At 35.2% G+C, this 72,089-nt stretch overlaps 1 protein-coding gene across 1 annotated transcript; it reads right to left on the bottom strand.

The window, feature by feature from the left end:
- Positions 1–35,423: 35,423 nt before the first annotated feature.
- SYT4 (synaptotagmin 4) lies at positions 35,424–42,672 on the bottom strand. The gene is made up of 4 exons (XM_059894802.1): positions 42,639–42,672; positions 38,952–39,766; positions 37,129–37,249; positions 35,424–35,731 (listed from the first exon to the last, which is right to left on the bottom strand). The coding sequence occupies exons 1-4, from the start codon at positions 42,670–42,672 to the stop codon at positions 35,424–35,426; spliced, it is 1,278 nt and encodes a 425-aa protein (XP_059750785.1).
- Positions 42,673–72,089: the final 29,417 nt, after the last annotated feature.

Below are 72,089 nucleotides of genomic sequence, written 5' to 3' on the forward strand. Positions count from 1 at the left end.
ATCAGTTTGCATAAAATTTCCCCATAGCTTCTAAATTATACCCTGGAAAGATAATGATTTTGATAACTGCATATTTTTGACTGCTTTATCACATTACTAAACATTTTTATCATTTCAAAAAAATTTCAGTGATTTTATTAAGCTTCCCAAATGAGCAGTAATGGTTATATTATCATCTTCTTTTCCTCTTTTTACTTTTTTGTGTCTAATCATAGATCTTCCACTAGAATGCAAAATAATAGTACATATATTTTTCTTTTTTCTCTGATTTCATGTCTCCCCTGTTCAATGAATCTAGTCATTTAGAAAATTTATTCATATTAAGAGGACATTTTCTTATTGCTATATTTGGTATGGATATTGAAGTTTATTAAATATTTTTCTAGCTTCTAAATATTATCCTGAAAACTTATTTTTCTTTTCTGAAGTTTGAATGTAAAGAATTATAATAATATATTTCCTAATATTCAGTCTTTCATTTTTCGTAATAAGCCCTAATTGATCTTGCAACACCATTCTAACATTGAATTTACTAATATTTTCTTTATGAAATTTGCATCTCTAGATACAATATTGACATTAGATACATTTTAACTTAGTAAAATGATTTGTGCATTTTATTTTTAATTTTCCAGGCTCTTAAGCAGTGTAAAAGGCAAATAAATTATATGGTCTTCAAAGACGTTAAAAAGAAACTTGCCTCAATATTATCTAGTATTGTCTTTTTACTTTGTTTTCAATTAGTTGATCTAGTCATTTTGTTTTTGATAACTCTTTCTTGAATCAATGTTAATAATTGATATTTTTCTATACAATTCTTAATTGTATCCATATTTTCAAATGTATTACATATAACTGAATATGATCACTTAAATTTTTTCTGTCTTTGCTTCATTGGTAAACTATTAATTTTTTTACTATTCAGTGTTTTATTTTCCCAATTAAAAATATAGTAGCCTCTTTTGTAGTTTTATCTATCTATTCAAAGAACTAGCTCTTGGACTGAGTGTCAAGTCTTCTCTTTGTTCTGGTGAAAAAATCATTAATAATAAAATATTTAATTTGCTTAATTAAATTAATTTGCCTTTAAGTTTATTATTTTATGTTCCCAGGTCTTGTATGATAATGATCAATAGGATGAATTGTCTTTTATTGCACTGATGCATTCTGCCAATACATAGATTTAAAGGTTCTTTCAAACCACAAAATCCTTGCCATTTACCATTTGGTTTTCCATTGAACAAAAACTTATCAGTATCTTGGTGTTCCATTTCTTACCTCCATTATTTTCTCACTGCAGTTTTTACCTTCTTAAAAATTTACTTTCATCATTTATTTTATGAGGAAGAAGAGATAAAACTGTCTTTACACTCTGTAATCCTGTACTGGAGTTTTATATAAACACCACTCCATTTTTTCCTACATTTTATGATTATTTTTTCTTAATCATCTTGTTTCAAACTGAAATTAAAAAGTGATTTTTGATTTCTTATCTACCATTTACAAGATTTTGTTCAAAGTTTTATCCTTTTGATATTAATTTAAATTTTACAGACATTTCCTGTGATTGATGTTTCTTTTTCACCTTATATTTATTTTTATTCTCTTTTTACATTTCAGCTTTTCATAGTGCTCACTGTTTAAATAAATGAATAATGAAGAACAGGCCCATTACTGGCTTTCTTTGTTTGACTTACTCATATTTGGTGTGTTTCTTTTTAATCAGGTTCTTTTAGATATAATTTACACTACATTAAAGGCACACATTTGAAAAGTAGAAACCAAATAGACCAAAATTTCTGGGATGCAGCAAAAGCAGTACTAATAAGGAAATTTATAGTCATAAACGACTACCTTAGGGAAAAAGAAAGGTCTCAAATAAACCACCTAAATTTACACCTCTAGGAACAAGAGAAATAACAAACTAAGCCTCAAGTTAGCAGAAGGAAGGAAACAATAAAGATTAGGGGAAAAATGAATGAAATAGAGACTAGAAAAAGTCAATGAAACTAAGAGGTTTTTTTTTTTTTCATAAGCAAAATTGACAAGACCTTTGGCTAGACTAAGTTTGATGAATTTTGTCAAATGTATATCAACATATAACCACCCCCATTCAAGATACAGAACCTTTCCACATTTCCATCAACCAAAAAAGTTCCAAATATGACTTTCAATCTATTCCCAAGCCCCTCAGCCACCTAAATTCACTACTGGCTCCAGGCAACAACTGATTACTTTCTATGACTGTTTACTAGTTTATTTTGCTGTAGGACATAATATAAATAGAATAATATACTCTTTTGTAACAATTATTTTCACTTATTTTAGTGTTTTTGAGTTCCACCCCTGTTGCTCTATGTATCTGTAATGTGTTACTTTATTGTGGAATAATCTATTGTCTGGATACATGACAATTTGTTTATCCATTCACCTATAAATGGACATTTGTTTTTGTTACCAGGTTTGATATTATGAATAAATTTTCTAAGAAAATTTACAAACAAGTCTTTTGGTTGGACAAATATTTTCATTTGGGGGTAAATATGTAGGAGAAAAATTGCCAACTTATGTGGTAAATGCATGTTTAACTCCATATGAAACTGCCAAACTGTTTTCTAAATTGGTTAATTTTACAATTTCATAAATACAGCAATATATAAAAATTCTAGTTGCTCTGATTTCTCACCAACATTTGTCATGCCAAGCTTTTTTTTTTAAATGTTAGACACTATAATGGTGTCTCATTGCACTTTAATTTGAAATAACAAAATGAGTAATGATATAAAGCACCTTGTCATGATTTCCATATGTCTCATTTGTTAAGTATCCCTCCGATACTTCAGCCCATTTTTTAAAAATTGTTTGTTTGTTTTCTTATTATTGAGTTCTCAATGTACTTATATATCCTGGTTTCAAGTATTTTGACAGATATATGTATTATGAATATTTTTCTACTCTGTGACATGTATTTATATTTATAACAGTGTGTTTTAATGAGCAAATTTTATTTTAATGAATTTCAACTTATCATTTCCTTTTGCTTTTGTTTTCTTCCAGTATTTTTTATATTTAGAGCTATTATCCATTTTGAGTTAATTTTTGTTTATGGTATGTGCTAAGGGTCAATTTTCATATTTTAATATGAGTATTCAGTTTCTTTTTTTAATGAATGTATTATTTTTCTGATTGAATTGCCATAATGCCATAGTTCAAAAACAAATGTACAGAGTTTGGGTCAAATGGAGGAATAGGAAGACCTGGGGTTCACCTCTCCCCACAAGTACATCAAGAATACATCTACAAGTGGAACAATTTGCACACCGCACCTGCTGAACACTAACAGAGGACCTCAGACACTTAAAAGGATAAGAAAAGATGCTTGCATAACTGGATAGGATAAAAGAGACAAAAGGTAGAAAAAGAAAAGAGGAAACGAGATGGGACCCACAACGCTGGGGGGGAACTGAAGGAAAGGAGAGGTTACTGCACCCAGTGAAGCCCCCTCACTGGTGGCAAGATCAACAGGAATAGAAAGGGAGCTCTGGGGACTATCAGAGGAAAGTGCAGCAGCTGGTCTGTGGCAGGCAAGACAGAGTGAGACTTACATAGATGGTATGTGCCACAGCTCTGTGCACCCCAGCCTGAGATGGGTGTCTGCCAGTGATGGCAGGGGCATGGTGCTGAATCATGGGGTTTGGAGAGCAGACCCAAGGGGAGGACTGCTGTTGGCTGTACAGAGACAGCCTGAGGGAATGGGAGTGAGTAGCTCTACAGCCAGGAATGCCCCTGGAGGAAGCACAGACTGCCATGGAAGTGAGGCACGATTGTTGAGTGGAATGTGAAGGGTGGGGCGGCCATTATGACCTCTCTCCCCACACACCAGTCCCTGACTCTGCAGGCACTGGGAGGGACTCCTGCCTGAGAAAGTGTGTGCATGCCCCAGTTGCTGCCTTGTCCCCTTCAGCTTGGATGAATGTGTGCCCTCCATTTGGTCACCGCCTCCTGCCAGCCCCTGCCTCTGTGGGCTCTAGAGGGGGCTCCCACTGGAGGAAGTGTGTACTCCCCAGTCATTGCCACCTTATCCCTCTCCCACCTAACTGAGCAAGCATGGCCTACTCAGTTGCTGCCTTTGTCCCCTCTTACCTGGATGGGGAGCAGATGCCTGAGGATGGCCCACATACAGAGTTGGGGCCAAAACCAAAGCTGAGCCCCAGGGGCTGTGTGACTAAGGACAAAGAACTGAAATCTCTCCATGCAGCTGCACAAGCCACAGATTAAACTCCTGTGATTAGCTTGGGAAATCCAGCACCTGAGGAATATCTGAATGGACAATGATGCTCTCACAATCCAGAAGTGTCTAGCTTAAGCAGCTGTGGACTTTGTGGGCATGTACACATGGGAGTTTGGCCAGGTCAGAGTCTGAGACACCTCCACAGTGCCCACAGTGTGTCCAGAGACCTACCTAGAAGTCTTGGAGGGCCTTCTGGGGAGGTGGGGGTTAGGTGTGGCTCACCATGGGTGCAAGGACACTGATAGTGGAGGCCCCAGAGAATTTTGTTGTTGCTCTTGTTGTCATTGTTGTTCTATTTATTTATTTTATTTAGTTTTATTTTAATTTTTAATATATTTTTTACTTCTCTCTATGTTATTTTGTTTGTTTTGTTATTTTAATCTTTTATTTTTGTATTTTTGTTGTTGTTGTTTGTATTTCTTTGCTTTTTTTTGTTTTTTGTGGGGTTTTTTTTGGCTTTTGGTTTTTGTTTTTGTTAGTTTTGTTTTTATTGTTTGTTTTGGTTCTTGTTTTTTTTGTTTGGTTGTTTCCTTTGTTTTCTTTATTTGTTTGGTTTTGTTTTTATTGTCTGTTTTGGTTTTTGTTTGGTTGTTTTCTTATTTTTTATTTTTTTGGCCACACCATCTGGCTTGCAGGCTTGTGGGGTCTTGGTTCCCTGGCCAGGGGTTGAACCTGAGGGCCCACAGTGGAAGTGCCACATCCTGACCCCTGGACCACCAGGGAATTCCAAGCCTCAGGGAATATTAATTGGCATGATCCCTCCCAGAGGTCCCTAGCTCAGCATTAAGACCCGGCCCCACCCAACAGCCTGCAAGCTCCAGTGCTGGAACACCTCAGGCCAAACAACTAGCAAGACATGAACACAGCCCCACCCATCAGCAGACAGGCTGGCTAAAGTCATACTAAGCACACAGATAAACCAAAACACACTCGTTGACACAGACCTGCCCACCAGAGGGACAAGACCCAGCTCCACCCACCAGAGGGCAGGCACCAGTCCCTCCCACCAGAAAGCCTACACAAGCCCCTGGACCAAACTCACCTACCAGGGAGCAGAAACCAGAAGCAAGAGGAACTACAACACTACAGCCTGCAGAGAGGAGACCATAAACACAATAAGTTAGCCAAAATGAGATAAAAGACAAATATGTGGCAGAAGAAGGAGCAAGGTAAAAACTACAAGAACAACTAAATGAAGAGGATATAGAAAGTCTACCTAAAGAAAAATTCAGAATAATGACAGTAAAGATGATTCAAGATCTCAATAAAAGAATGGAGGCATGGATCAAGAAGATACAAGAAATGTTTAACAGGACCTAGAAGAACTAAAGAACAAACAGTGATGAACAATACAGTAACTGAAATTTAAAAATACACTAGAAGGAATCAATAGCAGAATAACTGAGGCAGAAGAACAGATAAATGAGCTGGAAGATAGAATGGTGGAAATCTCTGTCACAGAAGAGAATAAAGAAAAAAGAATGAAAAGAAATGATGACAGTCTCAGAGACCTATGGAATGACATTAAACACACCAACATTCCCATTATAGGGGTCCCAGAAGAAGAAGAGAAAGAGAAAGAGACAGAGAAAATCTTTGAAGAGATTTTCGTCAAAATCTTCCCTAAAGGAAATAGTCACCCAAGTCCAGGAAAAACAGAGATTCCCATACAGGATATACCCAAGGAGAAACACGCTGAGACACATATTAATCAAACTAACAAAAATTAAACACAAAGAAAAATATTATAAGCAGCAAGTGAAAAGCAACAATTAAAATACAAGGGAACTCACAAAAGGTTATCAGTTGATTTTTCAGCAGAAACCCCACAGGCCAGAAGGGAGTGACATGATATATGCATGATATATTTTAAGTGATGAGAGGGAAAATCTTACAACCATCAATAATCTACACAGGAAGGCTCTCATTCAGATTTGACAAAGAAATAAAAAGATTTACAAACAAGCAAAAGCTAAGAGAAATCAGTACCACCAAACCAGCTTTACAACAAATGCTGAAGCAACCTCTCTAGGCAGGAAGCACAAGAGAAGAGAACAAAAGAAGAAGGGAAGAAAAAAAACCAAAACAGAAAACAATTAAGAAAATGGCAATAGGAACATACATATTGAAAATTAAGTTAAATGCTCCAACAAAAACACACAGCCTGCCTGAATGGATATAAACACAAGACCCATATATATGCTGTCTACAAGAGACCCACTTAAGACCTAGGGACACATACAGACTGAAAGTGAGGAGATGGAAAAAGATGTTCCATGCAAATGGAAACCAAAAGACAGCTGGAGTAGGAATACTCATATCAGACAAAATAGACTTTAAAATAAATACTCTTAAAAGAGACAAGGAAGGACACTACATAATGATCAAGGGATCAATCCAAGAAGAAGATATAACAATTGTAAATATATGTACCCAACGTCCGAGCACCTCAGTATGTAAGACAAATGTTAACAGTAATAAAAGGGGAAATCAACAGCAACATAAGAATAGTGGGGGATTTTAACACCCCATTTACACCAATGGACAGATCATTCAGAGAGAAAATTAATAAGGAAACACAAGCCTTAAATGACACATTAGACCAGATGGACTTAACTAATATTAATAGGATATTACACCCAAAAGCATCAGAATACACTTTCTTCTCAAGTGCACAGTGAACATTCTCCTGGATAGATCATATCTTGTGTCACAAATCAAGCCTTGGTAAATTTAAGGAAATTGAAATCATGTCAAGCATCTTTTCTGACCACAATACTATGAGATTAGAAATCAATTGTAGGGAAAAATCTGTAAAAAACACAAACACATGAAGGCTAAACAATATGTTACTAAATAATAAATGGATCACTGAAGAAATCAAAGAGAAAATCAAAATATATCTAAAGACAAATGAAAACATGATGATCCAAAACCTATGGGATGCAGCAAAAGCAGTTCTAAAAGGAAAGTTTATATAAATACAACCCTACCCCAAGAAAAAAGAAAAATCTCAAATAAAAAACCTATCCTTACACCTAAAGCAATAAAAAAGAAGAACAAACAAAACCCAAAGTTAGTAGAAGGAAAGAAATCATAAAGATCAGAGCAGAAAAAATGAAATAGAGACAAAGAAAACAATAGCAAAGATCAATGCAACTAAAAGCTGGCTCTTTGAAAAGATAAACAAAATTGATAAATCTTTAGCCAGACTTATCAAGAAAAAAAGGGAGAGGGCTCAAATCAATAAAATCAGAAATGAAAAGGAAGTTACAATGGGCACCACAGAAATACAAATGACCATAAGAGATTACTACAAGCAACTATACGCCAATAAAATGGATAACCTAGAAGAAATGAACAAATTCTTGGAAAGATACAACCTACCAAGACTGAACCAGGAAGAAATAGAAAATATGAACAGACTAATCACAAGTACTGAAATTAAAACTAATTAAAAAGCTTCAACAAACAAAAGTCTAAGACCAGATGGCTTCACAGGTGAATTCTATCATATATTTAGAGAAGAGCTAACACCCACCCTTCTCAAACTCTTCTAAAAAATTGCAGAGGAAGGGAGACTCCTAAGTTCATCCTATGAGGCCACCATAACCCTGACACTAAAACCTGACAAAGATATCACTAAAAAAGAAATTTACTGACCAATATCACTGGTGAACAAAGATGCAAAAATCCTCAATAAAATATGAGCAAACCAAATCCAACAACACTTTAAAAGGTTCATACCTTATGATCAAGTAGGATTTATCCCAGGGATGCAAGGATTTTTCAACATATGCAAGTCAATCATATACTGACTTATATATATATCACACAGTACATTGACATATATTGTGTGATAAACCCACATCAACAAATTGAAGAATAAAAACCATACGATCATCTCAATAGATGCAGAAAAAGCTTTTGACAAAATTCAACACCAAGTTATTATAAAAACTCTCCAGAAAGTGGGTCACAGCAAAGTTCATTTTCAGTGGTGAAAAACTGAAAGAATTTCCTCTAAGATCAGGAACAAGACAAGGATGTTCACTGTTACCACTTTTATTGAACATAGATTTGGAAGTTCTAGCCGTGGCAATCAGAGAAGAAAAAGAAATAAAAGGAATCCAAATTGGAAAAGAAGAACTAAAACTGTCACTGTTTGCAGATGGCATGACACTATACATAGAATATCCTAAAGATGCTACCAGAAAAATGCTAGAGCTCATTAATAAATTTGGTAAAGTTGCAGGATACAAAATTGATACACAGAAATATCTTGCATTCCAATACACTAACAACAGAATGTCAGAAAGAGAAATAGAGGAAACAATCCAATTTACCATTGCATCAAAAGAATAAAACACCTAGGAATAAACCTACCTAAGGAGGCAAAAGACCTATACTCAGAAAACTATAAGGTATGATGAAATAAATAAAAGATGACAGAAAAAAGATGGAGAGATATATCATGTTCTTGGATTGGAAGAATCAGTATTGTGAAAATGACTACACTACCCAAGATTCAATTCAATCTCTATCAAGTTACCAATGGCATTTTTCACAGAATTAGAACAAAAATTTTACACTTTGTATGGAAACACAAAAGACTGTAAATAGCCAAAGCAATCTGGAGAAAGAAAAATGAAGCTGGAGGAATCAGGCTCCCTGACTTCAGACTATAATACAAAGCTACAGTCCTCAAAACAGTATCATACTGGCACAAAAACAAAAATATAGACCAATGGAACAGGATAGAAAATTCCGAGATAAACCCATGCACCTACAGTCACCTAATCTATGACAATGGATGCAAAAATATACAATGGAGAAAAGAAAGTCTCTCAATAAGTGGTGCTGGAAAAACTGGGCAGCTACATGTAAAAGAATAAAGTTAGAACACACCTTAACACCATACACAAAAATATACTCAAAATGAATTAAAGACCTAAATGTAAGGCTGGATACTATAAAACTCTGTGAGGAAAACATACACAGAACACTCTTTGACATAAATCGCAGCAAAATGTTTTTCGATCCACTTTCTAGAGTAAAGAAAATAAAAATAAAAATAAAAATAAATGGGACCTAATTAAACTTAAAAGCTTTTGCACAGCTAAGGAAACCATAAACAAAACAATAAACAGCCCTCAGAATGGGAGAAAGTATTTGCCAACCAAGCAACTGACAAGGGATTAATCTCCAAAATATACAAACAGCTCATGCAGCTGAATATCAAAAAAGAAACAATCCACTCAAAAAAGGGGCAGATAATCTAAATAGAAGATTATGTCTTAAAGAAGACATACGGATGGTTTAACAGCACATGAAAAGGTGCTCAACATCACTAAATATTATAGAAATGCAAATCAAAACTATAATGTGGTATCACCTCACAAGTGTCAGAATTGCTATCATCAAAAAATCTACAAACGATAAATGCTGTAGAGGGTGTGTAGAAAAGGGAACCCTCCTACACTGTTGTTGGGAATTTATACTGGTAGAGCCACTCTTGTTATCAGTATGGAGGTTCCTTAAAAAAACAAAAGTAGAGGTACCATTTAATCCAGCAATCCCACTCCTGGACATATATCTGGAGAACACTGTAATTCGAAAAGATACATGCACCACAGTGTTCACTGAAACACTATTTATAATAGCCAGGACATGCAAGGAACCTAAATGTCCATCAACAGAGGAATGGATAAAGAAGATGTGGTACATATATAAAGTGGAATATTAGTTATAAAAAAGAACGAAATAATGCCATTTGCAGCAACATGGATGGACATAGAGAATGTCATACCTAGTGAAGTAAGTCAGACAGAGAAAGACACATATCATATCGATTTTATGTGTAATCTAAAAAAAGCTACAAATGAACTTATCTACAAAACAGAAATAGAGTTACAGAAGTAGAAAATAAACTTATGTTTACCAGTGGTCAGGGGTGGGAAGGGATAAATTTGGAGATTGGGATTGACATATACACAGTACTATATATAAAATACATAACTAATGAGGACCTACTGTATAGCACAGAAAACTCTACTCAAAACTCTGTAATGACATATGTGGGAAAAGAATCTTAAAAAGAGTGGATATATGTATACATATAACAGATTCACTTTGCTGTACACCTGAAAATAACACAACATTGTAAATCAACTATACCACAATAAAAATTTTTTAACAAAAGAAATAAAAAAAAATAAAGTACTTGCATCAATAACTTAAAAAAAAGAAACAAATATATAGGTGTTAATCAATTATTTTGTTCCACTGACTTATATGTGCATTCCTATAGAAATATAATATTTTTAAATTTCTGTAACTTTATACTGTCTTGAACTTTCTGTTATTCTGTATATACTCATTATTTTTTTTTAAAATATAATATAAAATATAATATAATTATACATTTATTACATATTATTTTTCTTAGAGCAATTGTCATTTCTTAAACATCCATTTTGTTCTTATAATTTTATTTCCTCTGTTAAGTTTTCTGTTTCCTCATTGAAAGCATATTTTCCTTTAATGATATGAACTTATTTTATAATAGTTAATTTATAGTGTTTGCTAAATCCAAGTTCTGTATTACTTCAAGGTCGATTTTTATTTACTGACTTTTTTGTATATCTAGTAATTTTTTCTTTGTATAATGGACAATGAAGATATTATGTTGTAAAGTTTTGGATTCTGTTATCCTCCTCTGAAGAATGTTGAATTTGTAGTAGGCAGTATAATTACTCAGTCATTACCTTGTACTACTATAGGCTTGTTTTGATGAATTGTTAGGGCAGCTCTCTGGAAAACATAAAATGTTTCCCTCTAGCTGGATGGTAATCAAACTCCAAACTATGTCTTTCTTGCATATCTTGTAAAGGTTTAATTTTGGACTTTGTTAGAGTGGCTCTGGAGTAAGTCCTAATCTAGGGTGCAGTGCTTGCTTCTTATAGAATTTTCTGGTGTCTCAGCTGGAGGTCTGTGTGCTAATCAGATACTAGAAATTTCTCCCACACTGTTTAAAAATATGATACCCCCTTCCCAGAATCACTAGACCTATAGTATCGCTATTCTGCTCTCAACTTCTATTCTTTGGTCACTCTCTTAGGCATTCTCATTCTGTACATGTTCCTGCCTTCCCTCAACTAAAGACTCACATGAGACCCAAAGAGGCTTCAGGAGATAACCTTACTCAATTCTCCCTTCTCTGCTGCATTGCAGATACCAACTGCTTCAGCTTCTCCTCAAATATATCTGTGCCTCCTCGTCTCAGCATACTACTGTGTTCTGACTGGATTCTAGCTCATTATGCTGTAGTCAATTATCTTTCTCTAAGCAAAGAAAGACCTGGAACAATTTGGGGACTTATTCTTGAGTTTTCTATCTCTCAGGATTTTCAATCTTACTTTTTTTCCTGTTTGTGATTTTGACTTTTCTCCTCTGGTACCCAGTTTTCCAATGTACAAAATGAAAGCTTTAATCCTGATTGATGTCTAAATTCTTTCCCATTTCTAGTCTTCCATGAGTCTGGAATATATGAGTGACTTTGTTTGCAATGTAACTTTTGTTTCCCATGTCTAGCAGTCCCTACAGTGTTTGAAAGAAACATTAAAATATATTTATGATAAACTATACACAAACGTATATAATCAAATTTCATAAATTTAAAAATATGCTGCAATTTCTTGAAATCTGTGTCTAAAACTAATATTGAAGAGTAAGCTACATTAAAGATTTATAAATCATGTCTGTAAGTAATATCCTTCAGCATTTCAGGCAAGTTCAAAAAACATTACAACTAAGAGGTTGAAGAATCTACTTCTCCAATTACTTGAGTACACTTGGAAAGAAATAGAAAAATCTCCTTATAATCATAGCAATTCAGCCTCTTTTACCCAAGAGTATAATTATCAGAGATGTTTTTGCACCTGGATTCACACTTAATATTGGACCACCATGGAAAAAAAACTATCTAAATTATTCAAATTAATGAGGTAACTATGTCAAAAAGCACCTTATAGAGAATTTTTTCATTTCTTATTACACGTCAAAAAACATTTGAAAAAAGTTAGTCTTTCTCAAATAGTATACCTTTTTTATTAAAGTATAAGTAACTTACAGTAATATTTTAGTTTCAGGTGTACAACATAGTGATTCAATATTTTTATATCTTACAAAATGATCACGAGGATAAGCCAAGTTATCATCTGTCACCATACAAAATTATACCATATTATTCACTATATATTGTATGTTGTACATTACATCCCATGACTTATGATTTATTTTATAACTGGAAGTTTGTACCTCTTAAACTCTCTCACTAATCCGCTCATCTCCCCACTCCCCTACCTCTGGCAATTGCAAGATTATTCTCTGTATCTATGAGTCTGTTTCTGTTATGTTATGTTTCCTTCTTTTGTTTTTTAGATTCCACATATAAGTAAAATTTTATGGAATTTGTCTTTCTCTGACTTATTTCACTTAGGATATACCCTCTATGTTCATCCATGTTTTCAGCAATGGCAAGCTTTCACTCTTTTTGTGGCTACTATTCCATTTTATATGCATACCAATTCTTCTTTATCCATTAATCTATTGATGGACACTTAGATTGCTTCCATATTTTGACCATTATTGATAATGTTGCAATGAACATTTGGGTGCATATATCTTTTCAAAGTAGTATTTTTGCTTTCTTCAGAAAAACACCCAGAAATGGAATTGCTGATCATATGGTAGTTCTATTTTAAATTTTTTGAGGATTCTTTATACTGTTTTCCATAGTGGCTACACCAATTTACATTCCCTCTAATAGTACACAAGGGTTTCCTTTTCTCTGCATTGTCACCAACTCTTGTTTTTTGTTGTCTTGTTGATGATAGCCATTCTGTATGGTGTGAGTTGGTATCTCATTGTGGTTTTGACTTGCATTTCCCTGATGATTAATGATGTTGAGCATCTTTTCATGTGTCTGTTGGCCATCTGTATGTCTTCTTTGGAAAAAAAGGTATATGCAGGTGGTCTGCCCATTTTTTGAAATTTGGTTGTCTGTTTCTCAGATGTTGAGTTGTATGATTTATTTGTATATTTTAACTCTTTACAGGATGTATTGCTTGCAAATATTGTCTGGCATTCAGTAGGTGGCCTTTTTGTTTTGTTGGTACTTTTTTTTTTTTTTTTACTTTGATGTGGTCCCATTTGTTTATTTGTGCTTTTGTTGCCCTTACCTGAGGAGACATATCTTAAAAATATATTTCTAAGACTGATATCAAAGAGTTTATCCCCTATGTTTTCTTCTAGGAGTTCTATGGTTTTAGGTCTTACACTTAAGTCTTTAATCCATTTTGAGTTTATTTTTGTATATGGTGTGAGAAAATAATAAAATTTGATTCTTTTGCATGTAGCCACCCAGTTTTCCCCACAACATTTCTTGCAGATGCAGTTTATTCATTGTATATTCTTGCCATTGATAAATTGATAAATTCACCATATATATTTATATATATGTACAGAGAGAGAGAGAGAGATCTGGTCTAATATGTCATTAAAGGCTGATAGCCTATGGGTGTTTTCTTGTATGTAACTTATTTTCACCTTGCTGCTTTTAATATTTTCTCTTTATCTTTGCCATTTTATTTTATTTTATTTTATTTATTTATTTTTTTTAAATTTTTTTAATGCTATTCTTGTCTGCTTACATTCTTTTGATTTATGTATGTATGTATGTATGTATGGCTTTGTTGGGTCTTTGTTTCTGTGCGAGGGCTTTCTCTAGTTGTGGCAAGCGGGGGCCACTCTTCATTGCGGTGCGGGGGCCACTCTTCATCGCGGTGCGCGGGCCTCTCACCATCGCGGCCTCCCCTGCTGCGGAGCACAGGCTCCAGACGCGCAGGCTCAGTAGCTGTGGCTCACAGGCCCAGTTGCTCCGCGGCATGTGGGATCTTCCCAGACCAGGGCCCGAACCCGCGTCCCCTGCATTGGCAGGCAGATTCTCAACCACTGCGCCACCAGGGAAGCCCCTATCTTTGCCATTTTAATTATAATATGTAACATGTCTTGGTGTGGTCCTGTTTGGGTTGTTCTTTTTTGGGATTCTCTGGACCTGGAGGTCTGTTTCCTCTCCCAGGTTAGTTAAGTTTACAACTTTATGTCTTCAAATATGTTTTTTGCCCCTTTTCTCTCTCTTCTTCTGAGAACCCTATACTGTAAATGTTAGTATGCTTGAAATTGTCCCAGAGATCTTTTAAACTTCTCATTTTCTTTTAGTCCTTTTTTTTTTTTTTCCTGTTCAGATTGAGTGATTTCCACTACTCTGTCTTCCAGGTCACTAATCCATTCCTGTATATCATCTAATCTACTGTTTATTTCTTCTAGAGTATTTTTTACATCAGTTATTGTATACTTCACCTCTGCTTAGTTCTACTTTATATTTTCTAACTCCTTGTTAAAATTTCTAATTTCTTACTCTGTTCATTCAGTCTTCTTCCAAGTATTTTCAGCAACTTTATGATCATTACCTTCAACTCATTAACTGCTAGAGTGCTTATATCCACTTCACACAGTTTTTCTTGGGTTTTATCTTTTTTCTTCATTTGGAACATATTTCTCTGTCACTTCACTTTTCTTAATTTTCTTTTTTTTTTATTCTATGTGTTTTGTAGGTTGCTTACTTTTTCTGATCTTGAAGAAGTGGTCGTATGTAGGAAATGTCCTAGGGGACCCAGCAGCACACTCCCCACTAGTCAACAGAGCTATATGCTTTAAGGGTGCCCTCTATGTATCTATGTGGGTCCTTCCAGTGTGGCAGACTGACTACTGTTGGCATGCTGGTAGGCTGTGAGGCTGCTGGTATGGTTGGTTGCCAGGCCTTGCCTCGTGTGGATGTTGCTGGCTACTGGTGGGTGGGACCAAGTCATGCATGGCTGGTTGCATGGAAGGGGAGTCCTGGTCCTGGTGCTTGCCCACAGGTGGCAGGACCAGGTTATGAGGCAACTGGTTATATGCTCCAAGTGGTCCTAAAGCTGGTGTTAGTGTCCTGGTGGGTAGGACCAATTCTTGACACAGCTGGCTACTATGTCTGGGGTAACCTAGATCTGATGACAGCCTGCTTCTTTGTGAGACTGGATCCTGACATGGCTATCTGAGGGGCCAAAGATTTTCTGAAGCTGATGTAGGCCCACTTTTGGGCAAGGCTAGGATCCAGGGCATCCCAAGGTCTTGCTGACCTGCTGGTGAATGGGTCAGGTGTTTACACAGCTGGCTGTGGGGCCCTGCTTGTCCTGGGACTGTTGCTGCCTCATTGGTGGGCAAGGCTGGTACCCTGGGGGTTGATAGACCCTGATCCTGGGGTCTCTAGTTGCATGGCCCTAGGGTTCCCACAATTAATGTCTGCCCAAATGTGGGTAGGGCTAGGACCTAATGGATCCCAGGGAGGGTGCCCACCTAATGGTGGGTGAGGTTAAGTTCCAGGGCTAGTGTCAGTCTGCTGGAAGGCAGGGCTGTATCTGGCAGCTAGTTGCAGGACCCCTGTGGGTACTGGAGCTGGTGCTGGTGCACTGTTGGGCAGGGCCAGGTCCTACATCTGCTGATGGGTGAGACTGTGTCCCAGGGCAGTCAGGGGCTCTGTGGGTCCAAGGCAGATGGCCTGCTTGTGGCTAGAGCTGGGTCCTGACACTAGAGAGAGGATGAAAATGGCACTTACCAGTACCAGTGTCTTTGTGGTGGGTCATGTTCCCCCCAATACTGATGCCAGTGCCAATGTCCCCAGGGTGTGTTTCAATTGCCTCCTGCTTCTCCCAAAGGCTCTCCAAGATCAGCAAGTGGGTCTGACCCAGGCTTCATTCAAATTACTGCTTCTGCCCTCTGTCTCAGATTGTTGATATATTGTGTTTGCCCTTTAAGAGTGGAGTCTCTATTTTCCACAGCCCTCTTGCTGTCCTAAAAGTAAGCCCTGCTGCTGTTCAAAGCCAAACATTCTGGAGGTTTGTCTTCCTGGTATAGGACCCCTGAGCTGGGGAAACCAACTTGGGACCTGGACCCCTTGCTTGTTTGGGTGGACTCTGCAATTGTAATCATCCTCTCATTTGTGGGCCACCTACCTGGGGCTAGGGTTAGGGGTCTTGACAATACCACATCTCCACCTCTCCTCTCTGTCTTGTTGTGGTTACTTCTTTATATCTTAGCTGTAGAAGATTTTTCTGCTAGTCTTCAGGTCTCTTTCATGGACACTTGCTCTGTAAATAGTTACATTTTGGTGTGCCCATGGGGGAGGTGAACTCAGGTCTTCCTACTCTACCATCTTGGTCACTTCCCCCTCAACTTCATTCCTTTTATCAACATTTAACAGCTTTTTCAGTACAGGTCTTTTATCTCCTTACATATATTGATTCATTTTAGATAAAGTTTTAAATGGGATTATTTTCTTAATTTATCTTTCTAATAGTTCATTGCTGGTGTATACAAATGCAACTGATTTCTGTATAAATGTTTTATATTTTTATTTTCTTTATTTATTTTCTTTCTTTCTTTCTTTCTTTCTTTCTTTCTTTCTTTTTTTTTTGGCTGCATTGAGTCTTAGTTACAGCACATGGGATCTTCATTGAGGCATGAGGGATCTTTTGTTGTGGTGCACGGGCTTCTATTTGTGGCGCACAGGGCTCCAGGGTGCATGGGCTATGTAGTTTGCGGCACATGGGCTCTCTTGTTGAGATGTGCAAGCTCAGTATTTGCAGTGTGTGAGTTTAGCTGCCCTGCAGCATGTGGGATCTTAGTTCCCTGACCAGGGATCAAACCCTTGTCCCCTGCATTGGAATGGATTCTTTACCACAGGACCACCAGGGAAGTCCCCCAGTGTATTAATTTTTTATCCTGCAAATTAACAGTTTGTCAGCTCATAATCTTATTGGAATTCCCTTGAACATATCTAGTGGCTGTTCTCCTGCTGCTCTTAAGATCCTCTCTTTATTTTAATTTTTGCTATTTGAATTATATGCCTTGGTGTTTAACTCTTTGGGTTCATCTTGTTTACTACTCTATGTGCTTCGTGTACTGGATATCTGCTTCCTTTCCTAGGTTAGGGGTGTTTTCAGCTATTATTTCTCTTTTTTTTCTATGTAAATTTTTTAACTTTTATTTTATATTGGAGTATAGTTGATCTACAATGTTGTGTTAGTTTCAGGTGTACAGCAAAGTGGTTTAGTTATACATATATCTATTCTTTTTTAGATTATTTTCCCATATAGATTATTACAGAGTATTGAGTAGAGTTCCCTGTGCTATACAGTAGGTTCTTGTTAGCTATCAATTTTATATATAGTCGTGTGTACATGTCAATCTCAATCTCCCAATTTATCCCTCCCCCCACCTTTCTCCTTTGGAACCATATGTTTGTTTTTGAAGTCTGTAAATAACTTCATTTGTATCATTTTTTAGATTCCATATATAAGTGATATCATATGATATTTGTCTTTCTCTGTCTGACTTACTTAGTATGATAATCTCCAGGTCCATCCATGTCACTGGAAATGGCATTATTTCATTCTTTTTAATGGTTGAGTAATATTCCACTGTATATATATACACCACATCTTCTTTATGCATTCATCTGTCTATGGACATTTAGGTTGTTTCCATGGCTTGGCTTGTAAATAGTGCTGCAATAAACATTGAGGTGCATGTATCTTTTCAAAGTATGGTTTTCTCTGGTTATATGACCAGGAGTGAGATTGCTGAATCATATGGTAGCTCTATTTTTCTCTATTTTTAGCTTTTTAAGGAAACTCCATACTGTTCTTGATAGTGGCTGTACCAATTTATAGTTCAACCAACAGTGTACGAAGTTGGTTTTCTCCTTATACTCTCCAGCATTTATTGTTTGTAGTTTTTTGTTTGTTTGTTTGTTTGTTTTTGATGATGGCCATTCTGACTGGGGTGAGGTGATACCTCATTGTAGATTTCATTTTCATTTCTCTAATAATTAGTGATATTGAGCATCTTTTATATGCCTCTTGGTGATCTGGATGTCTTCTTTGGAGAGTATCAACTTAAATCTCCTGTCCATTTTTTTACTAGGTTGTTTGATTTTCGATATTGAGCTGCATGAACAGTTTGTATATTTTGGAGATTAAATCCTCATTGCTTTATTAAAAGTTAAGTTGTTTATTTGAGATTTTTCTTGTTTCCTGAGGTAGGATTGTATCACTATAACCTTTCCTCTTAGAACTGATTTTTCTGCATCCTATAGGTTTTGGATCATTGTGTTTTTGTTTTCATTTGCCTCTAGGTATTTTTTGATTTCCTCAGTGATCCACTGATTATCTAGTAGCATCATGTTTAGCCTCCATGTGTTTGTGTTGTTTACAGTTATTATTTTTATTGTATTTGATTTCTAATCTTATAAAATTTTAGTCAGAAAAGATACTTGATATGATTTCAATTTTCTGAAATTTATCAAGGCTTGTTTTATGTCCCTGCACATGATCTATCCTGGAGAATGTTCCATATGTACTTGAAAAGAATGTGTATACTACTGCTTTTGATTGGAATGCTCTATAAATATAAATTAAGTCTATCTGGTCTAATGTGTCATTTAAGGCCTGTGTTTCCTTATTGATTTTCTGTCTGGATGATCTGTCCATTGATGAAAGTGGGGTGTTAAAGGTCCCTCACTCTTATTGTGTTACCGTCAATTTCTCCTTTTATAGCTGTTAGCATTTGCCTTATATATCGAGGTGCTTCTATGTTGGGTGCATATATATTTACAATTCTTATATCTACTTCTTGGATTGATCCCTTGATCATTATGTAGTGTCCTTCCATGTAACAGTCTTTATTTTAAAGTCTATTTTGTCTGATACGAGTATTGCTACTCCAGCTTTCTTTTGATTTCCATTTGCATGGAATATCTTTTTCCATCCTCTCACTTTCAGTCTGTGTGTGTTCCTAGTTCTGAAGCGGGTCTCTTGTAGACAGCATATATATGGATCTTGTTTTTGTATCCATTCAGCAAGCCTGTGTCTTTTGCTTGGAGCATTTAATCCATACACGTTTAAGGTCATTCTCGATATGTGTGTTCCTATTACCATTTTCTTAATTGCTTTGGGTTTGTTTTTGTAGGTCCTTTTCTTCTCTTGTTTTTCCCACTTAAGGAAGTTCCTTTAGCATTTGTTGTAGAGCTGGTTTGGTGGTGCTGAATTCTTTGAGCTTTTGCTTGTCTGTAAAGCTTTTGATTTCTCCATCAAATCTAAATGAGATCCTTGCCAGGTAGAGTAATCTTGGTTGTAGTTTCTTCCCTTTCATCACTTTAAATATGTCCTGCCACTCCCTTCTGGCTTGCAGAGTTTCTGCTGAGAAATCAGCTGTTAACCTCATGGGAGTTCCCTTGTATGTTATTTGTCATTTTTCCCTTGCTGCTTTCAATAATTTTTCTTTGTCTTTAATTTTTGCCAAGTTGATTACTCTGTATCTCAGCGTGTTTCTCCTTGGGTTTATCCTGTATGGGACTCTCTGCACTTCCTGGACTTGGGTGACTATTTCCTGTCCCATGTTAGGGAAGTTTTCGACTATAATCTCTTCAAATATTTTCTCAGGTCTTTTCTCTCTCTCTTCTTCTTCTGGGACCCCTATAATGTGAATGTTCTTGCATTTAATGTTGTCCCAGAGATCTCTTAGGCTGTCTTCATTTCTTTTCATTCTTTTTTCTTTATTTTGTTCTGCAGCAGTGAATTCCACCATTCTGTCTTCCAGGTCACTTATCCATTCTTCTGCCTCAGTTATTCTGCTATTGATTCCTTCTAGTGTGTTTGTCATTTCAGTTATTGTATTGTTCATCTCTGTTTGTTTGTTCTTTAATTCTTCTAGGTCTTTGTTAAACATTTCTTGCATCTTCTCGATCTTTGCCTCCATTCTTTTTCCGAGATCCTGGATCATCTTCACTATCATTATTCTGAATTCTTTTTCTGGAAGGTTGCCTATCTCCACTTCATTTAGCTGTTAAATGAAGCTGTTTAATGTTCCTTCATCTGGTACATAGCTCTCTGCCTTTTCATCTTGTCTATCTTTCTGTGAATGTGGTTTTTGTTCCACAGGCTGCAGGATTGTTGTTCTTCTTGCTTCTGTTGTCTGCCCTCTGATTGTTGAGGCTATCTCAGAGGCTTGTTCAAGTTTCCTGATGGGAGGGACTGGTGGTGGGTAGAGCTGGCTGTTGCTCTGGTGGGCAGAGCTCAGTAAAACTTTCTTCAACTTGTCTGTTGATGGGTGGGGTTGGGTCATATCTCTGCTGGTTGTTCGGTCAGAGGTGATCCAACACTGGAGCCTACTTGGGCTCTTTGGTGGAGTTAATGGCAGACTCTGGGAGGGCTCACACCAAGGAGTACTTCCCAGATCTTCTGCTGCTAGTGTCCTTGTCCTTACAGTGAGACACAGCCACCCCCTGCCTCTGCAGGAGACCCTCCAACACTAGCAGGTAGGTCTAGTTCAGTCTCCTATGGGGTCACTGTTCCTTCCCCTGGGTCCCGATGCACACACTACTTTGTGTGTGCCCTAGAAGAGTGGAGTCTCTGTTTCCCCCAGTCCTGTCAAAGTCCTGTAATCAAATCTCACTAGCCTTCAGAGACTGATTCTCTAGGAATTCCTCCTCCAGTTGCTGGACCCCCAGGTTGGGAAGCCTGACGTGGGGCTCAGAACCTTCACTCCAGTGGGTGGACTTCTGTGGTATAAGTGTTCTCCAGTTTGTGAGTCATCCACCTAGCAGTTATGGGCTTTGATTTTATTGTGATTGCACCCCTCCTACCATCTCATTGTGGCTTCTCCTTTGTCTTTGTATGTGGGATATCTTTTTTAGTGAGTTCCAGTGTCTTCCTGTCAATGATTGTTCAGAAGTTAGTTGTGATTCCAGTGCTCTCACAAGAGGAAGTGAGAGCACGTCCTTCTATTCCGCCATCTTGAACTAATCTGTTTCATTGTTAATTCTGTTTTGGGTGTGCTAAATTTGAGATGTCACTTTAACATACAAGGGGAATTCCTGTGTAACATGGACAGAAAGAAATGCCAAATGAAAAAAAAAAAAAAAAAAAAACTTTAATCTTCAGAAAACGAAAAGGATATTCTTCACATCTCAAAAGAATATACTTTAAAATATATTTCCTATAGCATGCAATTGAGGAATGAATATGAGATTTAAAAATAAAAGATTTAGGCTCAAATCTTTGAACAAGTTATATAGTGTCTCTGATCCTCAGTGTCCTTATCTATAAAATGGACTCAAAAATAACTTTCTTAAATAATTCACATGGCCTTCCTGAAGATTTGATGAGTTATAAGTATATCAAAGTACTTTGTAAACTCTAAATCAATGTTGTCTAAAAGTTGCTGACAATAAGAACTCCTTGCTGAAGTTTCATTTTGATTTCGGTTTGTTGTTTATTTGTATGTTTGTTTTTAAAACATAGTATGGTCTTTCCAGAAGTGTACTGAGACAGAAACTACAAGAGTAGAGCTTGTTAATCTGTCTTTCCAAAAACTCAAGGTCCAGGCTTCCCTGGTGGCGCAGTGGTTGAGAATCTGCCTGCTAATGCAAGGGACACGGGTTCAAGCCCTGGTCTGGGAAGATCCCACATGCCGCGGAGCAACTAGGCCCGTGAGCCACAGTTACTGAGCCTGCGCGTCTGGAACCTGTGCTCCGCAACAAGAGAGGCCGCGACAGTGAGAAGCCCACACACCGCAATGAAGAGTGTCCCCCAGTTGCCACAGCTAGAGGAAGCCCTCGCACAGAAACGAAGACCCAACACAACCAAAATAAATAAATAAATAATTAAATTTAAAAAAAAAAACAAAAAAACTCAAGGTCCCCAGTTTCTACTTTAAGATGTTCTATCTTAAGACTTCTTGCTCCAAATCTATCAAATAAGTATTGCATATTTTAAAAATTTTATTCCCTTATATAAACGGCTCTGTGGATTCAAGTCAGTATCAAATATAACTTGATGCACAAAACTTGGCTTTGTTCAAAATTTTCCAATTGTTAGTTCTATTGGTGTAGTGTAAGCCCTGGCAGTTGGCTTTTTCTTTTGTAATGTAAATGCTGAGGCATCCACTTCAATAAACACATTGCCAGCCACACAACTAGATAAAGAGCTAGGCTACCCAACACCACCTCCTCCTTGCTTTAGAGATCTTGTTTGATTTCGATAACTGACATTTTGGGCCACTTTTTTTTTTTTTTTCTCCTCCTGTGCTTTAAATACCTGCTCTTATGTTTTTTGTTTGTTTATTAATTGAATATAGTTGATTTACAGTATAATGTTAGTTTCTAATGTATAGTACAGTAATTCAGTATTTTTACAAATTATATTCCATTAAAAGTTATTACAAGGTAATGACTATAATTCCCTGTGCTATACAACATATCTTTGTTGGTTATCTATTTTATACATAGTAGTTTGTGTCTCTTAATACTACAGGGCTGGTCCAGCCACAACATTTGTTATCCATAGGCTGAGACTGGCACAAAACAATGAAATAACACAACTCTATAACTATTCTAATGCTAAACCTACAGGATAATTTTGAAGAATATCAAGTTTACCTTTAGAATCAACCATTCTCTTGAGCACCCTTCCTTTTTATTTGCCATCTTACACTCACATATAGGAACCACGGTTGTCTTGTCCAAGTTAAAAGATTGGTTTATACTCATTCACCTCAGTTTTTAACAAATTAATGTAGTATGCCTCTTAAACATCTTAGGTAATGTTAAGTAATATGTCAGCATATTCCAAAGTGGACATTTCAAAGAGGTATTATTGAGACCTAAAGAATGAATAGTACAGACAGAAGCATTTACAGCTGGATGGCTCTTTAATGAAAGGCACTATTTCTGTAGAACTTGTTATGTCAATGTGTTTAGAAAGTATCTCTTTTACCTGCAAGGAAGCTAGATCTCAATCAGTTTGCAAGAAGCTATTGAGGGAACGTGACAGCAGCAGAGACCCCAAGTCAGTCTCTGAAGAAGTCAACTGATTTTTCTACTTCTCATCTGACGAGTGAGGGTGATGATTAAGCAAGTGGGAAAGAACTAGTACTGAAGGAAAAAAAGATCCATATTGACCAAATTATGTCTTTGTTTTAACATTGTTGCTTGAAATTTCTCTATTGTCTTTTAGATCCAGATAGTCCTTCCTGAAAAATGTGGATAAATTGAATTGACCAGAGAGTTGTTAAATGACTAAATGAGATCACAATAAAACTAAGTTATCAGGCTTCCCTGGTGGCGCAGTGGTTGGGAGTCTGCCTGCCAATGCAGGGGACACGGGTTCGAGACCTGGTCTGGGAGGATCCCACATGCCATGGAGCGACTGGGCCCATGAGCCACAACTACGGAGCCTGCGCATCTGGATCCTGTGCTCTGCAACAAAAGAGGCCACGATAGTGAGAGGCCCGTGCACCACGATGAAGAGTGGTCCCCGCTTGCCACAACTGGAGAAAGCCCTTGCACAGAAACGAAGACCCAACACAGCCAAAAATAAATAAATGATTAATTAATTTAAAAAAATAAAAGAATTCCTTTAAAAAAAAAAAAACTAAGTTATCCTGGGTTGTACAGAATTATAGAACCTTAAAATATTAGAAGAAAATTGATTTCCCCATGTTAAGAGTAAAGCATAGATTGGAACCTTGATATCCTAACTGCCAGCCTTATCACAATGCAGCTCTGTTTCACACTGCCTGTTTATAATTTTTTCAGTGAACATATTTCTATGATAATTAACATGAACAAATTATGAACATGATTTTTTCTTATTTTATAGCAAATCACTTTCAAGCAAAAATCTGGTCTATAGTTCTTGGAATGTCTAGTTTTTTTTTACTTCAGTAGTGAAAAAGCCAACTAGCATGATATTTGCATTTTCTTTTTTCTTTTACTAAAATTTTTATTATATATACCAATAATAGTGAAATACTTCTCACTAGTTTCTTCCCACAAAATATGTCTTCAGAAAGAAGTTATAATGTTTACAACTTTCTCTCTCTGGACAAACATGACTGTAGCTGTGTCTGGCTTTGGGAGTAACTAAACAAACACTGTTGCCCACATACTTCAAAGAGAGGAACAGATAGAGTAAGAAACGTCTTGATATTAATGTGGTATCTGAAAGTTCTTTATTGAATATAAAATATCTTTTCAGTAAGCATTTCGGGAAATAAATTTCTTTCTCTCTCTCTCACTTCCTCTGCACCTATTCGTACTAAATTGTGCCTTTCCTCCCCAAAATGCATATGCCGAAGTACTAATCCCCAGTACCTCAGAATATGACCATATTTGGAGATAAGACCTTTAGAGAGATGATTAAGGTAAATGAGTTTATATGGTTATATAATTCATTATAACTAATGTCCTTGCAAGAAGAGATGAGGAAGCAGAATGCACACAATGAAGACCAGGTGAGGACACTGGAAGAAGACAGCCATTCACAAGCCAAGGAGAGAGGCCTTAGAAGAAATCAACCCTGAACACACCTTCATCTTGGACTCCTAGCCTCCAAAATTATGAGAAATATAAATATCTCTTGTTTAAGGCAGCCAAGCTGTGATATTTATTACAGCAGTCCTAACAAACTAATATACCAACCATCTTTTTAAATATATTCCTCAGAGTGCAAATCTATGTATTGTCACTGTATAATTCTTTAAGTTGCATTGTTTGTTTCATTTATAATTATTTGAATAAAATTATATGCTAAAATAATGATACTAAGTAATGTTCATCTTTACAAATATTCTAGCCTTAGTATAATTCCCTTTACGGCTTTTGAAACTTAATAAAGTTGAAAATTTTACTTTTGCTCTTAATAACATGTTTTATACTTAGGTGTATGCAAAGCACCCAAGATTTTGCATGTGTATATTAATATGCATGAATGAAGGCAGAGCTGCATAGCATAGCAATAAAGTAGGTTAACCAAATACAATTGTAGTTTCAATTACTCTTCAACAAAACGTTTTTCTAATTTTGGTTTTTAATTAATTTCATCTTTTATTTTTATTTTTTTAAGATAGATTGATTGATTGATTTTTGGCTGTGTTGGGTCTTCATTGCTGCACACGGGCTTTCTCTAGTTGTTCTCTAGTGAGGGGGGCTACTCTTTGTTGCAGTGCGTGGGTTTCTCATTGCAGTGGCTTCTCGTTGCAGAGCATGGGCTCTAAGCACGTGGGCTTCAGTAGTTGTGGCATGCGAGCTCAGTAGTTGTGGCTCATGGGCTCTAGAGCACAGGCTCAGTAGTTGTGGCACATGGGCTTAGTTGCTCCGCAGCATGTTATATGTTCCTGGACCAGGGCTGGAATCCGTGTCCCCAACATTGGCAGGCGGATTCTTAACCACTGCACCACCAGGGAAGTCCCTAATTTTATTTTTTAAAAATAAAGCATTTTTCATACAGTTGGTGTTGTCTACTTGTCCCCTGTACCCCATCTAATCTCCTCATCATTCATGCCATGTCCCCATCATGAATGGTTTGGAATTTTCCTAATTCAAAATACTTTTTCTCTGTTTTCTAGAAACAGTTAAATTAGTAAGAGATATCAATACCTATTTTTAAAACCTTGCAGTTTAAATTACTAAAATGTTTTCTTGGGCTTTTTTGGATTCAAAAAAATTCAATACACATTTTCTGAAAAACCATCACCACACAAAATTGATCACTCTCCCCACTATCCTTCTATGCAATCTGGACATTTTGTTATGGAAGAATTATTACCAGCCCTTTTTTTAGAGAAAGAAATTGATACAGAAATATTTAATAACAAACAATCCTCACACATCAAAACAAGTTAGGGTTAGGGCTACGTTTAGGTAAGAGGTGAAGTCAAAATTCAAACCAGGGAGACTCAATATAAATCTCACGTTTTTTTTAATCCATTAACACAGAGGGATAATGAAAATATTATCTTATGTGAGAGAGAAGTTGACTTAATAAATAAAGCAATTTAATCAATTCACATTTTACCAACACAAAATCAAGAAGTATGGAATTTTACTTACCAGGGACTAAATAGAAATGTCTCCTTTAAGCTAGGGAAAATAGTTCCCAGTGCATAGATAATCAAGTCCATCAGTTTTCTCGTAAGCCGTGATTTACCCTCATAATCCACCTCAGCATGATTTTCCATATAGTCATGACCACTGGATTGGTATTCAAGATGACATCAAGTTGGCATTTCTGTATCAAACTCTCAAACATGAATGTTCAGAGAAGTAGGCAGTAGTTCTTAAAAACTTTTAGTGGAAAACTCACACATATTCAGTTCCAGGTTCTACCATTATTAAATAAAAGTCAATCTGATGCTTGTTAAACATAGCAAGAAAGACTTTACTCAAAACTGTTGCAATACGGGAGAGGGAGAGAAAGAACTCAATTAGGATATGGCAAAGACAACTGGGGATTTATAATCAATCAGAAGAGGGAAGGGTCAGTGGATGGAATATTACTAAAATGAACTTCATTAGGTATCAAGGGTAGACAGATTCTTGGTTAACTGGCTTGACAGAATTTTTGCTAAAGGCAGGTGAAGGACTTAGATATCAAGGGTGGGTTGGGGGATAGGAAACTTGATCATCTATCAAGAGTGGGGGAGGATTCTTGATAAATCAACTTAGCAGGATCCTTTGCTAAAACTGGCCTTGGCAGGTGAAGGATGAGGCCTAGAAAAAGAAGAGGCCTCATAGGAGCCTAATTAAAGTTTGGTCAAGGAGGAAATTTTTGTTACTATTTACTTGTTATATGATCTGTGTTAAAAAAAAAAAAAAAAAAAAAAACTAAAACAAACCTGAGGAGTTAATTCAACCATAATTTCCTAGTATTTTCTGTATTTGCCAGAGGTCTGACTTATTATAAGAACTGGGAGTGAAAGAAGCAAAACACATGGTTCTCTGCCAGCTTAAATCAGGTCAGTGTGATGCCATACACACAGTAGGGACTTTATATTCAAGAGGCCCTAAATTCCATTCCATCTTCAATTGTGTGGTTTTAAATGAGATAAAAATCTGAAATTTATCTTTATCATTCATAGAACTAGAGGAATATTTCTTATAATTTGGGTTGTGCTGCACATTAAATGAGATGATCTCAATTAGAAAATGCATTATATTATTAAATTTTAAATTTCAATCCAATAAATGTTAGAGTTACCTTCCACCATGAACAGATACTGGGGATACAGCAATGCCTATTACAGGAGGTTTCCCCATCAAGAGGGCATATAAAGTTTAGGCAAGTAATTCCAAGGTGGTGGTTGTTAGTACTAGAGGTAATAGAACACTAGCATCACTAGCATCATCACTATTATCTGCAACCTAGGCCAGGGGAGCAATTTGAGGTTGAGAACTCAACCTATTTCACAAAGATCTTTTGTCTTTATGGATTTTCTGCTGAAATTATGTGACCTATGAATGTAACAGAGACTGAAGCAATACTTTCATTGTGCTCTTGCCTTCTCTCCCTGAGCCATGTGGACATTTGAGGTGTAGGCCTGGACATCTACTTGCTTGCTGTGATTTCCCAATTGCTCTCTACATGACTTTGTGCTGGCCATCTAAATAGGTCCCTTGGTAATTCTATGCTCTTAAAAATCTTTTGCTTACATGAACTTCAGCATTTCAGTGGTCATATTTCATGTGTGCTATATGACCTCAATGTTAAATTTCAAATCATCCACAGTAAATTTTCAAGTCAAATTCATCTCTTAGTTGCTTTTGTTTTTATTTTTTTAACTTTTTATTTTATATTGGAGTATAGTTGATTAACAATGTTGTGTTAGTTTCAGGTGTACAACAAAGTGATTTAGTTATACATATACATGTATCTATTCTTTTTCAAATTATTTTCCTATTTAGGTTGTCATATATTATTGAACAGAGTTCCCTCTGCTATACAGTAAGTCCTTGTTGGTTATTCATTTTAAATATAGCAGTGTGTACATGTCAATCCCCCAAACCCTAACTATTCGCATCCCCCCACCAACCCCCCTGGTAACCATAAGTTCATTCTCTAAGTTGGTGAGTGTGTTTCTATTTTGTAAATAAACTTCATTTGTATCATTTCTTTTTAGATTTCACATACAAGTGATATCATATGATATTTCTTTCTCAATATACAGAAATCTGTTGCATTTCTATACTTTAACATTAAAAGGTCAGAAAGAGAAATTCAAGAGACAATCTCATTTACCATTGCATCAAAAAGAATAAAACACCTACCTAAGGAGACAAAAGACCTGCACTCCAAAAACTATGAGATGCTGATGAAATAAATGGAAGATGACACAAACAGATGGAAAGATATACAATGTTCTTGGATTGGAAGAATGACTATTGTCAAAATGACTATATTACCCAAGGAAATCTACAGATTTAGTGCTATTCCTATCAAATTACCAATGGCATTTTTCACAAAATTAGAACAAAAAAATTTAAAATTTGTATGGAGACACAAAAGACCCTGAATAGCCAAAGTAATCTCAAGGAAGAAAAACAGAGCCGGAGGAATCATACCCCCTGACTTCAGACTATACTACAAAGCTATGGTCATCAAAATAATAAGATACTGGCACAAAAATAGACACATAGATCAATGGCACAGGATAGAAAGCCCAGAAATAAACCCACACACCTATGGTCAAGTAATCTATGACAAAGGAGGCAAGACTATACAGTGGTGGAAAGACAGTCCCTTCAAATAGTGGTGCTGGGAAAACTGGACAGCTACATGTAAAAAAATGAATTAGAACATTCTTTAACACCATGCACAAAAATAAGCTCAAAATGGATTAAAGACCTCAATGTAAGACCAGATATTATAAAACTCCTAGAGGAAAACAGAAGCAGAACACTCTCTGACAGAAATCGCAGCAAGATCTTTTTCAATCCATCTCCCAGACTAATGGAAATAAAAACAAAAACAAAAAAAACAAATGGGACCTAATTGAACCCAAATTTTTTTTTCACAGCAAAGGAAATAATAAACAAAACAAAAAGACAACCCACAGAATGGGAGAAAATATTCCCAAATGATGTGACCGAAAAGGGATTAGTCTCCAAAATTTACAAACAGCTCATTCAGCTGAATATCATCAAAACAAACAGTCCAATCTAAAAATGGACAGAAGACTTAAATAGGCATTTCTCTTAGTTGCTTTTAAATGATCTTTCCTTAACCTCAGATGACATCCTGTCAAGGAATACAGAATCACTTTAGTACTAGCTTAATGCTAAAAACTGGAGTATAAATCCAATTTTAAGAAACAAACAGTGAAACACAGTTCACCCCAAAACTAATTTGAAAAAGTTTGGGATATCTATTATATGTATAGCACATTGGACTTCTATAGCTTCTAGTATAGTATGAATTACAGTAGCCCCCCCCCCCTTATCTGCAGTTTCACTCTCCTTGGTTTCAGTTACCCTCAGTCAACCAAAGCCAGAAAATATTAAATGGAAAATTCCAGAAATAAACAGTTTATAAGTTTTAAATTGTGCCCTGTTCTGAGTAATGTGATGAAATCTCACACCATCAAGCTCCATCCTGCCCAGCATTCCCAACTTTTGACATCATCTGTTCCTGACATCCAACCATTGACATTGTCATAGCTCAGTGATCTAGGATCACTCAAAGCATGTGATCCTCCTTCTGACATATCTTCAGAAGGTCAATAATAGCTGTCATTCATCTCACTTCATCTTATCATGTAGGTATTTTATCACATCTTCACAAGAATAAGGGTGAGTATGGTAAAATAAGATCATTCAAATCAGAGAGAGACCACATTCAGATAACTTTTATTACAATTATTGTTAAAATTGTTTTATTTTATTATTAATTATTGTTATTAATCTTGTACTATGCCTAATTTATAAGTTAAACTTTATCATAGGTAGGTATGTATAGGAATAAAACATAGTATATATAGGATTCGGCATCCACTGAGTGTCTTGGAAAGTATTCCCTGGGGAAGGGGGACTACTATACATCAAAATAACAACAACAACAAAAAATTCTTTTATATATTTGGAACAAATTTTTCTACTGCTATTCTTGAACAATTGTGGTTTTCACAATGCTTTCCCATCTAATAATCAATTAAATTTGATTTAAAGAAATATTTATTGAGTTTACTATGTACAACCTAGCTACTAGTGAAAATGTAAAGATCAATAAAACACACATTTTTCATTTATAAGGGCCTTATCTTACAATGGGAGAGTAAATACTTCTTCCCAAATAACCTGTTAAAAGTAATGCTGCAAAGGAGTACTATAGAGCTGTAAAAATGAATAAGGACTATATATGCAGCTGGAGAATGATATCCATGATATATTGTATAGCATGCTTTTGTTCATCTGATACACAGAAAAATGTGAATATATCTACATATATTTATATTAAAAATGAGAAGAATTAACCCAAAACTTAAATGTCATTATGTATGGGAGAGGAGGGAATAGTTGAGTGTAGAAATAGATGGGCTTCTGTTAATATATTTTGTTTTGTAAATTTATTTTTATAAAATATAATATTTCATATAACTATAAATCAAAATTAAATTCAAAAATCAATTTCTTAAAAATAGAAGCAATCAAAAATTCTACTTGAATGAGTTGGTGGCATAATTACACAGAAACCATCACAAAAGATTTTAAAAAGCAGTCATCCAACTATACATTCATGGGGAAATGTACATTAAGAAAAAGAGAACTGCTCCCAACACATGTAAAATTTTTTTTAATTTTCAGAAAAATATCGCTGGTAATAATGTTAGTATTGTTATTTCTTTTTCTAAAAAAATGTTATAAATAGTTTCTATCTTATACATTTTTTCCTTAACAGCTTTATTGAGGTATAATATGCATATAATAAACTGTACACACTTAAAGTGCACAATTTGAAAAATTTTGATACATGAATATACCCGTGGAAACATCATCACAATCAAGAAAATGAACACATCCATTCCCCCCCAAAATTTCCTACAATTCCCTTTTAATCTCACTCACTCACACATGTCCAGACTCCCTACTCCAATCGCAAGCAAACACTGATCTGCTTATTATCACTACAGATAAGTTTGCATTTTCAAACATTTCCGATAAATTAAATCATACATTATATACTCTACATTTTGGGGGTTCCAGGGGGAAATAACTAGCTTCCTTCACTCAGCATAATTATTGTAAGCATATATGTTGTTACATGTATCAATTGTTTATTCATTTTTTATTGTTAAGTAGTATTCTATTCTATGGATACAACACAATTTATTTATCCATTTTCCTGTTGTTGAACATTTAGGTTGAATCCAGTTTTTAGCTACTACAAAAAAAGCTTCTATGAAAATTAATGCACGAGTCTTTGTGCAAATGCATGCTTTCTTTTCTCTTAGGTAAATACCTAGAGGCAGAATGACTGGGTCATTTGGTAGTTGTATATTTAACTTTTTAAGAAACTGACTACTTGTTTCTCAAAGCAGCTATACATTTGATATTCCCACCAGCAGTGTAGGAGATCAGTGTAGGAGGATTCCTCCAAATCACCAACACTTGTCATGTTCAAACTTTTTGATTTTAGCCATTGTAATAAGGTGTGCAGTGGTATCTCATTGTGGTTTTAATTAGCATTTCCCTAATGACTAATCCCCTTAGAAGATCTCTTCAGTGTCTCTGGTGGCTTTTGGCAAGGAGGTCTAAAATATATTTAAGCACTTAGATGTAATGACCAACTCTTTTAACATACCTGTGCACACTCTTAATACAATTAATATGGTTTAAAACAAAAATACAATGGCAGCAGATTTTGGTTGTATTCCATTTACAAGGTTGTTTTGCCAAGTGTGATAATACAGAACACATCCATACAGATTAGTGCTGTAAAAAATGGCTGATCCTCCTGATGGTGGATCCCATAGTTCCCATTTACCTTAGCTGGTGTCTGATGGAAACATTGTAGATGTTATGGGTCTTTTTTCCCTACATCTTTAAGAAGAAATAAAGACTTCCATTTCAACTCCATTTTAGTAAATAAATCTATCCAATGAAAGGATATAGGAAAAATGAAAAAGAAAATAAAAGACAGTAATATAAAATAGGTAATGAAAGAGACTAAAGTGAGAAAGAAGATAATGAAAGACAATAAAAGGAAGAGTAAATTAAAAGTTGTGATGGAAAATGGTGAAAATGGTAAACTAACACACAATTGTAAAGCAATTATAATCCAATAAAGATGTTTTTAAAAATGGTAAATAAAATATGGAAAAGTGACCACAATATAGAAAGGGGAAGTCCAAGAATGTGGGCATGAACCATTTTAAGAATCTAGCAGAGCCAATTGATGAGGATCCCTGGAGGAGAGTGGCCTGGCATAGAGAGAAGAGTGAGGTATGCAATGAAATCTTTTCACATACCATCCGTGTGTACTTGAGTCAATTGCCAAAGCTCCTTGAGTCTCAGGTTTTGCTTCTGAATAGGGATAATGTCTTTCCTGGATGAGTGTTATGAGGATTAAGCAAAATACAACAAGATATGTGGAAGATCTTGGTGTTGAATCTTTATGTTTCTTAATATATGCCAGATGATCTATTAAGGAAACTCGAGAGCTTAGAAAGGAATAAGAGAATCCATTAACAGAAAACTTTAAGTTGAATGGGTTGGTCAAAAGCAGCCATTTATTCATGTCTTATAACATGATCTTACAAACATCATACAGAGCTGGCACGAAAGAACAGACACCATCTCATATACCATGCTTCCTCCCAAATCACTTCTATTAAGTTACAACATCAGAACAAATCAGTTACTGAGTTACACAGTTCTTCAAATATGGATACCTCCCCATTAGGGTGGTTAGATTGACTATTCAGACAAACAGTTAATTTACATGTTTAATACAGGGCAGAATGTGTAACAGAATTCAAGATATTCACACAGATATTGTAATACAATATAAAACAGTACAATTTTCAGAAGATGATGAGATCACTATGCCCCTGCCTGTTTCAATTCCTTTCTAGTTTTTCTTCTTTCTTTTCTTAACAGCAGTTGCAAATAGTTTTACTCAACTTTTCACATCGAAAAACACTTTAAATTTTAAGAACTAAAAACTATTTACAAATTAGTTATTGTAATTTTGTAATTATTTGTTGTTGGTTTCATTGTTCTCCTAAAAAAAAAAAAATCACCCTCCTCCAACAACAATACTTTGCTTGGTACCATCATTAACTTCTAGAAGCTCTGACGGATACTTAGGGTTGACTTCTTACAATGTTTCAGAGCTCCAAAATATATTATATTCGTTGACCCATGATACCAAATATACAAACATTAAAAGGCCATATGACTCCCCCAAACCATATACTGACTACAATTCATTTCACATTGCTTTCACAGAAATACTGAGTGGACCAAGATGCTGTGAGTTGACTTTGTGATGGCATGAAGATGATGATTGGAGAATATTCTTGTTTAATCCCCAAATCATCTTAAAGCACAAGAAGAGAGGTTGATTTCAATCTTTGTATATAGAGTGTAAAACATTTTCTTTACATTAGGCATAATCATAAAAACATGTATAAGTTGTTTTGAAAATGCCTTGTAATAGATTTTACAAACACTGTGGTATCAAACACATTCTCAAAAACTGCTAGAACACTGACACAAAACCTGACTCAAAATGTAAGTTTTTCAGTAGACTTCTTTTCTAACTTGCATATTTAAAATTCAACTGTACCTGAGTTTCGCTCATACTTTTCTAAAAACTCAAATACAGTGACATTACCTCAAGTAAATTCTTTCCAAATAATCCCAAGGTTTAATGGATTTTTAATGAATTTCAGAGCCCTGGCACTGGAAAGTGGTATAAGATACAGGTTTATAAACTGGTCAACAGACAACAGCTCAAGACAAATTAGCCTAGAAAAGACAGTGAAACATACTTGTGCTAATTTGACAGCCTAAATATATTATGTATGAACATATATAAAGTATATTAGGCTTGCCATGTAACTATTTTTTATTAGTTTGTTGGGTTAAGTAACACTTTCTATCCAGCAATGATTACAACTTCACAACTTTTTTGTCTTCCTTTCTTTTCAAATAGTAGTTTAGTCCTATCTGGGGGAGAACAAGCTGAATGAAGACTTGGTTACCCATGCCCTTTCTGTGTTCAAGGGATAACCTTGAATGTACACTTTTATACTATACATATTTCCTATAAGAAAATGGCATTTCTAACTGGATTTCTCACTGAAGTTTATTTCTTTACCCACTAGCTAACTCAGCAACTTCAAAAAAGTATATAGGGCTTTCTTAGGCCACATTGACATTTGTCACAAGCAGTGAATAATTCAAGGCCATGGTTCTTATGTGAGATTATATTTTATTTTTGACTCACATGTAAACTTAGAGAGGGGAAAGCATATTTCGGCTATAGTATTCTCAACTCAGCCCTTTGATAAAATGATTTCTCATTTTGTTGGCTGTTTTTTTTTTTTTTTCCAACAAACCTAACTTACCCTTCTTATGATAAAATTGTGTCAAATAATTACAGACCAAAAAGAAATAATCATATACTTTTATATGCAGGACAACCATTTGCACATGACATAATAAAACAATCTAGAGAACATTTCTTTAATATCTTTGGGTTTAAAGAAAAATTGATTTCCCCAGTTGATTAACAATGGATGAATTTTCATAAGAGAAGACATGCTTTTCATTTCTAAATCCTAACAACCACACTGACTTCCAGCGACATGTTCCAATGAGATCATCACCACAGCCATAACTCGGGAATGCAGAGCAGTATTCCTAAAATGCTTGGCTACTATTATTTATATAACTGGTAACCTGCAGGGGAAATTGAATATCTTATGAAAATTTATCCAACTTCTCTAATAAAGAGTAAATTATCATAATACACATTTACAGTTACTTTCTGCTCTGATAATTCAATCCATTTCTAACAACAACAACAAAAAAGCTTTCATAAGCTTGCAATCATGTATCAGAAAAAAAAAAAAGAAAATTTCTCCTTGCCTAGTAAAAATCATTAAGTTCCAACTCATCACGGCTAGGATGCTAACCATCACAGAGCACATGCCACTTGGCAATTTGCCTCCTGGGATAGTCACAAATCTCCTTCCAGTGTTCTCCACTGGCTCCTTCTGCTGCTGCTCCCAGGACCAACCGCCCAATCACCTCATTTCGGGATCCCCTTTCAGAATCCAAAACCAGAAATTCAACACTTATCTCTTCAAGACCCTCACAGGGAATGTCAAAGACAAACAGTTCATTGAACACTGCGTTGGGGGTGCATTTCTTCACATGAGTCTTCTTTTTGGAGATTCTCTTTTTGGCATGGTACAGGTTCACTTTGACATAGGGATCTGCAATGAGAAACAATACACATTGTATTGACAAAATTTGGCAGGAAAGCCGATCTCAAGATAATGGTGCCTTAGAGATGCTAATAAAATGTGATTATTATGAAAATGAGTCAGAACAAAGTGAAAACATGGATAAAGCTTGGCTTCTCTATTGTCAATAAATTGAAAATAAGTAAGAATGTACAACATAAGAGATAGTGGAGGACGGGAAAGAACTGTAATGGAAGGATGAAGAGATAACATAAAGGGGAAGAAAATAGAATGTTCTAATGACACATTCTGATTACTAATAATTCATTCCAGAGAATGGAATAGAAGGAAAAAATAGTACACAACATCTATCCTTACTGAGTTGTATGACTTTGGATAAATCTCACTAATTCTCTGAGCATGTGCTGCTTTCTCTTTTGAATGGGGGAATGTGCATTTAGAATTCACAATGGCAATGCCTTTTTTGGCTTTAATTTTTTTGTGGTTCTTTAACCACTTGCTGTGTTTGTTTCCTGTTACCCAGTATTGATCTTTCCTGTGTCACCTGTATCCTGTGAATTTTAAGATCATACTACTTTATCACACATTTAATTATATTATTTTGCCCTTTTCTGGTTGCATGAGTTCATTTTAACTTCCTAACCTAAATCTTTAAGACCATGCTTTTAACCTCCATTATCTAATAATAAAACTACAACTAATAATAGCATTGGATGATAATTAATGAAATATATATTTCCAGACCTCATAATCCCCTTTAAGGTAAGTACTATTATATCCAGTTTGTATACAGTTTAAGAAACATACCCAATGTTACTATGCTAAGAAATGGAAGGGTTAGGATTTGAACTCAGATCGTTTTAAACCATAGGTCATGTGCTCTTTCTCATTGTACTATACAGCAAAGTTTTATTTTTTGTTTGTTTGTATTTTTAGTAGAAATTAGTCACAAAACTAAAAGCTAATTCTTAAAGCAGACACCAGACACATAAGGAATTAAAGGAAAGATAATAAAAATAATAGAAATGTAAGGGTAGGCAGGCTCATTTAAAATAGTAAAATTAAGAACTTTTCCTAAAACTTAATTTTATTTCCATCACTGTGTTTTTGGCAATGGCCTCACTTCTGCATTTATTACTGCTTTCTGCTTCAACTCCATTCAGTCCGACATCTATCACATACTAGCTTTGTTTTGGATCTTAGAACTATGCAGTTTTCTTCTTCTTGATAATGGCCTTGGCTCACACTTTTATACCATAAAATGAGAAACAGAAAAACAATCACATAACATGTGATTGTGAATAAAGGGTGAATCTAAATCATAGTCCAATGTTAGTTATTAACTATTTTGCCTAATATATTGCTCATTTCTACACTGAGCCTGCGTTTTTCAAAAGCATTCTTACCTGAAAGTCCAGATACATCAGATTTAGGCAGGTGCCGAGCTTTTAAAACAACCACAGTGAGAGTATTTGTGATGGACTGATAGCAGAGAGAGATCAGTAACTCACCACGTCCTGAAGACTTCTAAACAAAGAGAGATATGATATAAATATGTTTTTATTATTCTTTAGTTTTGAAATTTATACTTATATTAACATTTTTAAAGCACTATAATAGCATTGTTATTTAACTGTAATTTTCCTACTTATTTTACTTTAATATGCTAAAGAATCAAAGAGTAACTAAAAGCTTTTGTGCAGTACCATCACCTTCTAAAACAACTACCTGCCATCTTGTGGTCTTTTTAGGTACTACAGAATGTTAAAATTCCTAATGAGTTAGCCACACCCATTACTAGAAATGTTTTAAAGGGGGATATTTAAAATGTATCTTACACAGAGGTATTTTTAGTTTTTGCTTTTTAATTAACTCTCCACTTTTTGAAGTTATTAATGGTAATGAAAATTATCTAATTATTTGAATGGATCTGTATATGGTAAAATTACTCATGTTAAGTTTGATTTGATTTCAAATTCTTTAGCTCAGACATTATTAGAATTTGAATTCAGAAAACCTGAAATTTAGTCTGACAGCCACCACTCTCTTAGCCCAGAGGACTGATGGAGTTAAAATTCTCTTCCCCCACCCTACCCAGAGTCCTCCTTTAATCCAAGGAATGAATTAAGTATTGGAGAGAATTGATTCAGAATATTTAGTGCTTTGTCTTTGAACAGTATCATAGGGTTTTTCTTTGCATAACACTTAGGTCTTATTTTTACTTTAACATTAGATAAGATGACCAAGAACTCAAAGTACAAGTTCTAACTGAAAGTAACAAAAAGTAAACTTGGTATAACTAAGAATGATGGTTGCCCAGAGCTCCTAAAACTTCAATATATATTTATATAAAAGCTGACATGGGGTAACTGTATGAATAAGCACTCCAAGAAGAATAAGAGTAGGGAACAAATCTTTATTCCCACTGTGCCACTAAACAGGTGACTCAAACTACTTAATATTTCTGGATCTTGACTTTCATTAATTTCAACAGAAAAAGGTGAGGATGTGGTCAAAACAAACTTTATGGTATTCTATAAAATTATGCTTTATAGACACCAGTTATTCTGAAATACAACAATTGGAATCAAATGAGCTCCATATTTAAAGGGAAAATACATTTAAATTTGATTAATTGATGTCTTATCATTTTCTAATAATTCCAGAACTACCAAAGTAGCGTAACTGTAAAGGCAGAGTAACTCACTTCCTGTTATACAACATAAAGGTGAATATTTGTAATTCAATATAATGAGATATCTCTTCCTTAAAAAGCAATTCTATGAAAAGTCACTAGAACTTCAAATACTCAAAATGAACTGACTTAATTTTCAATTTCAATTTGAATTTCAAATTCAATTATGTTGACAATGAAATATATTTTTAACTTTCTTATGAGTAAGAAATATTTGTCTGCATTTTAGTGGCAATCGTAGTCAAAATACTTGTGACAGAAATTAATAAAAATATTTATATAAATGATATTTAAATAAATCCATAAAGGGTTCCTCTTTATTTTATATCATTAAGATACTTTACGCATTTCAGTTGTGGGTTAAAATTTCTTTCATCTACTCTATCCCCCTGCTCCTCATTTGATTATGATTAATAATAGTTAAACATCGTAAAGATGATATGTATAAGACATCATTTTAATAAAAATTCCCTAGATACAAAAAAGCTACAAAAAGATTGTTTATAAATATGTTAAGCACTAAAAATGAATTACCCTAACATTTCTCTTGATAATCTCTCTGTTCATTAACTTTTTTCCATCAGTTAATTCAATTCCTGTGAGAGGAATAAGGACTTCTCCAATTATATCATCTCTTGAAAACCTGTCAAAACTCAAGATTGTGAAGTGCAAGGCCAACTCTTGGATCTGGGTGTAGGGTATTCCATAGAATGTAAAGGTCTCATCAAAAGCTGGGTCCAAGGTCTTTCTCAGAACTCTGGTTTTCACTTTATGCTTCTTCTCTGGGAGAATCATCATTTTGATGTATGGATCAGAGGTCATCGACAGCTCATCCATGGCTGGCAAGCCACGGGCTTCTTTAATATTTACCACAAATGCTTTCTTCTCAAAGTTATACTCTAAGGAGAAGAAGAGGGTTCCCAGCTTCTCTTGTTTCTCATCTGAAGTAAGAGAAGTGCTGGACTTTAAGCTATCAGGGGAAACTGCCTCTTTTTCCCCTTCTGAAAAGAGCTTTGGGGTCACATTCTCCACGTCAGAAGGACTGCCAGCTTTGAGGTTTGTTTTGGGAAAATTGCCATTTAGATCTCTCTTCTCAAGGTCAAGACGCAAAGAATTATTTGGCCCAGCTGGTTTATTCTTTACTTCATTTTTCTCATCTGCTCCAAATTTCTTTTTGCTGTTTAGGTTTTCAGGGTAAATATCAACTCCCTTTAGCACATGCACAAACTTATATGGAGGAGTCTTGTTAGATTTGGATGATTTTCTCTGACAGCAGATCCATGCAAACAGAGAGACTGTGAAGACCAGGCCAAATGCACTGAAGATCCCCACCACTGTGGGAATTTCATCTGAAAAATCAAATGACCAATAACATGCATTAATTGGGCAGAGTTGTAGACACCCTATTTGAAAAGCATCCTAAAGCTGGCAGTTGCTGTAGGTTGTACAAATTGAATTGCTTTCCAACTGTTCTGGGTGAATTATGTACCTATTTCATGTCACTTTCAGGAATAAACACATATATAACACATAAATAATAAATGCAGTAAGATAGAAAATCCTTCATTGTAGTAAGTTTTCACAAATAAAATGAAAAGATGAAACTGGGCCTGGGTCAGGGATGGGAGAATGCTAAATGACCCTGACCTACCTTCGTTTTCTCAGATAACATGAGTCAACTACAGCATAATGAGTCAGTACTAATTTCATTATGTTTTCATTGACATTTTGAGGGTTTCCAGAAGTACCAATTCTTACTATGTAGCTCTAAGTGCATATTCTTCAAATACTGACAGAAATTATGGAAAATTATCTGCAATTGTCACAAAGTCATTAATAATTTCCATCCAAATTACAGAACAGTGGTAAAAGAAATGTACACACATTAGGGAAAAAAGAACAAAAATATATGAACAGTTTATTAATAATATACAACTTATAAGACTACAAACTCATATGCTGACCCAAAATTCTTCAAACACTGAATTATCCAAAATACAAATTAATTACCTAAATAGGATAAAACCCAAACAATGGTTATAAATGAATTATCATTCTTTAACATGTAATGAGAAGAGTGCGTAGAGATAATTTAGAGTTCAATTTTATCCATAACTGATTTTTTTCCTATCACATTTCCACATGGTAAATGGCAATCAAATTGAAACCGGCATTTGTTCCTTGAATGAGGGCACGTTAAATTATTGACATTAGGTAACACTGATTATGCATGAAGCTCACCCTGTTCCATATGTAAGTATATTCTCCAACCAATAATAAGTAACACTGTGTAAGTAAAAGCAGTATTACTATATCTGGACACATTGCATCAGTTGAGTCAATGTTTAATATAATCAAAACTAATATAATTAATGTAATAATATCTGCCTTTAGCTCCATTCCAGTCTATTTTTTAATCCCAAATAGTGAATAATAAAGTTAACAGTTCCAGTCAGGAAAGGGTTAAGGCTTGTTTAACTAACCCTGAAAGAACAATCTTTTGTTTCTCCCCTCCCCAATCCCCCAAACTTCTGCCTATCTACTTCATAATCACAAAACTGAACTCAAATAATATAAGATTAAGAAATGACAAGAGCAAAAATGCCTAAGAACATAAAAAAGCAAATACAACAATAAAAAATTCTGTAGTTTGATTATATCAAAGAACTGAATTGTGCAGAGGTGAACTTTGAATTTCCCAGATAGAAAAAACAGGGAATGCTACAGAAGAAGAATGAGGTGAGAGCTAAAGATCATCAGCTAAACTTAGTACCAGCTTTTCAATTTTTCCTTCTATTTAAGTCTTTGTGGGGAGAAAAAAAAAAAAAACAAAACACTCCTGGACTACCTAACAATCCAAGGCCAGGGAGCAAAAGCAAAGTCATGAACTATTCTTGATTCTTTAGTCAATGCAGGAAGAATAATTTTTTAAAAAGGAATAGAAAATAATTTTTTTCCTAAATAAACAATGCCAACAATAGAACATATTTTTAACTAACATAGCCTCTGAAAATTCCTCAGTATTCAAATATTTTTCTGATTTTCAAATCAGAAATTGGGAATACATATCATATCACAACAATATAAACTCAATCACTCAAATGGACAGCTGTGAAATTCATTTCTGAATATAATATCACAAATTTTCTGTATTTAATATTTATGTCAAATGGCAAAATATTCAATATAATATAGAAGGGCTCATCTACTCCCTGTGTATTCTCTACTGTTAAGCTCCTAAGCTTATGAGAGCAAAGATCTCAGTCATTTCACTCAGTTTCATAACAAACTTCTACAAATTCCCTGATATTTCTGAATACATGTAAAGTAAAACTCAAATCTCTTGCCTTTGGAATATAATGGGACCTAAAAATACTACTTTTCTATTTGAAGAAGTACATCTGATTTTTTTTTCCTTTTCTTTTTTTTACTGAAAAAGGGGAGAGCAATGGTGCTAAAAATCTGGTATAGGAAAAGGGAAATTGAACAGGAAAATATAAGTCCTAAGTATAGTTTCCAGTAGCTTTTAGCTAACTGACTTGCAACATTTCCCTTATCTCTCTGGGCTCCAGTTACCTCACCTGTGAAATGGAATGGCTCAGCTAGTTAATTTTGAATATCCCTTTAACCCTAGTATCATAGGATTCTGTGTCTTTCGCTAGCAACATATTTCAAGGATACAAGAAAAACATAGCAGAGAAAAAAATACCTTATGGTACACTCTGCAATAAAATATACAGCCTAAATGCCCAATGTTCAACTTATTTTATACCAAGATCAAACCCTTATGTAATCACAGAAACATCTGGCTTCCCCCAATAAGTTAAATACAGGTTTACGTACAAATAAAAATCACCTGCAGAATTAATGAAACCAACAAGCAAACAGACCTCTCTACTTAGAGCGCGCTGCAATTTACAGGGCTACCTGAATGATTAGGAACTTCTTGGATGTAAAATCGCCCTGGCAGAAAGCAATTTTAAGGAGAAAGATATCAAGGAAGGGAGAAACCACAGAGATAAGCCACTATTGCCCTTTAACAGTTCTCATTTTCCTACCTGGGAAATTTATGCTCAACATCCCGCGAACACACACACGCACACGCACACACACACACACACACACACACATACACACACACACACACACACACACACACACATACCTCGCCCCAGAGTATTTAAGGAACAACCGCAGTTATAAGCGGAGTAACTTGCTTACCAAATTCTTCCCGGCTGGTAGCGATCGGAGCCATTTTTTGCTGCGTATTCTGTCCGAGGTGCTGAACGGAAACTCCCTAGCTTGGTTTACTTGCCTGGATGTGAAGCGACAGGGCTTTTCCTAATGCTGAAAACAACGGCGCAAAGCACAGGGGACCTAAGCCTGGAATAGGGAGGAGGCAAAGAGGGAGGTCCACTCGCCCTCGCACAGTGATTTGCCACCCCTCTTCCTGTTTTGGCTCTTCAGAGACGCTTGTTTCCGAGACTCTAGAGGTGGCTGAAACCCGAATTGACGCAATCCTGACGCTACAGGGTTGAAATCAGCACCTCCTTCCTCCAAGCCTCTCCTCTACCCTTCATTCTTTCTTCTTCCCTTCCCTCCTGAGAATTCAACACACATTCATCAATTATTTTAACTGTTGGACTACGTTTGCTATTCTGTGAGGGCTCAGAGGTACATAGAGATGTCTTGAAACTCATCAATGTCAGTTCCTGATATAAAATCTGATCATCTAGATCAGTAAAAATGTGTCTATGTTATCAGAATAATATAATTTACAGAGGCGATTTGAGGAAAGAGTAAAAAGAGAGAAATTTCTGCATCAGTGATCCACTGTAAAATGCAAATCTATATTTTCTTGCTATTTAAATTTTTGTTTGATATATTATACTTATATTAGAAAAAAACTGCACATTGATCCATTTGAAATAAGATAACAGTTTTCCCATTATTATCACTTATTTTCTAATAAATTATTACTCTAAACATGTTGTTGATTCTGTTGCTCAATCTGTCTCTTAGCTCTCTTCCTTTAATATCTGACATTGGACCACTTAAAGTACTTAGGGACAGATGGGAATAATCTCTTGTGTATTCCAACTCACAGTTTTGACTTTTACATATAATGAGATTGTTTTTGGAATGTCATTTCTGGATAAAAGTCTAATATGTTTGTGCAAAATAGTTACAAGAATCATACCAAAATCTAAAATGACATTGATAATTATTGGTTATTTTCAAAGGAAAACATATTTTTTCTGAACTGATGATATTCCCAGGGTTGAGGAAGTCGGAAAATACGGTGTCAGATTCTGATTAATTTTAGTCTGAAGACTGTGACTTTTTAAAACAAGCATTAGCAATTTTCCAGAGAAGAGAAATGAGGCTGTAACTTCAACTTTCAATTAGTGGTCCACAAAGAATTCCTCTTCTCTGGATCTCAGTGAGCAAATGACATTCAGTGTGTGCTGGGATGGGGGAAGAATGGGTATGGGGTGAGTCCATAAAGCTACTGTACAAGTGACAGTTTCCTGCATACTGGCAAGCAGCTGCTCTGAACGTCAGGACTGTGTCTGGGGAGAAATTGGCTTCAGTCTTTTACATCATGGAAAATTTTATAAACCTAAGTCCCTCTTCTTTCCTTTTCTACTCACTCCCACATACTTGGCATTTTAACATTCTTCTAACAGATTTTTTCTTTAGCTTATATCTTCCTGCTATGAAAACATACAAACTAAATTACTGTATTCAAATTTTTCATTGGCAAAATCTGTGTTTTCTGTCCTCATCTTTCCATTTAATTCAGATTACTTGCTTTCTTGATTTTGCATGCACTGGTGAGATTGTCCCTATGAATAAATATCCATTAGACAGATGAAAGAGAGAGTGGCATTTTTTTGTGATATGTATCACAGGTAAACAAAACATATGGTGTGAGGTTTACTAAAATATGTTTTCTAGCTAAGTTATTGCTACATAAGGTTATACTCACTTGTAAACATAAGTACCTTATATATGTGTCCTATATAAATTAATATCTCATTAATTTTACCTCAGGTGGTAAAATGCTATCATCCAAAACCTGTCTAGATTGTTTAAACTCTGTTTCTACAGAACGCCACCTTACCCTGGGCTGTCTCATTTCTGAGGACACATTGTGATAAAATTACCTCTTGTCCAGAGCTAATGCTATTATGGATGTAGTAACCCTTTCATTATTTGCTTTAAAAGCAAACTGAAAATAAATATTATTAATTAAAATGTCAGATGTTTCCCTCATTTTCATATGATGAATAGCATATTATTCATTATCTAATCTCTTTAGACAAACTTCCAGCAGCACCAGATGAGGAGTGGGAAGCTGACGCAACGTAGAGGAAAAACCTGTAAGTTTCTTGTGAATTGAGATTAACACCCTACCACTGTATTACATTCTCTTTAGATCCAGCAAACAAGTAATCAATTCGCTGACGTAAACAATACCACTCTTGCAGCATTGATTTGGGAGGAGGGGTAGTTGCTAGGTAACCACCTTATTGCCACCCAAAACACACAGTCTCAAGCAAGTTCCTGCCCTGGGAAACAAACGCATCTGTACAAGTGGCATTGTTTACTTCAAAGTGATTCTTTGACTGTTGAAGTGCTTCAGCGTTTACCGTATTTTATTTCTGATTGCAAATATGTATAGATATTTTGAGAAACAATGAGAACACTTGAATTCAATCTGGCCTTAAGAAAGCCAGTTGATTTTAAAGATTATAGTTAAATAATTACATGATCGTTTTTATTCATTTTACTTATTTTTCTGATTTCTATTTAATATATAGTATAATTTGTAAACTTTATTTTTATGGTTTATTAATTATATAATTTAGTCTATATTTTCTCTATTTCTTTCCTTAAAAATATTATTGGTGGATGTGTTTAGAACTTCCTGCTAAGCAAAATCAAATTTCAAAAAGTTTTGAAAATGTTTCAATGATCTTCAGTATTCAGTAATCTTTAGTAATACCCAGATCAGTAATACAAAGGCATTTTACTGGTCTGAAGGTAGAGTAGAATGAAGTATATGATAATGGATAATGGATAATTGTTTTAATATTCCATATCATTCTATTAAGAATGCTAGCTCTAATGTTAAAGGAATAGGTTTGTATTACAAGCATACCCAAGTCAAAATTCTACAAGACAATTCCTTTCTCAATTGGTAATACAGAAATCCCTTCACATGCACAAGTTCTATATTTGTTTTTCTTCAAACTATTCAGCACTTACTATGTGCCAAGCTAAATTGGGCTCTGATGGCTCATGAGTGAAAAACTCATTAGCTTAAACCAAAAAAAAAAAGCCAATAAACTTTCTTCCTTTCTTCTTTTCCTCTTTCAACACATCCTGATGAAATATGTAATACCTCCTAGTTTTTACCTAAGTAGGGGATTTATGCTGATCAAGATGATAAAAATGATCCTTGATGTCATGGAGCTTACAGACCATAGAGAAAATAGCCAGCCCTTCCTTTAGAACTGGGCAGAAACTTTTCAGATCATAATTGTAATCATATATCTTTTATTTGGTACATTCTACCAAACTTGGTCAGCACTATTCCACCGCCATCACTCTCTATCCCATTCAGTCTGTCTTTATTGATCTTGTTCTTCATAACTGTAGATTCATTATGATACACTCAGATTGTATTCTTCCTTCTCCTATGAACTGTCCACATCTTTTCTCCCATTTAAGAGAGTTTCATTTATACTATGAAGTTTCTGACTTATCAGCACTCATGGATCTATTCTGATTTAAATTTTTATAACACTATCTCTAGTGAAATCCTTTAATTCAGCTTGACATATCCTTGGTTACATGCCAAGAATTCCCAAAAAGGTAAACCAGAGGCCTCCTCTTATTCTCCCCCCAAATATTCCACAAGTTTCACATTTGTTCATGATCTTGGCACCAATTTTTTCATATCTCTTGGTTTCATTTTATTTTTACCTTCCAGGCCTGTTTTTAGGTTGTGATCTTTGAAGCATCTTCTACAGTTGTTGAATATTGGTTCTTCAACAAGAATTTGACCTGGAGCCATTCTAGAAGTTTGTCCTGTTTCCATTTACTTGAAGGTATTTCTTGCTAGCTCCTCACAACACATCCATCTTCCCTATTCCAATCCTAAGTGAGACTTCTCTTAGCCTTCTTTCAACAATAAACATATATATTACCTTAAAAAGCAGCAGTAACACTCATCTGACATCTTAATAGATATGAGAGAAGTCTGAAGACAATTGAATAACTCTAAAATGATAAAAGAGAACAACAGTCAATCTAGAAATTTATCCTAGCAAAAATCAAGATGAAAGAAAGAAATTTCTAGAAAAGCAGAAGACGAGAGTATTTATTGCCAGCAAATGTTAACTAAGCGAAGGAAAATGATCACAGACCAAAATACTGAAATGCAGAGTAAAACAAAGAACACAGAAAGGGTTAATATGTGTCTAAGTATAAATGAATATTAACTGTTTAAAAGAATAAAAATGTATTGTGATATATAAAATATATGTAGAATTGCAATGTATGGCTAACAATGCTTCAAAGACTAAGAGAGAATAAGTTGAGTTCTAACATTCTAAATCTTGGAAATGGTAATAGTAATAATTTATATTTAACTTTTAATCTCAAGGGTAACTCCAAATGAGTATCAGGGGAAAAAATGTACGTAAGAAGTTAGTAAGTGCCAAAGAGCTAATAAAAAGTAAAAGAAAGAAAAAGGTAGAAAAAAGAAAGAAACAGGTGGCCCAATAGAATACAAATGAAAATTTGGAGGATAATAACACAAACATTAACTGAAATGGACTAAATATTCCTATTAAAAGATGGGGGGTTGAATTGTCAGACTGGAGAAAAAGATAGAAACCCAACGCATCACTCTATGATGCTTATAAGAGACAATTTTTAAAAAGACAGAAAGCATAAAAGTAAAAGGATAGAAAATATATGTCCTGTACACTAACTGAGAGAAAGTGGTATGTATTCATTTTTCTACTTATCTACTTGGGATAAGTAGATTTTTAAGTCAGACAAAAAGGTGTTTGGAAGATAATATTGGATATTTTATAATGGTAAATTTATAACTATACCAGGAAGATATAAAATGTCTAAATTTCTATATGCTCATTAATACAGCTTCAAAATCTATAAAGCTTAGGTTGGTAGAATAATATGAGAAATAGACAAATCCACATCATAGAGGAAATTTTTTCAAAACTTTTTCATAACTGATAGCAGCAGACAAAAATCAGTACAGATACACTGTACCTAAACAAATTAATGAATTTGAGCTAATTAAAAATACCTAGTAATTTTTACAAGTAAATATGGAATATTTAGTAAAATTGATCATGAGGTAACCATTAAATGTTTCAAAATACCTCAGAAGACTGAAATAATTCAGTTTGTTCACAGAGATATTAAGCAGGAAATAGTACAGTAAGCTATCTAGGAAACCCCTTATTGTTTGAAAACTAAGCATGAAACATGTAAATAACCCATGGCTAACAAAGAAATCTCAGTAGAAATTAGGGGAAACGTTTCAAATGAATGATAATTACAATATATATTAAATTCTGTGGAATACAGCTTAAAAAATGCTGAGAGAGTATGTGGTCTTAAATGCACATACTAGAATAGAAAAGATTCTGAAAAACAATTATTTACCGGGGAAAATAGAAAAAAAAAGCAATTCTATGCAAGAAATGTTGAGAAGGAAAAATGACAGAAAATAAATTAAAACAATTTTTAAAATACTACATAAAGAGAGCTAAAAAATCTAAAATAATTTATTTGAGAAAATTAATCTTATTGATAATTCCTGGCAATATTGACAAGAAAGAAAAGAGGGAAAAATAAAAGTTACAAATGAAACAACAGAGCAAAAAAGACAAGCCATAGAGCAGGACTTAGAGAATATATTTGCAATGAATATTTCTGACATAGGTATTATATACAGAAATATGTAAAGAAAAATCAATTTTAAAAGACAAACATTCCAATTAAAAATGGAAAAAAGCCCTATCACAGGCACTTCACTAAGAAAGATACATCTTAATGGCTAATGATCAATGAAAAGAGCTTTGCAGCAGCAGTCAGTCATCAGAAAAATACAAATTAAAACCTCCCACAAGAGATAGTACTACACACCCACCAAAAGGCCTAAAAGTGTAGGGGAAGATGATACAGAGTGTTGATAAGAATGTGGGGTAATATGAAATCTTATTCACAGATTTTTTGGCTTTTATATTGTTACAAATATTTTGAAAACTGTTTGACAATATTTACTAAAGCAGAACATAGACATGTGCTATGGCCCTGTAATTCCACCTGTGGTTAAATTCTAAACTGAAATTACTACACCCAAGTACAAAAATGTTCATAGCAGCATTATTTGCAGTAGCCAAAAATTGGAAACATCTTACCTTTCCTGTCAACACTAAATTGAATAAACACTCTATACACTATAATACTATACAGAAATGAAAAGGAACAAAATGCTACTGTATATAACAAGGGTGAATCTCATAAAAATTATGTCGAATGAAAGAAACCAGATAGAAAAGTATAAACAATATAAGATCCACTTATTTAAATTTCAAAAAAAATAAAAACTAATCAGTGCTAATAGAAGTCATATGGTGATTATCTATGAAGGAGGCATAACTGAGATGGAGCACAGACAGATTTCTGGGACATTAACATTCTATATCTTGATCTGGGCAGTAGATGGTGAATCTTTTTTTTAACTCATTGAGTTACTCAGTTACAACCTGTGTTCTATTTTTTTAAAATTTTTATTGCAGTTGATTTACAAAGTTGTGTTAATTTCTGCTGCACAGCAAAGTTATTCAGTTATACATATATATATACATTCTTTTTTATATATATTCTTTTCCATTATGACTTATCATAGGATATTGAATATAGTTCTCTGTGCTATACAGTAAGACCTTGTTGTTTATCCATTCTATGTATAATAGCTTATATCTGCTAACCACAAACTCCCACCCCATCCTTGCCCCAAGCCCCTCCACCTGGGCAACAACAAGTCTGTTCTCTATGTGAGTCTGTTTCTATTTCATAGGTTTGTTTGTGTCATATTTTAGATTTCACATATAAGTGATATCATATGTTATTTTTCTTTCGCTTTTTGACTTACTTCACTTAGTATGATCATCTCTAGTTGCATCCATGCTGCTGCAAATGGCATTATTTTGTACATTTTATGGCTGAGTAGTATTCCATTGTATATATGTATCACGTTTTCTTTATCCTTTCATCTGCTGATGGACATTTAGGTTGTTCCCACGTCTTGGATATTGTGAATAGTGCTGCTGTGAACATAGAGGTGCATGTATTTTTTTGAATTAGAGTATTCTGGATGTATGCCCAGGAGTGGGATTGCCAGATCATAATTCTATTTTTAGTTTTCTGAGGAAACTTCAAACTGTTCATACTGTTTTCCATAGTGACTGTACCAAATTACATCTCCAACAACAGTGTAGGAGGGTTCCCTTTTCTCCACATGCTCTCAAGCATTTTATTTGTAGACTTTTTAATGATGGCCATTCTGATCAGTGTGAGGTGGTACTTCATTGTAGTTTTGATTTGCATTTCTCTAATAATTAACAATGCTGAGCATCTTTTCATGTGCTATTGGCCATTTGTATTTCTTCTTTGGAGAAATGCCTATGTAGGTCTTCTGCTGATTTTTCAATTAGGTTGCTTGTTTCTTTGTTGTTGAGTTGTATGAGCTGTTTGTATATTTTGGAAATTAATCCCTTGTCAGTCACATTGTTTGCAAATATTTTCCCCCATTCTGTATGTTGTTTTTTGTCTTGTTTACGGTTTCCTTTGCTATGCAAAAGCATGTAAGTTTGATTAGGTCCCATTTGTTTAATTTTGTTTTATTTCTATTGCCTTGGGAGACTGACCTAAGAAAACATTGGTATGATATATGTTAGACAATGTTTTGCCTATGTTCTCTTCTTGGAGTTTTATGATGTCATGTCTTATGTTTAAGTCTTTATATGTTACATGTCAAAAAAAAGTTTACCCAAAACTCTGGGTGTGTGTGTGTGTGTGTGCACTTAACATTGTAACATATTTTACAAGGGCAATTATATTTTCAAGGACATATACACAAACAAATTAGGGTAGATATTAAAGTAGATTTATGTAAGGGAGGAAACTATGACTGGCAATTGGACATAAAGCAGAAAAGTAAATTAAATTGGAGATAGACTGTGTATAATTTATTATGCATCTATGTTTTAAATTGTTTTCCAAAAATTGAGTATTCCTTTGAACTTTAACTTTTCAACTATCTAGTCAGTTTCACTTCTATCTCATAGTCAAAGAGCTGCACTTCCACCTCGGATTTACAGTGAGCCATCAATTCTGAACTATTTTCTTACCCAGGTACAGATACTATAAAAATAGATGATTATTATGAGATTTGAAACTACTAGGAACTGGCACTGCATAAAGATTATAAAAAGAAAATGTATGTGAAATGTGAACTTCTTGAACTTCTACATAAGATGAATATGCATTTTAAATGTATATATATATATATATATATATATATATATATATATACACATATACATATATAATACAGTTAGGGTGAAATGAAGTTCAGGGGGCTGGAACCATTATCTAACATCAGATTGGAAAGGTAAGGTTGGGAAGGTTTAGAACTCCATGACCTTTAAGCTTCCTTCCAATTATTCCATGCTAAGAAACAATTCACTACCCCAGCAGAAATAGCTCTAATCTCCATTTTACTGAACCCATTCTGCATAGAGTACCATTTCCACTGCCAAAAGTCAAGTATAGCAATACAAATGTGCAAAATAAAAAATTGATGGTGAAATGTGTCTTTGACATACTTATCCTTGCCTTATGCAAACCTTTTTTTACCTTTCAGTACTCACTTCTTCACAAACTTAATATTTATCTGCTTATCTGTTTTCCCCTCTCCCTTTCACAAATGCATACTTTCTCTTGGGTGAAAAACTAATAACAATTTCTCATAACCTACTTTTAAATAAAAACCTTTTTTGACTTCTCTTGAGGAGATAGATTTTTAAAATACTTATATGTGTGAATATAACCAAAGATCCTTATCTACTACAGGAAATTAATAAGAGTGAAAAATCACCTGTCTGCCTACCTGAGCCTCTAAAATCATGTAATGACTATATTGTTTTGTCTCTCTTCTCAGTATCTCCCCTTGGAAAGCAGGACACATACTCATGAGCAATATTGGGGAAATTAAGATCAGATTTTGATGGTATTGATTTAATAGTGGCAAGGAAGAAAAAAAGAGAAGAAACGCTAAAGTTTAACTTAAAAACTACCATTTGATACCTGAGAAGGTATCCATAATCTGGAGAAAGAAAAAGTCAATGGTAGTTTAGTGAGTCAAATCATCACTATTAAAATGTTATCTTTTAAGGTAACAGTTCACAATAACACAGATTAGTTAGAAATTATGAAATTAATTTAGTCTGGTTTGCGTATTTTACTGCTCCCCATCTTTCAAAGGAATCGTTTTCTTTTTTTTTTTTAATTTAAGTATCAATATAACCTACTAATTAACTTTGGGCACCAAACCACATTTGGTCCATTTGATGTATAGTCATAGCTTCCAGAATTGCTGACTAGCCCTACTGATGTTCTAGAAAATTATGAACTTTATCAAAATATTTGGCTAATGTCCAAAGAGCCAAAGTGTAAGAGAAGAAAAAAAGGAAACAACACAGAGGAAACAACACAGGGAAGAGGTGAAAAATTGGGAAAAGAATAACAAGACTATAGAGAAAGGAATAAGTTAGGCAGAGATGAGTGAGAAAGGAAGGAAGGAAGAGAGGTGACAGCAAAGAGAAGAAAGCAAACAAAAAAAGAAATTCATTTGAATAGAAATATTTAAAAACATATAATTTAGTAGTCTACTAGCAAACTGCAGGTTAGTAGCCACAGAAGTTTGCTTCCTTTTGACTCTTTTTGCTGTTATTACTATTATATTTTCCCTCTATCTCCTCCTTTTGTCTGTGATCTTTTCTTATCCTGGGCTTTGTTTACTTTTTTCTTTTTCTTTTTTTTTTTTAGCATCTTTATTGGAGCATAATTGCTTTACAATGGTGTATTAGTTTCTGCTTTATAAGAAAGTGAATCCCCTATACATATACATATATCCCCATATCTCCTCCCTCTTGCGTCTCCCTCCCACCCTCCCTAACCCATCCCTCTAGGTGGTCACAAAGCACTGAGCTGATCTCCCTGTGCTATGCGGCTGCTTCCCACTAGTTATGTATTTTACTTTTGGTAGTATATATAAGTCCATGCCACTCTCTCACTTCGCCCCAGCTTACCCTTCCCCCTCCCTGTGTCCTCAAGTCCATTCTCTACATCTACATCTTTATTTGTGTCCTTCCCCTAGGTTCTTCAGAACCTTTTTTTTTTTTTTTTTTTAGATTCCATATATATGTGTTAGCATACGGTATTTGTTTTTCTCTTTCTGACTTACTTCACTCTGTATGACAGACTCTATGTTCATCCATCTCACTACAAATAACTCAGTTTCCTTTCTTTTTATGGCTGAGTAATATTCCATTGTATATATGTGCCACATCTTTATCCATTCATGTGACGATGGACATTTAGGTTACTTCCATGTCCTGGCTGTTGTAAATAGAGCTGCAATGAGGACTTTGTTTTCATTTCTCTCTCTCTCTCTTTATGTTGAAGTATAGTTAACATACAATTTTAGGTTAGGTTCAGATATACAACATAACAATTCAACATTTAAATACCTTACAAAATGATTACTATGGTATATCTAGTAACATATACAATGTTATTAAAGTATTATTGACCATATTATATATGCTGTATACCCATGAATTATTTATTTTATAACTAGAGGTTTGTACCACTTAATCCCTTTCACCTATTTTTCCCAATCCTCCGCATAACTCCCCTGTGGAAACCACCAGTCAGCACTCCATGTCTACAAGTCTGTTTTTGCTTTGCTTTGTTGTTTGTTTTGTTTTTTTGTGTTCCACATATAAGTGAAATCATAGGATATTTTTCTTTCCCTGTCTGACTTATTTCAATTAGCATAATACCATCTAGATCCATCTATGTTGTCTCAAATGACAGGATTTCATTTTTGTATGGATGAATCATATTCTTTTGTATATATACCACATCTTCTTTATTCATTCATCTATCTTTGGACACGTACAGGGACCAAATTTTGGCCATTGTAAATAATGCTGCAATGAACAAAGGGTTGACATATCTTAGAATTAATATTTTTATTTTCATAGAGTAAACACCCAGAAGTGGAATTTCTGGATCAAATGATAGTTCTATTTTTAATTTTTTGAAGCAGTGGCATACTGTTTTCCATAGTGGCTGCAACAATTTACAATCTGTCCAACAGTGTAGGAGAGTTCCTTTTTCTCTGCATCTTCACCAACACTTGTTATTTGTTGTCCTTTGATGATAGCCACTCTGACAGGTGTGAGGTATTATCTCACTGAGTTTTTGATTTGCATTTCCCTGATGATTAGTGATGTTGAGCATCTTTTCATGCATCTTTTGTCCATCTCTATGTTTTCTTTGGAAAAATGGCTGTTCAGGTTCTCTGCTCATTTTTTTAATCAGGTTATTTGTTGGGATATTGAGTTTTATAAGTTCTTTGTAAATTTTGGATATTAATCCTTTATTAGATATATAATTTGCTAATATCTTCTTGCATTTTGTAGATTATATTTTCTTGATGGTTTCCTTCTCTGTGCAAAAGTTTTTTAATTTGATGTAGTCTCATTTGTTTAGTTTTGCTTTTGTTGCTATTGCCTGAGAAGACAGATCCCCAAAATTATTGCTAAAAGTAATAAAGTAATAAAAGTAAATTATTGTAAAAGTACATACTGCATATGTTTCCTTTTAGGATATTTATGGTTTCAGGTCCTACATTTAAGTCTTGAATCCATTTTGACTTTATATTTTATATGGTGTAAGAAAGTAGTCCAGTTTGATTATTTTGCATGTAACTGTCCAGTTTTCCCAGTACCATTTATTGAAGAGTCTGTCTTTTCCCCCACTGAATATTCTTACCTCCTTTGTTGTAAATTAAATGACCATATATGTATAGCTTTATTCCCAGGCATTCTATGATTGGAATCTTATGTGTCATTGATCTATGTGTCTGCTTTTGTGCCAGACTGATTTGAATATTATAGCTTTTTAGTGTGGTTTGGAATCAGGTAGAGTGGTACCTCTAGGTTTCTTCTTCTTTATCAAGATAGCTTTCATTTTGGGGGGTCTTCTGTGATTCCATACAATTTTGGGTATTATTTGTTTCAGTTCTATGAAAAATGTCATTGGTATTTTGATAACATTGAAACTGTAGATTACCTTGATTAGTATGAATATTATAACAGTATTAAATCTTCCAAATTATGAATACAGGGTTTCTTTCCACTTATTTTTGTCACTTACAATTTCTTTTATTGATGTCTTATAGTTTTCAGAGTACAGAGCTTTCACTTCCTTAATTAAATTTATACATAGGTACTTTATTCTGTTTGATGCAATTGTAAATGGGATTTTCTTAATTTCTGTTATGTATAGAAATGCAGATTCCTATACACAGATTTTCCATACAGGAAAGAACAGATTTCTGTATGCTAATTTTGTATCCTGCAACTTTACCAGATTCATTTATTAATTCTGATAATATTTTTTTATTGGAGTCTGTATATTTTCTATATATAGTATTATGTCATTGGCAAACAGTGACAGTTTAACTTTTTTCTTTCCAATTTGGATTTTTTCTATTTCCTTTTACTGTCTGATTGCTATGGCTAGGACTTCCTATACAATGTTAAATAAATGAGGAAAGAGTGTGCATCATTGTCATGTTTCTGATCTTAGAAAAAATGCTTTCAGCTTTTCACTCTTGATATGTGGTTGGCTGTGGGCTTGTCATATATTGCTTTATTAAGTTGAGGTATGTACCTTCTATATCAAATTTCTGGAGAGTTTTTATCATAAATTGATGTTGAATTTTGTTAATAACTTTTTTTTTTCTGTACCTATTGAGATGATCTTATGATTTTTATTCTTCAGTTCCTTGATGCACTCTATTACATTGTTTGATTTAGTGTTACTGAGCCATCCTTGCATCCCTGAGATGTTTTACACTTGATCATGGTATATGATCCTTTTAATGTATTATTAGATTTGGTTTGCTAATATTTTGTTAAGGATTTTTGCATCTATGTTCATCAGGGATACCAGCCTGTAATTTTTTGGTGGGAGGAGTGTCTTTGTCTGGTTTTTGTATCAGGTTGATGGCCCCAAAGAATGAATTCAGAAGCATTTTTTCCCTATACAACTTTCTGGAATAGTTTAATAAGGATAGACATTAACTCTTTTAAAATATTTAGTATAATTCCCCTGTGAAGCCATCTGGACTTTAGTTTTCTAGGAGATTTTTTAAATTACTAATCCAATTTTTACTGGTAATAAATCTGTTCATATATTCTATTTCTACCTGATTTAGTCTTGAGCAATTGTATATTTCTAGAGATGCATCCATTTCTTCTTGTCTGTCTATTTTATTGGTATATAATTGCTCATAGTAATCTCTTATGATTCCTTGTATTTTTGTTTGTTGTAATTTCTCTTTCATTTCTGATTTGATCGATTTGGGTCCTCCCTCTTTTTTTTTTTTGATGAGTTTGGGTAAAGGTTAATGAATTTAACTTATCTTTTGAAAGAACCAGCTCTTACTTTTATTGATTATTTCTATCATTTTTTGTCACTATTTCATTTATTTCTACCCTGATCTTTTATTATTTCTTTTCTTCTCTTAACTTTGTGTTTTGTTTGTCCTTGTTCTACTAGTTCCTTTAGGTGTAAGGTTAGATTGTTTATTTGAGATTTTTCTTGTTTCCCAAGGTACACCTGCATAGCCATAAACTTTCCTCTGGAACTGTTTATGCTGCTTCCCATAAAATATTTATTTATTTAATTATTGAACTTTTATTTTATATATAGTGCATTTTTGCATGACATTTATTTTGAAGAGCGTGTTTCCATTTTGTGAAAAATAAAGACCTTATTTACTGTAAATTTTATGTGCTCATTTAGTATGAATCCACTGATACTGTAAGTTTGTTATGAGCAGAGGTTATATTGTACTCACTTTTGCTTCCTATTCCTCCCCAAACATCAAACACAGTGTTGATGGAGTAAAATAATGGAGTGCTAAATTAATCTGGTTATTTTTCAGTGGGTATGTCTAGAAGAAAAAGCATATTTCTGAGTATGGATCATAAGCCATCTGTGAGAGCTGAATTGAATTGAAAGACCTTTGTAATTCACAGGGAGAGAGTTCAACATAGAAGTGGATAGAGCATGGTCTCCAGAGACACTCTGGTTTTAAATCCTGCCTGCCACTTACTAGCTAAGTATTCATGGAAATTTTATGATACGTCTCTTTCTCAGTTTCCTCAACTGGAAAAAAATGGAGCATTAAAAAAGTACCTAATTTACATAGTTGATGCAAAAATTGAGTTAAAATACATAAAGCTCTTGGAAGAGTGTCTTGTTCTGTACATGGTAAGAAGTTTATATGTCAATTATTATCCTTTTAGTATATAATTATATTTATATAAATATTCTATATCCTGGACCTGGATGTCTGTTTCCTTTCTCAGTTTAGGGAACTTTTCAGATATCTTGTCTTCAAATGTGTCCCATGCTCCTTTCTCTAGCTCTTCTTCTGAACTCCTTTAATATGACTACTATTATGCTTGATGTTGTCACCGAGTTCTCTTAAACAGTCCTCACTTTTTAAATTATTTTTTTTCTTTTTCTGTTCAGTTTCAGTGATTTCCACTATTCTGTTTTCCAGCCTGCTGAACCATCCCTCTGTATCATCTAATCTACTTTTGATTCCATCTAGTGCATTTTTAATTTCAGTTACTGTATTCTTCCTGTTTGGTTCTTCTTCATGTTTTCTAACTCTTTGTTAAAATTTTTAACTTCTAACTCTGTTCATCCAACTTTTTCTGGTTCTTTGAGTATCTTTATGATTATTACCTCGATCTCTTGACCATGATCACATAGATTGCTTATCTCCTGTTCACTTAGTTCTTCTTCTGGAGTTTTATCTTTTTGCTTCTTTTGGAACATATTTCTCTGTCACCTCATTTTGCCTAATTTGTTGTTTTTATTTATATGTATTTGGTAGATTGGCTACTTTTCCCAAACTTAGACTTAAATTTTTGTAGATGTCCTATGCATACCAGAAGTACACTCCCCTCTGGTCATCAAAGCTATATTCTTACGTGGGCTGTGGGGGTTTTTCTATTTTGCAGGCTGACTACTGTAGCAGTCAGGTAGTAGTGGCTGTCTGCTGGTTCAGTTGTTACCAGGCCATACCTTGTACAGAAGCCACCATTCACTAGTGAGTAGGACAGGGTCAGGAGGCAATTGGCTGCAGAATCCCTGGAGGTTCCAGGACTAGTGCTGGCTCAATGGTAGGCAGAGCTGAGTCCTAACATGGGTGGTTGTGACCTGGGCTCTTGGATCTGGTGTCAGCCTGTTGATGCATGGGACTGCTGCTGACACAGCTGGCTGCAGTGTCTGGGGTGCCCAAAGCCCACTGGTGAGTGGAACTGGATCCTAGCGTGGCTGGCTCTGTGGCTTTGTGGTTCTCGGAGCTGGTGTCAGCCTGCTGGTGGGCATTGCCAGGGCTCAGGGTTTCCCTGGGCTAGTGCCAGCATACTGATGTGTGAAACCAGATCCTGGAGTCTCTGGCTGCAGATCCCTGGATGTTCTGAAGCTGTTGTCAGCTTGCTGGTGGGTGAGACTCAATCCTGAAGTGGCTGGCTGAGGTTTCCAATGTGTCCTAGAACTGGCATTGACCTGCTAGTTGGCAAGGCCAGGATCCAGGGCATTTCAGGCCTGGTGCCTGCCTGCTGGTGGGTCAGCTGGGTCCTGACATGTCATACTGCTGTGGCCCTGCATCTGGTTTCCAACTGCTGGTAGCCAGGCCAGGGGTCCCCAGGGCTGGTGCCTGCCCACTAGTGAGTGGAGTCAGGTTCAGGGATCCCAAAACCTTTCTACTAGCTGTGTAGCTGGTTGATTTACTCCCTTTACTATAGTTTCCTTTAGCAGTGAGATATTTTTTCTTTTATAATTTTCATATTTCAATTGTAACCTTTTTTTTTTTCCACTTAGAGAATTTCCTTCAACATTTCTTGTAAACTTGATTTAGTGATGCTCAACTTTTAGCTTTTTCTTGTCTGTAAAACTTTTTATCTCTCCTTAAATTCTGAATAATAACCTTGCCAGGTGGTGTATTCTTGGTTGTATTTTTTCCTCTCAACACTTTGAATATATCATCTATTCATCCATCTGTCAATCCATTGTGGCTTGCAAAATTTCTGCTAAAAGGTCAGCTGACAGTCTTATGTGTGTTTCCTTGTAGATAACAAGGTAATTATTGCTTTACTGTTGCTACTTTTAAGATTTTCTCTTTATATTTAATTTTTGACATTTGATTTATGTGTCTTGGTGTAGACCTCTATGAGGATCTGTTCAGGACTCTCTGTACTTCTTGGACCTGGATGTGTGTTTCCTTTCCTAGCTTAGGGAAGTTTTCAGCAAGTATTTTTTTTTCAAATAATTTCAATGCTCCTTTCTCTCTCCTCCCTCTGGGACTCCCTATAATGTGAATGTTAGTACCCTTGATGTTGTGCCAGAGGTTCATAAAATTATCCTCAAATTTTTAAATTCCTTTTTTTTTTCTTTTTTCTCTTCAGCTTGGGTGATTTCCACTACTTTGTCATCCCAAATCACTGATCCATTCTTCTACATCATCTAATCTATGGTTAATTTCTTCTGTATTTTTCATTTTAGATATTTTCTTAAGCTCTGATTTTTTTCTAAATCTTTGTTGAAGCTCTCAGTTGTTTCACCCATCCTCCTCCCTAGGTCCATGAACTTCTTTATAATCATTGCCTTGGGTAGATTGTTTATCTCCATTTTGTTTAGTTTTTTCCTAAGGTTTTGTTAAAACAAAATAATACTTTGTTTGGAACACATTCCTCTCTCTTCTCATTTTGCTTAATTCTCTGTGTTTATTTCCATTTATTAGGTAGGTCTGTTATATCTCCTAATTTTGGAGAAGTAGCTTTATGTAAGTCATATTCTATGGCCCAGCAGCATGCTCCTCTTTGGCCATAGGAACTATATTCTCCAGAGCTGTCCCCTATATGTGGTGTATACACCCTATTTTTGTGGGGGGAAGAAAACTGTTGATGCACTGGTAGGCAAGACTGATGCTGACCAGCTTGTTGCAAGGCCCAGCAACCCATGACTGCTGCAGGTGGGCAGGTGAATAAAGCAGTTTTCCTGCACAGCTGGGTTGTGGGGCCTAGCAGCATCTAAGTGCTGCAGGCATGCTGGGGGGCAGGGCAGGCTCCTAGTGGTAATAGGCTAGAAGGAAGATTCCAAATAGTTCTTGCCAGCACTGGTGTCAGTACAGTAGAATAAAGTCACAAAAATTGCTACTTCCAGTGTCTCATTCCCCAGGGGAGCCCCAGTTTCCCCCTTCCTCTCATGGAGGCTCTCTAAGTTCAGAAAGGGGATCTGACCCAGGCAAATTTTACACTGATGCTTCTGTGCTGGGATTCACAAGCATGAGAGATTTTGCTCACACCATTTAAGAGTGGAGTGTCAGTTTCCTACAGCCCTCCAGCTCTCCCAAACATAAGTCCTGCTGTTTTTGAAAGCCAGCCTTTTGGGGATCTCATCTTCCTGGTGCAGGACCCTAGGCTGGGAGCCTGATGTGGGGCTCAGACCCCTCACTCCTCAGGGATGACCTCTGGAGTTGTGATATTCTTCCTGCTTGTGAATCACCAACCCAGGGTGTGGTCCTTACTAGAAAGTGTCTCCACCTCTCTTACCCATCTTATGGTGGCTCCTTCTTTGTATGTTTATTTACAGAAAATATTTTCTGCTGGACTTCATGTAATTCTCAGAGTTAGTTGCTCTGTAAATATTTGTAATTTTGGTGTGCCCATGGGAGGAGGTGAACTCAGGGTCTTTCTACTCTGTCACCTTGATCCACCTGCTGGGCTTTGTTTTCTTTATGGCTATTTTTTAATTCAACATTTTAAATTGTAATACAAGAAATTGATTCTTTCCTATGGTTCTGTGAATTTTAACACATGTATAGATTCATATAACCACTACCAAAACTAAGATACTGTTCCATCACCCCTCAAAACTTCCTTGTGGCATATCTTTATTTTTCTACCACCTCCCAAGTATAAACTCTAGCAACTAATATGTTCTACATCACTATAGCTTTGTCTTTTTGAGAATATCATATAAATGTAATCATACCGTATGTATTGATACTTTGTAACCATGTAAATGGAATAATACAGTACGAATGATGACTTTCTTTTACTCAGCATAACTTCTTTTCAGAATTATTCAAGCTGTTGCATGTATTATTAGTTTCATCATTTTTATTGCTAAGTGGTATTAAATTTTGTGAATAAACCACTGTTTATCATTAACCCAATGAAGGACATTTGGGCTGTTTCCAGTTTTTATCTGTTACAAATAACACTGCTAGAAACAATCATGTCCAGAATTTTGTGTACATATGTTATTATTTTGCTAGAGTAAATGCCCAGTTGTTTGAATGGGTCTAGTGGCACGTTTATGTTTCATTTAATAAGAAACTGCATGGGACGTCCCTGGTAGTCCAGTGGTTAAGAGTCTATTCTCCCAATGCGGGGGGCCCAGGTTTGATCCCTGGTCAGATCCTGCATGCCTCAACTAAGAGTCTGCATGCTGCATCTAAAGGCATGCTGCAATGAAGATTCTGCATACTGCAACTGAAGATCCCACATACCACAACTAAATGCCCTGTGTGCCACAATGAAGATCTCACACATGACAACAAAGATTCCGTGTGCCACAAATAAGACCCAGCACAACTAAATAAATAAATAAATAAATAAATAAATAAATAAACATTAAAAAAAAAACTCACCAGGTTATTAAAAAAAAAGAAACTGCAAAACCGTTTTCCAAAGTGGTCTTGCATTTCTGTCAGTAATTCATGAGTGTTCTAATTGCTCTACATCTTCACCAACAGTTGGTAGTGTCAGCATTTTTTATTTTAGTTTTTCTACCAGGTGTGCAAGGTGTGTATAGAGATAATACATTTTGGTTTTAATTTGCATTTCTTTAGTGGCTAATAAATAACACTGAACATTTTTTCATGTGCTTACATCTGTATATCCTTTTTGGTAGAGTGTCTGTTGTTAAAAGATAGACTGCAGAACAATAAAATTTTTTAAAGCTTATTTGACATACATTATTTCTAATTGGGCAGCACTGAAATGAAAGTAGTTAGGAGTGCTGCACGAACAGGAACTGTGACAAGTTTTTTATAGAAAAGACTAGGAAGCAAAGCAGATAAATTTTTTTGATTGGCTATAACAAAGTGGTTGCCTTATAGCTCAATAGCTGAGTTGGTTATTTGTGATTGGTTGTTCTTAAGTTTCACTTTCTCCAATTCTAGTGCATTTACTCTGCCTTAGGTTTCAGTTTGCTTATGTAGGCTACCAATAATTTGAGCCCCAGTCTACTTGCCTCCTTGTTTAATTACATTAACACTGTCCAAGTACTTTACAGTTTTTAAAAACTGGGTTGTTCATTTTGTTACTGCTGAGTTTTGAGATTTCTTTGTATACTCTGGTGGAATATCCTGTGTGATTTACAAATATTTTCTACCAATCTGCAGCTTGTCTTTGGATTTCTCTAGACAGTGCCTCTGGTAAAGCATTTTTTTTTTATTTTGAAAAACTATGATTTATCAATTTTTCTTTAATGGATCATGTTATTGGTGTTAGTTCTAAGAACTCTTGTTCCAAACCCAGTCAGGAAATGTTTCTTTTAAAAGCTTTTTATAGTTTTATGCTTTCATTGAGATCTATAATCCACTTGTAGTTAATTTTTGAATAAGATATGAAGTTTAGTTTGAATTTCACTTTTGTTTACATACAGTTTATGAACACCATTTGTTAAAAAAAAAAAAAAAAAAGACTTCCTTTTTCCCTTGAATTGCTTTTGCAATTTTTGTCAAGATAAAATGATCATATTTGCATGGGTCCATTTCTGGATTGTATTCTGTTCCATTGAAGTATATATATATATGTCTATATTTGACAATATCACATTATTACTGTAAATTTATATTAAATTTTAAATTCTAGTAGTGTAGTTCTCCCTAAACTGTTCTTTTTTCCAAATGACTTTACCTGTTGTAGTTTCTTTACCCTTTCATATAAATTTTAGAATCAGCTTGTGTACATTTATAAAGCTCTAGCTGGGATTTGGGCTGACATTATATCAGATTCATAGATCACTTTGAGAAGAACTGATATATTTACTATGTTGAGTCTTCCAAACCATGATCTTGGTAAGTCTCTCCATTTACTTAAGTCACCTTTGATATCTTTTATCAACATTTTCGTGTTCAGCATACAGATCCTGTGTATGTTTTTTTAGATTCATGTCTAGGTATTTCATTTTCGGAGCTATTGTAAATGATGTTGTGATTTTAAATCTTGTTTTCCAATTGTCCATCATTTGTATGTAGAAATACACAATTACATTTTCTGTGTTGACCTTGTATCCTACAACCTTACAAACCTCACTTATTAGTTCTGGGAGGGTTTTATATTATTATTCTCTGGGATTTTCTGCATAAAATTTTATGTCATCTGTATTATATTTTTAACCTGCAAATAAATCTAAAGTTATTCCAAAATAAAAGTTTATTAATTTTTTTTTATAGAAGGTACATAAACCAATGCAAGACACCAATTTATGGGTCCTCTTATAGGAAAAAAAGACCATTTTAGAATATTAGTACCAAATGTAAATTTTCATCAGTGTTCTGGTTTAGCCATGATAAAGCAAAGGAAAAGTATCATAGTACAGATCATATATATATATATATATATAAAATCTGTATCAACAAATACTTTCCCCAAAGGAAGGATTTAAATAGGTTCATTGAGTACAGAAGTTAGAGTTTATTAGTGTTTGTATAGGATAGTAATGGTTAAAACGTTGGAAGTAACCTAGGAAAAGTTTGTGGTACAACTTAAACACCAACAGGATATTTTTACTTGTTTGAGTTGTACATTCAATAAGGATTTATTGAGTATCTCTACCAATGCGCCATTGTAGGGACTGTAGGATGAATTAGAATATCTTAGTTATACTACAGAAGTGTACATTCCAGTGAGGAAGATAAGCTTATAAACACCATCAAAGAATCACAATAATGTGTGATAAGTGCTATAAAAGGACATGCACGTTTACTCATTCTATCCTATTGATTATTTGAAAATATTTTATGCTGTGAAAGAGTAAGAAGTCTAAAGTAGCTTTATATTACTCTAAATCCTTAACAAGAGTACATGAATTTTATTTCAGGCTATTCCCAACACTCTTCCAAACCCAGTCATACATGAATTATGCCTTCCCTGCCCAGAGATTATGAAACTACACCAACTAGTCTTCAGGATTTTAGTAGCAGCAATTGGGGCTATCTCTAGTTTGGGTTAAGTCATTCACCAGACTATTCATCCCATATGAATTTGTCATCCAAGTTCATCTCTAAAATTGTAAACCCTTGTTAGATTCCTCTTTTCTCTGTTTATGGAGTTAACAAACATAATCAACATGTGTCTATTGAGCATATACATAGACATAGATATGTTTTAGAAAACAGAAGCATAATGATAGTCCTTGTCCTTGAAAAACTCATACTGTACTGGATAAACAGGTTTTATTGTCACATTCTAGACTAAAAGTGCTACCTGGACTCAGAGAAGGAAGGAATCTAATTCTGTAAGCTTCTCCTAATGGTTTTGTATTTTGATACTTCAATAATATTATTTTCTACTAAACTGTTTCTAAAATTTTTCCCTTTTATTTCTCTCTTTAAAAATGAAAGACAAAGAGAAGAAGGGTGTTGGGTATAATTCTAACTCTGGTCCCTGTTTTTGTAGCAACATCTCTCTGCCAGATAACCAGTGTAAGACAGCAATTGTACTCAACAGTTGTCTTTGGTATAAAAACTTTTAAAAACAAAATTGTCTTAAGTATATGTCTATTTACTTTCTACACTTTCTATTTTTTTCTTCTTCTTCATCTTTCAAGCATTCAGAGCTGTCAATATTTACCACACAGCACCCTACATGGAGTACAGAATTTACCCACAACCCAAACTTTACTTTCCCTTCACTTTTCTCACCTTTATTTTAACTTTCTTGGGATTTTCCCTGATCTTGCTTATCTGTTTGATTAGATTCAATTCAGTACTGGGTCATATTGACTTTCTTTACTTACTCCCTGCAGGAACTATAAATAATTTAATAGCTACACTATTTGCAAAACCATTTAAAGAAGTAAGTAACATGAACTTTGTAAGGAAAAGACAGAAAAACTTTTAAGTGTCATGGTGGGTACACTACATACAACAATGCTTTTGTAGGAATTTACCCTGTCTTAATAATTCCCTGAATGAATCTGTCTTTCACATAATTTTTTCTGTTATTAGAGGATATACTTTTTCTCTATGTCAGGATATTTTGAAGTCATCAAGCAGCTAGAAAAACCTCAGATGAATCTTAAAGACAAGAGATCATTCAAGAAAACAGGGATGAAAGTAATTTTCCTTATTTCTTTTGCATGATCTTCAATAACTCTGTAGTCAAAACTAAAATCTGAGAACAGATAAATGATAATAGATTCCAAGACACAAATTAGGCGCATTAACCCAAGGTGGGAGTAAAAGAAAAACTCATGCTGCTTGAAATGTACAATTTATTTCTTAATTTTCTACATGCAATGGAAAATACTTGGGCCTAACTAAATGAATGCACCAGGTTTATTTTTGAGGCACAATGTACAATAAATGAAGTACCTATTGGAGTGACTCCCTTTACTGTTGGGAAGCCAATTTGTTCAGTCCTTTCAGAATTGGATTATTAAATTATAATTAGAGGGCAAATTGTGAGGAGGCAATGTTCAAATCCTTTGAACCATACTTCCTTGTGATTTCTCCTGGTGATGTTTCAGGAAAAATACGCAAAGTACTCCCTTGCTGTAGATGCCTTATCAGTAGGGCTTTACACTAACTTTTAGTAGAGTTAATGACCTCCTTATGTAGATACTCAAAAGTTAATAACATTCTCACCTATATATATGATTCTTACAAGAGAAATATTCAGATCTAAAGACACACACAGATAGAAAGTGAAGGGATGGAAAAGGTATTCCATGCAAATGGAAATGAAAAGTAAGCTGGGGTAGCAATACTTATATCAGAGAATCTAGACTTTAAAACAAAGATTGTAATAAGAGACAAAGAAGGACACACAGAACATTTCAGGGAGGTGGTCAAGATGGCAAAGTAGGAAGACCCTGAACTCACCTTCTCTCATGGGTACACCAAAATTACAACTATTTACAAAGCAACTATTGATGAGAATGACCTGAAAACTAGCAGAAAAGATTTTCCAAACTAAAGATATAAAGAAGTAACCATGTTGAGATGGGTAGGAGGGGTGGAGAAGTAGTATAGTCAAGACCTACACCTTTGGGTAGGTGAACTACAAACAGGAGAATAACCACAACTGTAGAGGTTCTCCGTGAGGAGCAAGGGATCCAAGCCCCACATTGGGCTCTCAATCCTGGGGGCTATGTACCAGGAAGACGAGCCTCCAGAAAAATCTACCTTTGAAAGCCAACAGGGCTTTTGTACAGGAGAGTGAGAGGGCTGTAGAAAACAGAGACTCCTCTCTTAAAGGGCTACACAAAATTTCATGCGCTCTGACACCCAATACAGGGACAATAATGTTTTTTTTAATTATTTGCACCTTTAATTATTATTTATTTATTTATTTGGTTGTGTTGGGTCTTCGTTTCTGTGCGAGGGCTTCCTCTAGCTGCAGCAAGTGGGGGCCACTCTTCATCATTGTGCATGGGCCTCTCACTATCATGGCCTTTCTTGTTGTGGAGCACAGGCTCCAGATGCGCAGGCTCAGTAGTTGTGGCTTATGGGCCTAGTTGCTCCGTGGCATGTGGGATCTTCCCAGACCAGGACTCGAACCTGTGTCCCCTGCATTAGCAGGCAGATTCTCAACCACTGCATCACCAGGGAAGCCCCAGGGACAATAATTTGAAAGAAGCCTAGATCAATTCCATTTGCTGATTTTTGAGAATATCCCTGAGAGGCAGGAGGCAACTGGAACTTCCCCTGGAGATATAGATGCTGGCAGTGGCCATTTTTGGAAGCTTATTTTACCAGGAGAACACTAGTGCTGGCAAGCACCATTTTATGTTCCTCCCTCTAGCCTATTAGTGCCTGGGAGTTATCTCCAAGCCGCCCAGCAGCATCAGACCCAGGACTTTCCAGGCTAAGCAGCCAGCCATGTGGGGATTAGCCCCAACCACCAGTGGGCCAACACCAGCTCTGAGATTTGTCAGGACATAAAGCCAGCTTCCCTGACGCCCAGACCCACCACTAGCAAGCTGGCAGCCCCTACATGAGGAAAGACCTGTCAGGCAACACGGCCAGACGCTATCTCTGCTTACCAGTTCAAGCACAGTAGTTGGCCCCAACACAAGAGGCCCACACAGCCCACATAGGGAGTGCCCGTAGTTCTAGTGACCAAAAAGATTATGCTGCTGGACCCCATAGGATGTAAAGCCATTCCCCCAAGGTTAGGAAGCATAACAAACCTACATAGTACATAGAAATAAAAACAGGGAATTAGGCAAAATGAGGAGTCAGAGGAGTATATTCAAAATGAAAGAAAAAGATAAAACTCCAGCAGAAGAACTAAGCAAACTAGAGATAAGCAATCTATTGGATGAAGAGTTCAAGGTAATGATCATAAAGATGCTCATCAAACTTGGGAGAAGAATGGATGAACAGAGTGAGAAGTTTAAAGAAGAGTTAGAAAATATAAAGAATGAAAGAGGGTTGAAAAATATAATAACTAAAATCTTTAAAAGACACTAAAAGGAATTAACAGTAGATTAAAAGATTCAGAGGAACATATAAACAATTAACAGGAAAAGAGAGTTGTGGAAAATTTTCTGTCACCCAAGGTAAAAGAAAAAGCTTTTTTTTTTTTTTTTAATGACGATTGTTTGAGACCTCTGAGACAATGTAAGTGTACCAACATTCATATAATAGGGATCTTAGAAGGAAAAGAGGGAGAAAAAGGAGCAGAGAACTTATCTGAGGAGATAATAGCTGAAAATTTCCCTAACCTGGGAGAGAAAACAGACATTAATGTCCAGGAAGCACGAAGAGTCCCAAACAAAATGAACTCAAAGGGATCCACACCAAGACCCCTTATAATTTAAGCAACAAAAATTAGAGAAAAAGAGAATCTTACAAGCAACAAAGGAAAAGCAAATAGTTACATGATGACATGATACTATATATAGAAAACCTTAAAGATGCCACCAAAAAACTATTCTAACTAATAAATGAATTTAGCAATGTTGCAAGATACAAAATAAATATAAAGAAATCTGTTGCATTTCTATACACTAAGAGCAAACAATCAGAAAGAGAAATTAAGAAAACTATCCCATTACAATTGCATCAAAAAGAATAAAATAGCTAGGCAACAATCTAACCAAGATTTTAAAAGACTTGTACTTGAGAATGTATTTCAATAATGAAAGAAATTGGAAATGAAATGACGCAAACAAATGGAAAGATAACCCAAGCTCCCAGATTTGAAAAATGAATATTGTTTAAATGACCATACTGTACAAGGCAGTATACAGAAGCAATGAAATCCCTATCAAAATAACAAGGCATCTTTCACAGAACCAGAACAGATAATTCTAAAATCTGTATGGAATCACAAAAGACCCTGAGTAGCAAAAAAATCTTGAGAAAGAAAACAAAGTTGGAAGTATCTCGTTCCCTGATTTCAAACTATTCTACAACTCAGTCATCAAAACAAAATTTGTGTGGTACTGGCACAAAAACAGACACATAGCTGAAAGGAACAAAATAGACAGCCCAGAAATAAACCCATGCTTATATGGTCAATTAATCTATGACAAAAGAGGCAGGAATAGGCAGTTGGGAAGAGATAGCTTCTTCAATAAATTGTGTTAGGAAAACTGGACATGTACATACAAAAGAATCAAATGGGACTCATTTCTGACACCATATACTTAAATGTGAGACTAAAATGTGAGACTTAGATGTGAGACCTGAATCTGTAAATCTCGTAGAAGAAAACATGGGCAGTATGCCCTTTGACATCAGTCTTAGCAATATTTTTTTTTGATATGTCTCCTCAGGCAGTGGCAACAAAAGGAAAAATAAGCAAAAGGAACTACATCAAACTAAAAAACTTTTATTTTGTGATGGAAACAATCAACAAAATAAAAAGCAAATTCTCCTACTAAATGGGAGAAGATATTTACAAATGATATATCTGATATGGGTTTGATATTCAGAATTTACAAAAAACTCATGCAACTGAAAATTAAGAAAAAACAAAAACAGAAACAACTCAATAAGTGAGCAGAAGACCTTAGTAGACATTCTTTCAAAGATGGCCAACAGACACATGAAAATTTGCTCAACATAATTAATCATCAGAGAAATAAAAATCAAAACCATGATGAGATATCACCTCACACCTGTCAGAATGATTATCAGCAAAATACAACAGATAACAAGTGTTGGCACAATGTGGAGGAAAGAAACCCTCTTGAATTATTGGTGGCATTGTAAATTGGTATAGCTACTGTGAAATAAAAATATTGAGATTCCACAAAAAATTAATGATGGAACTGCCATATGATCCAATAATTTCACTTCTGAGTATTTACCAGATGAAATCAAAAATTTGAAATGATATATGCACCCCAATGTTCATTGAAGCATTAATTACAATAGCCAAGATATGGAAGCAACCAAAGTGTCCATCAACAGATGAATGGGTAAAGGAGAAGTGGTATATATATAATGAAATATTACTCAGCCAGAAGAAAAATGAAATCTTGCCATTTGGGACAACCTGGATGGATTTAGAAAGTATTATGCTAAATAAAGTAAGTCAGACAGAGAAAGACAAATATTGTATGATCTCACTTATATGTGAAATCTAAAAAAGAAAACAAAACAGACTCATAGATACAGAGAACAAACATGTAGTTAGTTGTCAGGAAAAAAGGTGTGGGGGAATGGGTAAAATAGGTGAAAGGGATTAAGAGGTACAATCCACCAATCATATAATAAATGTCATGGGGATGTAATATACACCATAAGAAATATGCTCAATATTATTGTAATAGCTTTGATGAGGACCAATGGTTACTGGACTTATCATGGTGGTCATTTCATATTGATGCAAATGGAAAATCATTATATAGTACACCTAAAACTAACATAATACTGTACATCAACTATATTTCAATTTAACAAGTCAACATTTTCATCCACTTAAAAATATATTCTGAACTGGGTAAGACAGTTGAGAATTCTATTTCCAAAGCACATCTGCACATGTATATCTGCATCTCTGCATGCCTGCTACATGCAGTCTTGCATTTTGTCTAATTCTATATTTCAAATGGTCTTTGTGAACTTATGAATAATGTTTCTTTATCTGCATGAGCAGCAAATTACATGTGTAATATGGTATCTGTACACATATCGTGAATTGCATTTTCTCTTTTCAGGTCTCTGTAGATTTAGCCACAGTCATCCAATCTTTGTATAATTTTACTTCCAATTGTGATGTTATGACACTTGCTTTAGTTTACTTTGTGTCATTATTTATTGGGGTTTGACTCTGAGGCACAGTGTTAGAAAAATAAAATATATTCTCTTTTTATTTTTCTACATCACTAAATGGTACAGATGCATCTTGCACACTATATTTCTGTAACATGTAGAACATATTGTGTTTCTGTCCTATTCCTGTTATTTTGATTTTATTTTTTATTTTATTAGACAATGTGTCTTTTTATAATTCAAAAAATACATAATAGATTAATATATTAAAAATCTTACACTATTATTGTCTTGGTTACTTCAAAACCCTGAACAAGTAATCTAAAATGATACGCTTATTTATGATGATTTTATCAAACTAAAATGACAACATTCTTTCATGTACAGCAATGAATGTTTCCAAAACACAAAACCTAAGCATAATCATTATAACTGTTTGGGAGGAAAAGTTTGTGAAGGTCACTGAGAACAGTGGGCACAATGTTTATCTCTAAATAAAGCCGAATGGGGAGGAAACCATGATGGCAGAGGAGTAGGAGGACATGGAGTTCATCTCTCTCCACAAATGCATCAAGAATACATCTACAGATGGAACAATTCTCACAGAACACTGGCTGAACACTAACAGAAGACCCTGGACACTGGAAAGGACAGGGAAGATCCCTGCATAACCAGGTAGGGTGAAAGAAAGAAGGGAAAAAGAAGAAGAGAGGAAGCAGGATGGGATATGCACCCCTGGGAGGAGCTGAGGCAGAGAAGAGGTTCACGCATCTGGGGAAGCCCCGTCAACAATGTGGAAATTAGTTAGGACAGAAGAGGAGCAGCTGAGGCTGTCAGAGGAGGGTGAAACGGCCAGTCTGTGGCAGAAAGGACAGAGTGAGACCTACATAGATGGTCTGTGCCACAGCCCTGTATGGTGCACACCAGGACGTGTGCACAGGGGTCTGAGAGCTGGAATGTGAGGATTGGAGAGCAGTCCCAGGGGGAAGACTGCTGTTGTCTGTGAGGAGACAGGCTGAGGGGATGGGGGGAGGTAATCCCCAACTGGGAATGCTTCTGCAGGAAACTGAGACTGCCATAGAAGCAAGGTGACACAGTTGAGTAACGTGCAGTGGGTGGAGCCACCATTGAAACCTCTCTCTCCCCATGTGTCAGCCCCCTTCCCTGCCAGGCACTAGAAAAAGCCCCCACCAGAGCTGGCCTTCTCGTACCTGCCACCAGACACTAATAAAAGCCCCCACCAGGGCTGACCTTCTTGCGTTGGGCTCCAGGCATTAGGAAAGGCTCCCACTAGTGCTGGATCTCTCACACCTGTGGCCACTGGCTTTCCCATGACCCAGTAAGTTGTGCCACCTGTGCACCCTGTCATCATCAGGACAGATTCGAGTGCTCCAGGGCAGCCTCAGGAGCAGATTCCCATGAGTGGCCAACAGGCAGAGGTGGGGCTAAAACCACAGATGAGCCCCAGGGGCATGGTGACTAAGGAAGAGGAACAAAAATCTTTCTGTGCAGCTACACAAACTGCAGATTAAATCACTGCAATCAGCTTGGTAAACCCTTCATCTATGGAATACCTGAATGGACAATGAGTGTTCCCACAACTGAAACCAGTCTAGCTCTAGCAGCCATGGACTTTGGGGACTAGTACACGTTGGAGTTGGGCCAGGTCAGAGTCTGAGCTACCTCCACAGTGCCCACAGGGGGACCAGAGA

Source organism: Balaenoptera ricei, chromosome 14 (genome assembly GCF_028023285.1).
Source record: "Balaenoptera ricei isolate mBalRic1 chromosome 14, mBalRic1.hap2, whole genome shotgun sequence".
Classification (NCBI taxonomy): Eukaryota; Metazoa; Chordata; class Mammalia; order Artiodactyla; family Balaenopteridae; genus Balaenoptera; species Balaenoptera ricei.

Excerpts from the sequence above, each read along its gene's own strand:
- SYT4 (XM_059894802.1), bottom strand. The coding sequence starts at position 42,672 with ATGGCTCCGATCGCTACCAGCCGGGAAGAATTTG. Across the intron at positions 39,767-42,638 it reads TACCAGCCGGGAAGAATTTG|ATGAAATTCCCACAGTGGTG; the intron begins GTAAGCAAGTTA and ends TTGATTTTTCAG. Across the intron at positions 35,732-37,128 it reads TGATGTATCTGGACTTTCAG|ATCCCTATGTCAAAGTGAAC; the intron begins GTAAGAATGCTT and ends TTCTCATTGCAG.